Source organism: Enoplosus armatus, chromosome 5, assembly GCF_043641665.1.
Source record: "Enoplosus armatus isolate fEnoArm2 chromosome 5, fEnoArm2.hap1, whole genome shotgun sequence".
Taxonomy (NCBI): Eukaryota; Metazoa; Chordata; class Actinopteri; order Centrarchiformes; family Enoplosidae; genus Enoplosus; species Enoplosus armatus.
Genome location: NC_092184.1, coordinates 22,710,474 through 22,782,562, shown reverse-complemented (window position 1 = coordinate 22,782,562; position 72,089 = coordinate 22,710,474).

Genomic DNA, 72,089 nt, shown 5'->3' with positions numbered 1-72,089 from the left:
ATTGCATCATGGTCAGTGCTGTGGAGAATATGGTTATTTCTTCTTCTTATACAACAAAACCTCTTTTATGATAGTTGCTTGTTGTTTTTTTGGACAATATTGTAACTATATAGGTATACATGAATATTAATTTTGCATCTCAGAAGGTACGATTTTATTTATATATTTGCTGTTACGACAAAACCAGCTCTTGCCGATGGATAAGCACTGTCCTGCAGGCATGTTGACACACAAAGTGGAAAGCAAAGTGACACCTGATTGCATTTACTACAGACCAATAACAATGAGTCATGGCTCCCATGACAAGGTCAATGAGGACACATCTCCCTCCATCTCGTGGAGACATGCTGTGAGCTGTGAGTGTTTCCATCTGTCACTTTGTCACCTTGCTCCTCTGCTGCTCTCCATCTTGGCATTGTTCTGTGTTTACTCTATTTACCTGTTATCTCTCTTTCTTCTCTCTCTCTCTTTATCTTTTTCAGCTGAGACCCATCCATGGCCTGAAGATATTAAAGGCCCTTGCTATGCTTTCATCAAACTTATCCATTTTATCAAATATGGAATTTATTGTCCACTGAATTTCTGAGAAAAAATAGAGGGAACAAGTAGATTCATCAGTGGTGAACACAGTCAGTCAAAAAGTAAAATAAATACTATCACTAGTGGAATTAGTGGAGGATACATGTTTATACAACTTTTGGAGGGTATACATTTTTTTGTGTATAAATACCATTATCTAGGAATCAGTGTTTTAGTGGGATTCAGAACAAAATAGAAAATAGCCCTTTATGATCGAAAAGTTCCAGGAGCTAAATTGAACCAGGCGAACTAAATTCGGGAACTAGAACTAAAACCTTTTTTGCGCATTGCTTGGGTTTCCACAGCATCTGAAGAACCATGTAGATTAGGCAAATTAGATTGATGATGGATTAAAAAACAAGAAATGTCCGCCCCTCGTCCTAATACTAGTGACACGTCTTTGCTTGATCAAACAGCAAAGGTCAGCCCTGCGAGCTCTGTGCCTGAACCATCAGAAAGCACTACCTCCAGAGGGAGCAGGGACTTTTTTTTATACGAACTATCGTCCTTGAACTAAAATTCGTCCGTGCTTCCTCCGGTTGAAACACAGGTGAAGTTCCTTATTTCCTCAAACGGTCCTTGGTCCCCTGGGAAAGTTCCTGCGGTGGTAAAGCCTTAAAAGTTGCCTTGCCCATGCTTTATATTACACAACTGTATTACTCTAAATCTTTTCCATTGCTGCCATACCTCGCTTTGTGTTTCCCTGCAAGATGCAACTAGACATGACTGACTTTCATGCTGCTTACAGAATTTTGGCTGTTGCAAAAATGAACAGCCAGTTACAAAGATGCCTTTTAGGTTTTATGTCTGACATGATAAAGGCACAGTCACTGCCTCAGATGTGCCTAAATTATCTTTTATAGATGTCAAAGGAGCAGGATTATGTTCAAATTTGACCTGACACTGTTTGACATGTATGGAGGTGTATTATATCTGTCCTTTTGCTTTCATTATATTAATATTCTTGTTTGTTATTTTTTGTAGTGTCTTGTAATGCCATGCGGGCTGGGGACTTTTTCTGTGCATGACACACAACAACAACTTCTTCTTGTCTTCTTAGTGAAGTTATTTTATTTTTGGACCACAACTAATTCAATACAACTTCACATCAAACACAGAGCAGGCCATCGCACCACACTAAATTTGTAGCTATATGTTTGTGTGAATGCGCCTTCTCTAAATGAAAGGCATTTCTGATCTGAGCTCTGCTTTGATGGAATATGAGCTCTACAGGGACCACAGCCTAGAGAGCCAAGCGACGACTGTCACACTTTCTGCTTCTGAGAGCTTATTTGGCACCGTGGAACATGCATGTCCCAATGGTATAACATCCCCAGGGGCACCCTACTGTAGTGTGTGTGTGTGTGTGTGTGTGTGTGCGTGTGTGTGTGTACGTGTGAGAGAGAGAGAGAGAGAGAGAGAGAGAGAGAGAGAGAGAGAGAGCAAATCCTATTTGAATTTGAAGCCCATAATTAAGAACTGCTCTGGTTTCTTACAAACAGGCTGCCTAAATCTCTGCATTAAATGAATAGAGGACGATGGATTTATTGCTTAGAAATCGGAGTAAAAAGGAGGAGTAAAAAAATAAGCATTAAAATAAAACTGCATGCAATACAAAGATGGTTAGAAATATTGTGCCCCCTTACAATAACAAAATCTTATCTTTAAAAGTTATTCAAAATGATGGGAAAGGAAAGAATTTATGTGAAACATTGCTGCAACATCCAGCCATATATACGAAAAACATCAAATAATTGAAAGACAAAAGTCTTGCTGCCAATTAGTCTATTTAGAGAACAAGCTGTTGATCAAAGAGCATGGAGGAGTCACATTAATGCATTCTGTTTCTCTGATTCTCATTTAAATCCAGAAGTCTGACAGTCCTGGTGTCACAGCCACAAAAACCATCATCATTTCTCTCTCCAAACATCAGAATAAATTATTCAGCATCCAGACATGAGCTCATATAAAAACACCCTGTGGAAACTTTGAAATGATTTTGGTGTGAGATAAGAAAAGAAAAAAAAAGTTGGCAGACTGAATAGATTAGGGTCTGTGATCATCTAATTTAAAGTAAACTCACAAGAGTTTTTCTTCTTGGGTGAAATTAGTGAATCAATCACTTTCTCTCCCTCAGAACTGAAGCAGAACGTTGCTCCTCAATCAGTGGAGCCTTATATCCAGAGGATTTGTCCAAGGAGTTATTAGTAAAGGCATTATGGGCACCATGAACAAATCAAAGGCTTAATCATTCATTTTTGACCACATAAATTTCTCTTTGATGAAAAATATGCATTTTGTATGCACTTGGACTGATAATGACTAAAACGAATGCCTGTTTTACTCCTTTATTTACTAAAGCTGATGCAAACAAGCCTTACCAGCATCACAAAAAGAAACATTAAATACTTTAATACATCCTGTTCTGTTCCAATCATTTGCTAATGTGAGCTAATATTGACGCGCTAAGCTACTGCTGTTACTCATCACTCCAAGTAACACTAGAACATGGTAAACAAATTGAACAAAGTTAAGGAGTGATGCATTAAAGTTATTAGTTACAAGTTACAGTCCCATGTTACCTTACAGGAGAATGAACACATTGGGCCTCTAGCAAGAACATTTTCATATTTTTATCCAACACATATCTTACTTCTTTCGTTTGCTCATACGACTGTTCCAACTCGGATTCACCAACTTGTATACTAATAGCACAGCTGTCAGCGACGTGTCATCACATCAGTGCTGTACTGTCACAGACATAAAGAGGGAATGGTTTAGGCTTCATGAAGTTAGATTTTCATAACTTATTTATAAAGCAAAGCAATCCATGACTAATATGAGAAGAGGTCAAAGGGACGGGACAGTCATGGAGATATTAAACAAGAGAACACTATAGCCTACAGCGGTGGTGATCATGATCTGGCACCCTGAGTTATCAGGAGAGAAAAGGGGTTGGTGCATCACTACAACATAACTTAGATGTTGTCTGGTTCAAAGGTTAAAGCTCAGGTCTGTGACAGGACACAAACTCCCGTCACCTGCAGGAAATACTCATCTCATCCACCAACCTCCAAACCATACTTCGTACATCTTTGCTGCGGTACAGAAAAGGTACACTGCTTCTTGCATTGGCACTGACACTGGGTGTAAATCAGGGGCAGAACTGTCCAATATGGATGTAATTCCTAGGATACTGGGCCGGTTTAAACCCTGTGCGTTGAATGTTGGCAGAGGGGCGGCATGTTTGTCTCCATTTGAATTACAGATTGTGCCGTTAAAGGCATCCGTATCAGTAGGAGATTGGAAATGCAGATTAAGTGAGGGATGAAGCAGATCTAGCTATAACGATGTAACTGTAGATATGATCATGTACCATGGTACAGTCGTGTGGTGACAGCTCTTCCTGGATCCTTCTGCCTAACAAGCCTTCAAGCCTAACGAGCCAAGACAGCATCTGACTTTGGCTTCTGCCTGCCGTGTCTGTCCTTCCGTGCTTCTATTTATGTACATGGCGGTCTGAGATCTGTATATCTGCATCGTGTACTGTCTATTATCTGTACTCACCTCTTATCACCCAGGGAGTTATTTATCACCAGCCACTGAGAGCACAGCCAGACTCATAAATATGGCGAATGACATCACGACATTTACTGAGACAGTATCCATCACGTCATAAAAACGATGTTACATTAAACACCATGCTATAATAACTTACTCTAGTATGCTACAATGCTGTTAATAAGTAATTGTGTGTGCGTGTTTGTGTTCTTTTGTGTCTGCGCCTTAAGATATGGCAGCTTACATGAGTACTACTCTAATCTCTATGCACAAACTGCCTCATGCAGCTCTGTGTATCTCATTCATCCAATCAGCTAAAAACATTCACAGTTTGAAAGTAAACAGCGATAAACAAAATGCATCACACTAGCAGCTCCACACAGACCTGAAGGCATTTGGAGCAGGCGCATAATTACATTCATCAAATGGCAAATGCAGATTGTTATTGTTTCATTCTTTAGCATGGCTGCGGGCTGAACAAATCTAAGAAAGGACTATGTGTCCTACTTGACTAAAACACAGCAGTCAAACTATTAGTGCTTTGGGACTGTGATTACAAAACGTTGAACACGACAGTGCTTTTAAGGAAAATTAAAAGCTTACAGAAATCTCCCTGCTGTTTACCATTTTATCTGTATTTATGTGCCCATCAGGAGTCTTGTTTCCCGCCAACAGTCTGAAAAAGAGCCCAGTGAGAACATGCAAACACCACAGTCGGAGGAAACGGGGTCATTCCGAAAGGAATTTGCTTTTGTTTCAACCTTGGTTTCATTAAAACCTTGAAAAAGCTTTTCAAAGAATGGAAATGTATCATGTACATGTTCTTCACGATCATGTTCTACAACTCTGCACATGCTTGTCCACTTGGCCTATAGGTCGAAGATTTTTTTTCCCATTGTATATCATTTTTTTTCTGAGTCTTTTTTTTATCTACGAACCCATATTTGAACAGATCAGAACAGGTCACCTCTGTATAAGAACAGAAGTGAATCAATGATAGGGCCAGGTGATACAGACTGTACTATTCATAATGTTATTACAGAGACCCAACAGTTCCCACCATGAGCAAGCACTTTGGCGACAGTGGCAAGGAAAAACTTCCTTTTAAGAGGCAGAAACCAGACTGTAGGTGGGGGGGGGTCATCGGCTTTGACCAGTCGGGTTGGAGAGAGAGAGAGAGAGAGAGAGAGAGAGAGAGAGACATGGAGACACAGACAGACACACAGGCAGAGATGTATAGCAGCACCAGCAGTAGCCATAGCAACTATAATTATAATACAAAATAATAATAAAAAAAAATGGAAATATATACGGAAATAAATGTTATCTGTGGTGGATTGCTGGATTCAGAGCATGTAAGCAGTTAATCTTTTCCAATCATTTTATCAAGTGTTGAAGTAAATACCTAAGTGGTTGTCACTTGGATTGATTGCATTCAGATGGTAAAATAATCCCATGCAGTGCAGCCAGTGTCCCTGTTATGTGACAGATAATTACTCCCAATTGAATTGATTAAACCTTGACTGGATAACCTGATAATCATGGAAATTGCCTTGCAAGTCAAATCCTTAAATCAAGCTTTGGAGAGGACAGGCCCAGGGAAAGTCTGAAGTCATTATTATCACATCATTATCCCGCAGTGAAACATCTGGGATCTCAAATTGGCCTGAGACAACATTAAATTAATATTTGAGATTAAAATGTTGTTTGCTAAATCATAATTTGGAACTCTTTCATCACCTTAAAGAGTAACTTAACACTAAATTCACTTTCCTGAGTCAGTCACTTACACGTAGAGTCACACTATCTATTAATCCTGGACTCCTTTTATAGTGTTTGTTGCAACAGAAGTTATGTTCCTTTTTCCAGAGAAAAAATCCAGTAATTATGTCCTTCAGACCCCCATCATACATTGGAAAGACTCCACCCCAAACCAAAAGGCACATTTCCAGGACATAGCTAGTATGTCATTTCCTAACTATAGTGTTAAACTACTGTAATTACAAAGTTTTTTTTAGCAACTACACAGCAGAATTATAATGTTCCAGTCAAGGACCACTGTGGCTGTTTGTCAGAACTACCTAATATCATTTCCTATACCATCTCTCTCAGCTGCTGCCACTACCAAACTGCTATCACAGGCAGTCTGCCAGACTGGAAAGGCGCCATGTGCAACTCAGAACTCTACGAGGTGGGTAGAGCCTCCATCAGTTTATTTATAAATCACTAAGGTTCAAATCTGCTGGCACTTTAAGGGGCAATTCAAGTTACAGTATATGGGGCTTCAGAGTGATGAATACTCCAACCGTAATTGGCACCCTCTTCACCCCTGGTGGTGCTCTACACAATTGCCAAGTACAACTGTGGCTACAAAATACAGAAATCATTCACATTATTGTTGATGCGTGAATGATCATTTGATCAATTTCCAGATTTGAGCAATTAAAAAAGAGTCGGCTTGTGCACTGCAGTCGTCTAGCTATATGATGAAAGATCAGAGTGTTAGGCTGAAGTCTTGGCAGATAACAAGAAAACACAATCCCCATACCATGTAGCTATGGGAAATAAAACAAGCTTTTCCTTCCATCTGAACAAGGTGAAAACTGTGAACTGTGACTATAATTGTAATTTATCCCCTTAGAGAGGAGCTAAATGGCAGAAGTACAAGTACAAGCCGACACATTTATGCTATCTTACTGTCTCTCAGTGTGGTTTGAGATGGTGGGTGTGTGTGTGTGTGTGTGTGTGTGTGTGTGTGTGTGTGTGTGTATAAGCGATCCCCTCTAGAGAATCTGCCAGCTTAAGTATGAACTATGAAATATGCATCTGCCAGAAATGTAACACGGGGTCAAAGGTGTCAATCCAACTGTGTTAATCCTAGAAAACTTTACAAACAGATTCCTGGCTGCAGAAAATACAAAATCTGGAATGAGTCACATCTGACATATTCTACAAAATGTTCTATAAATTATAATTTATTTAAACAGTGCTCAGATGCATGTACCTTTTCATACAGTTATATTTTTCAAATTGCTTTTTCATTTCAGCTAAAATGTTTTTGCATGGATCTTATTACTTAGCCTCCTGCAGATTTTAATTTTGTAAACATTCACTTACTAAAATGTTTCTCCATTAGCACTCACTGTGTTTGCTGTTTTTTGTGGAAAACATGAAATCCAGCGCCTCTCTGTGACTAGCTGGATGAGAAATAATGCAGCTGACACCACTTTGGGTTTTGAACCTCTTTCAGCTTTTGGCACTCTGACAAAAAGGCTCCCACCAGGTGCAGTGTTTTTCTTTTATTTATTTCTTTTTTCTTTCTTTTTTTTTTACAATTAACAGCTGCAAATTCCAGGCGCCATGCTCTCCCAGTTGCTTTCTGTGTGAAATAGGCTGTGGCAGTTGAGAAAAAAAAGCGCTCTAATGCATCATTTCTTCATTTATCTTACTTTCCTCATAGAGAGACTCTATTCGCGAAACCACGATATTGTTTATGGAGACAAATTAGCTTGTGTTTTCATAAAGGGGGATTTCTCATTTATTTCCTACTAATTAGTTTGCTCTTAAGACGCTCTTCCAAACACAGCAGTGATGATGAATTATCAGCCGGCCTTGTTAGAGGAAGACAGAGTGGGTGGAACTGCTACCTGTGTGATTGCAATGATGCTCAACGAAAAAAAGACTGAAAGACTGAAAGAAATAACTGTATATTATCCACTTTAATGAAAAGGCAAAAAGATATAATTGCAGAATGACACTTTCAGTTACATTTATTAATAAGCCTAAATCACAGTTTTGTCTCTGGCCCTGTTTACACCTGCCATTAAAATGCTTAAAATAAGTACTTTGTTAAACTTTATGATTCAAGTTAAAATGACTTCGCTAAGGCTAGGGGACCACCGTCGTCATGGTAACAGCGATACTTTGCTAAGGTTAGGGAACGATCGTGGTCATGGTTTTTAAAACACTGACGGGAAACAAACAGCAGTCTTTCATGTTAAAGTCTGATGCTTTGTTGGCCCATGCATCCACCCTGGCCCCCTCCTTACACAGACTTTGTCTCTATGATAGCGTCACCTTACTTCCTCTTTTGCTTCTGCTATAATTAATCCAGCTGCTAGAGGGCTTCGTCCCTTGAATGATAACATATGTCGTGTGGGGCGCTCCCTGAAACAGCTGATGGGGAGGACTGTCTCCAAATAATGGTCTTAGCATGAAAAAGCCAATTTGCACTTTGTCCATTACGTTCAGGACAGCTTGTCATGTCCTGGTATATGAAAACAAGATGTAAGTGTAGGCAAGCCTCAGGATCTCTGATGTGTCCACTACGGATATATTGCAGCCCTTTGTGCGGTCTAGATAAAAATACGGTACATCTAACACATCCACAGTCGGTGTGCTTCAGCTGTTAGACTGCAGAAGATGGAAGACAGTCACAATCCCAGTCATTTAGGGAAAGAAGCAACAGCTCAGTGCGGCTCACAGTCACAGGCAGAAAATCCCCAGCTTGTCATGGTGTTCTCATCATCTTGGATGGATCTCTCAGCGATGACTAGCATCACCATGAAGGCGAAATTCATTGGCTGCGGCAGTTATGGGTAATTTGCCTGCAGTCACCTGCAGTCTGGTGAATCAGTGTTTGCTGACGGAATCACAATCAAGTCACAATCTGCAGGCAGAAAATTGTTCTGAAATCTGAGTCTGCCTTAGAATGAACCAGGAATCAGTACAGTCTTAAAAACTAAAATTAAAAAAGTGCTTGATATTTGTCCAGGGACTGTCTTTCCAACACAGCAAACGTCTATGAAGATATTATCAAGCAATTTATTATCTATTTCCCTGGTGTTTGCTGCCAAGTTGACTAAGCCTGGTCTCAGCCATCCACGTAAGTAAGGGAATCATTCCTGTTGATATGAGGGTCAGAGCATCAGCTAACTGTAATTTTCCCGGTCTGTGTTGAGGGTAGTGGAGTGTAGCTGGGTTAACAAGGTCATTGGTGAGGGAGGGGAGGAGGAGGGGGATGGAGGCAAACACTTCAGTTACGCTCCAGTGTCTTTTGGTCCAAAACTATGGCTCATTGCACATGAACTCATGTTCCCACTCTCCAGATTTCAATTCCCTGTTGTGTTTAAAAATGCCCAATCCACTTAGTATATTTTTGGCACAACTGAGATCCTACTTTAGTTATTACTTCACAATATTAACAAAATGCATGCAGAGCCAATACAGTGTAGAGTATTAGCATGAGGGAGATCCCATTTATACTGCAGAGGTGGAAAGCACCGCTGAGAACATTTGCTTTTAAGTACTCAGAACAGAGTTGAGGTATTTATCCATTTTGTGAGCTTTCGCTCCACTACATTTCAGATATAAGCATATGGGGAGCTTATACACACGATGTGTTGTTACAGATACAACTACCTTAAAGTACTGAATATAAAGTAGTTACACACAACAATACTTAAACACTGCAAGGGACCATTCTTCATAATGAAAGGAGTACCCTTAGTTGTAGTATACTGCTTTTGTGACTGCTGTTTGCATTTATCCCTATTTCTTTGTTAAGAAATGCTTCCCATCTTATCTTTTTGCCTGAAACTTCACTCCAGGGAATGTTCTGTCTGTAGGCAATGCTGATAGCATGCTTTTGTTTAAAGGATAAATGTGCTTCATACAGTGTAGAGCGGGAAATAATCAGCAAAAGCTTCCTCTATAGCAAAACTGTCACTTGATCAGTGAATGTACAACATTTAATTCACTCATTGTACTTTACAACTGAGGACAGCTTATGCTTATTATTTCCTGTAATCATATGCACTGAATAACACAATTGACATATCAGTATACTCATTCTATGCCACATGACATGTTATTAAAATATGATGAATGGATGCTTGAATGTTAAAGTGATATACTGTTCTATAAGAGGATTTATTGGAGCTCCTTTCCCTGGCATGCGGTGTAACTGTATCTGTTACAGTTCAAAGTGAAAAAAGAGGTTGGTTGGTCTCACTGGAGAAAGCCAGTTATCTGCGTGCATACAAATGTGGTGTTTTCCCCAAGAAAATACTGACAGCAGATTTATTACACTGGCAGGAGAGCTAGAGAAGCTGTTGCTCTACTTTTTATTCTTCACTTTAGTCTGGACAATGGTGAGGGCAATGTGTGTGTGTTCATAACAGTCCAGTTAAAACTGTAGAGTTTATAGTGTATGTGTGTGAATGTTATCTATAGTGCACATTGTGTGTAGATGCTGATTGACAAAGATAACGTCTAAGAGGAAAATCAATGTGCTGAGCAATGTGTCTCACTGCAATAAGTGCCCCTCTACTGCACTGAGCCCTTATTGATTCATATTTTCACACCGGATCTTCACATTCTTTGGGGAATTGATTAGTGTGGAGCTGGGTTGTGTCCTGACACTTGACACGTGTTTTGACTTTTTCATAAGAGACTGGCAACAACCAGATCAATTTGTTAGGAACAACATAACCACTACTGACACTGTGAAAAATGTGATATCTCTGAAACATCAGCGGCAATTCTGAAAAAACACAGCTTCGGTTTGGGAATCACTGAGGCTACGGCATATTTACACATGATTTGACTACAGATCCACTAAACTCAGATAAATCTCAAAGTCGCAAATGAGGAAATTGAGGAATAGAAGGGATATTCTTGGTTTTACTACCAGGACGTATTAAGCCTCTAAGGGGGTGGGGGGTTCAAAATGAATTGGGTGGTTTCTTCCTTGGTGAATCCTGGCAGTACTATAAAAAAAGAAACTGTTGCAGACAAACTGCTCGCCCTTCTCCACCGCCCAACAAGAAACAAATGTGACCCAGGAAAACTAAGAAGAATGAGTGCAACACAGTCATGTTGGCAAATAATGAATGAACAAAACTTTTGTACTGAGATGTTTTCGAGTTATTACCGGCTTTTAACTGCAAGTGATTGAAATGGAAGGAATACGATCTTAAACACTCTCACAAAGTACATCAGTGCTGTGGGACAAAGTTCGAGCAGTGGAGGTGGTGACTGTCTGGGCTAACTGTAGCTCGTTGCTACGATTGAGCAGCAATTTAAACCCACGTACTTGACTTGACCTGACTCAACTGGGCTGCTGCTGATACCATCTCTTGTACATACTCGCTTCCCTTGACACTTCCTGTACATGCCGAACTGCAATACCTAAGAGACCAGTTTGGGTTCTCGCCAGATTTGTTCATGTACCCGAGTCAGACAATAGTGCTTGTTAGCCTGTGGTTATTATTGCTGGCTGTCTGCGGAGTTTGGTGAGACTCACTGCTGCTGTTTGGTTGATCGACTACTAGAGACTGTTAGTAATTGTTAATAATTGTTTTTCATATTGATGAAAATACCTCATCTCCAGTTCACTTCCCATACGGTATTTCTGCAAATGTCCTGATACAACATACATACACATAGCATCAACACAACTACCAGTATAAGTAAACTAGAATACTTAGGTCATTTTTATGTAGACTGCAATAATATAATGAGGCTTGAATTGCTTTACCTCTGCTTCCACATCCCGTTAGCGTCCCCTGCACTCTTGTGGCCTGAGAGGTGATACTAATAATAATAATAATAATACGAACTTCAATATATTTAGAGGTCCGGACCCAGGAAACACAACACACTTCACCCCACGTAAAAAAAAATACATAATATCTTGAAATGAACTCTCATATCAGAGACCCTTGCTGTACATATAAGTCTCCAGACATTTCTGACCCTGGAACACCCATCTCTGCCCACTCCATCTCTAATATAGCACATGGAGTCTAAGGGTAAATATTTGGAGGACTGACAACAATGTCATGAATAAAATGTTAGGTCACTGAATGTGATGTTTCCTTACTGCCAAGAAAGGAGAAATCTTTGGCAAGATTATTTCATCCTATCTGAAAGATCTTCAAAAGTCAAAGTATATGACTGTACGAGTAGGTTGTAGTCATGAAAAAAATATATAACCTTCAAAAATTCTTACGATAGGTTAATAATTCTTTACCAATACAGATAGTTCAGCAGCACGTCACAATCACAACCAGGGTTAATCGTGTGACTCCGTTTGTGGCCATAACATAATAAAAACAGACTCACTACAATATAACAAACTTTGGCTGAGGGTGTTCACAGAATGACGTGCAAGCTCAAGCCCATTACTCACACATTTTGCTTTAAGTGGATAATTCCACATTGTATTATTAGAAAGATAAATAAAAACAACCACATTACTGCAAAACTCAATCTGTATCACTGGAGAAGAGAGCCGAGCAGGTCTTTCCCAGTCCATTCCAAACCAAACACAACAACCACTTTGTCTTGTTAATTCAATTTGTATTTTGGTTCATTTGTGGTCTTTTCATTTTGGTTTCTCTTGAGCTTTTGATGCAGGTACACTGTGTTTGGAAAGTTAATTCACGTGCTCCGCCTGTTTCCATCACACGGCTCATTTGTATTTTGGGCCCAAAGCAAAAGAACAAAGTGTTCATTATAATGTGCCAACAGCAACACAAAGGCAGAAACAAAGCAAAGGTTAGATGGAAACCCATCAAAACAATATGATGAAAAATACGGTTTGCTGTCAAAGTCAGAGAAGATGAGACTGCTGATTACCAGAGACAAGTCAAGTCTCGCTTCATGTTTGAGTCAAACCTGCAATGGCCATCAGTCAGGCGGATGAGAAGTAAATGCTTTCTGTCCTTGGCATGCAGAGTGCATGGTTTCATACATTATTCATGACACCACATTGACGCGGGTGCCTTTTAAGAATGCATTCATGGCTGGTTTTACACATTCAGGGTTTCACTAATCTAAGAATAAGAGAAGACTTTCTGAGTAACACTAGTGTAATATGACACCACCATTGATGGATTTTTAACTTCTGTATTAAGTTTTTCAGGCAGGTTTGAAATGAGCAATTCCGGTGGTCGATTACACTGGGGAACACAATTTTTGTTGAGTTAGGTCTGACAGCTGTTTTTAACTAATTTTTGGGTGCGGAATCCAAAACTGATCTCAGTTTTTCTCTATCACGTCAAGTTTTTGAACAATAGGATCCTCATTTTCTTAAAAAATATGAAAAATACTGTACTTAACAGATATGTGTGTGATAGTACTGACCTATTGGGAGCTGCACACACCTCTCGCCGCACTGTCGTTGCCACGTAGCTGTAGATGAGTCCAATCGTAATCAGCTGGCAAGTCTTACTACAGCTAATCAGTGGAATTTTGCTTATCTGGAGGGTAAGCTGTGGAGAAAAAACTTGACGTGCTAGAAAAAAACTGACTGCAATTTTGGAATCAGCATGCCAATTTTAGTTTTAATCAGCATAAAAATCATCTTTTGTCCATTGTGAGCATCACCATTACAACCTGCTAACATTCAGATAAGCTAGAGATGGCAGAAGGAAATAAAATGCAGAAATAAGTAAATAACTGTATAAAGCAATCAGGGAAGACATCCATACTAGTCCACATCTACACTTCCACGACCCAGTGATAGTGTTTGAGATTGTTCATTTATGTTTATTATGATTGGATACTTCGGACTGTGTTAATATGCTTTGGCAAAGTTGTATTGTATGCAGTCATGCCAATCAAGCCACTTGAATTGAATTGGGCCTCTTCAACTGTTGACTCTGATTCCCCCTCCTTGGAATGGCTTGATGAAAAATCCCAAGACAAGACAGTTCCCCTGCTCCAGGCATTTCATCTCACTGCCACCCACTATAGCTGCCATCAGTTTACTCTACTCAATTTCCAATGAAAGTATTCTCTGAGATGTGATTTAAGACACAGCACTGACTTAGTTTCCCTGATTTCCTCGGGCTGTTTGTTTCAGAGCCCCAGGGCCCTGATGACAAAGACTCCAGCAGCATAAGACTGCAGCAGCACTACAGGCCATTAGCCTCCTGTGGACTTATTAACACAATCTGTCTCTTCAACCACAGACTGTTTGGTTCAGCTGCAGAATTATTGCCTGAAATATAGGAACCATATAGGTTTAATTCTTGATCATGCAATAGCCTTTCAATCTCTGTCATATCACAGGAGAATAAAGCCACCTGTCAATTTAATTACAACATAGCACTATTGGTGCAGTGGTACATTTTATGCCTGCCTTGCAGAAGGTTCAAATTTGATTCTCAGCCAGATTGTAAATTTGGCTGGAAAATTGAGGAAAACCGCCAAGTGCAGTCAGAATAGCCAAGTGGCAGCCGGTGTGCTGGCTGTGATTCCATGTTTGTTGCTGCTTCAAATGCCTATCAGCTCACTTCTGTCTTCCAACTTGGTCTGAGGTGTAAACTCCTCTACTCCATGAAGCTGCTTCTTCTATATATATATAGTATATTATTTACAGCCTGAGCCATCCGTCCACATTGACTCTGTCTTTTTGTTTGAGTCCTCTGGAATGTCTGCACTTGGGCTGCAGCCCTACACACATTACAGGGCACACAAACAACCTGATTATTACTGATCCCCCATTAAACTGAAGTTGGATGATCTGAGTCTGGCCAGAGACTTGACATAGGAGGATCTGCTCCCTAAAATCAAATCCTCTGTATGTCCCATTCTCACACACTTTTGTTCTTACACTGTAACTGCCGTATTCTCAGACACTTACACCTTGTGGCTTTGGGGATGACCAAGACATTCTGTCCGTTAGTTATTTCACCACTTTGGTCCAATGTGAAATATCTCAACAACTATTGGGTGGATGGGCAAAAACAATTGTACACACATTCAGGTTTCCCAGAGAATGAATCCTTAGGACTCTGGCGATCCCCTGACTTGTGCACGAGCACGACCAAGTTGACATTTGTGTTTTTGAGTGAAATGTTTTTGCCTTGAAATTTGGTACACACACTTATATTCCCCATAAGACGATGTTTATTGATGATCTTTTCACTTTTCACGTTTCAGTTTGTCCAATACTTAGTTAATGAGCAAATATCTGAAAAACGAATCACAAACCAGCCTCAGCTGTACTTTGTGTTAATTATCAAAGGTTAGCATGCTAATGCTAAATAGGCATTGTGAGCGTGTTAGCATGATGGTGTTAGAATTTAGCTCAAAGCACCCCTGTACCTGCGTATAGACTCACAGAGCCGCTGGCTTGGCTTTAGACTCTTATTCTTGTTAAATACTCTCTCCCTCACTTCTCTGTGTTCCACCATCCTTTAAAACTCCTTCTTCCACCTTCAGTCCACATTAGAGACACCAGCCTCTGCCAACTACACAGACCTAGCACGGATCTCTTTAGGAAATAATACTCTAGTGTCCTTCCTGCCCACTGCACTGAGATAGCATTGGTCAGAGTCGCAATTAACTTTGACAGGGCAACTGATCGTGGCCTCCCTGACTCCAGTTATGCTTAACAACTTATGTAGCGCCATGGACAGAGACAGTGCAGTAGTACAGCACAAAGCTTGGTTCACTGCTGTTCAGACAAAACTCGGAGAAGACGGCTTTACTTACTACAGTGCATGAGCAATTATCAGTGCTACCAACAATTCTGTCCTACTGTGCAATTTAATGTATTCAGCTCTGCTTCATAAGTTGGTAAGATATAGTCCCAATTATGTTCTATTCACACTTTTTTTTTTAAATACTGCTTTCCCCCCACAGATTTCCCCATATCCTCTAGCTAATCAATCCTGACCTGTTGCAGGGAAAAAACCTCTACAAGCTAATCAGAGAGAGATTTAGAAGAGGGAAGTCCATAGTTATAGATGTTGTAGAAAGAACTGGAAACGGTTTAATCAAAGTAAAATGCATTACTTTCTGTACTCCTTTGTGTATTCTGAAGACACTCTTACACATCTTTGGTGCCAAAAATCATCACCATTAAAAACTGAAAATGTAAATGGTAAAAACTAATGTACAATTAAAATGCATTGTTGCATTTGCATGTTAATGCTGAAAACTGATCAGATGGCAAAAAGCCAAGCCACAGCTGACTCCAGGCCTGAACTGATTCCATCATTTTGTCTGTCCTCTATTCCCTGCACTCACCCTGTTCTTTTTCTGTTCTGTATAATTGTTGGAACTTTGAAGTTATCTTCCCCAAGGAAACTTACACTAACAGGAGACAAGACAAATGATAATGATTCCCCAAATGGATTTCATTTAAAAAGCTGTTATTACACGGAGTCTTCTCTTCCACAACAACAGATGGAAAGGCTTTAAAGGAAAATGTGATTTATGAGTTTGTTATGCATTGTTATTCATAACTCACAACTGCGTTTGACCTTTCTGGTGTAGAAGTGCAGTTTGTCATTGAAAAATGCAAAAAAAATAAAAAAATAAAAAAAATCTTTAAAATGTTTAGCAGTTAAAACTTTTTAGTTTATCTGAATATCATCTGTGGAATTGCATTGACCTGAAATAACTGCTCCTTTTGACTGGTCAAACAACGACAGCAGACAAATAACGACAGCAGACAAATAGTTGAAAAAAAGGCTACTCAAAAGCAACATATATATATATATATATATATATATATATATATATATATATATATATATATATATATATATATATATATTTACATTTATATATTTAAAATGGACACCAGAGGTAAAAATAAGACGAGAGAAAAAAGACGTCCTGTCAACAGCATCAGTTAGACTCATCAATACGGTCTACTGTGGTAATGAAAAAGACTCAGGAGACGCCTGAGGGAGGAATGTGTTTCAGTCAGGGTTGCCTTTTAAATGTTCATCTCTGGCAGTAGCTCCACCATCAAAAGTAATTACATCTTTGGTTTGCCTCCTCGGAACGCATGACAGTCCACGAATGGTGATTTGAGCTAAATGCCATCATCAGCATACGGACATGCTTGCAATGGCTATGCTGATGTTTAGCAGGTGTAATGTTGACCATGTTCACCACCTTAGTTTAGTGTCTAGCATATTTAGCATGCTAGTATTTTCTTATTAGCTCTGAACACAAGGTACAGCTGAGGCTGATGGGAGCCCCTTAGTTTTGCAGGTATTTAATCATAACGTACAATGTAGAAATTTAAATTTTGTCCTGAGAATGGCAGTGGATTTAAAGTTAAGTGTTCTCCAAAGGTATTAAAATTCATCCTGAGGGGGACATGACTGACTGTCCCACATTTTTTGGCAATCCATCCAATAGACATTTCATTCAAAGCCACACAGTTCAACATCATGGTGGTGCTAGAGGAAAAGTACCTTGGTCACCAAAGTCAGTAGGATACATCATTTAGGAACCATGGGTGCATTTACAATTCTGTGACAATCCATCTAGTAGAATCACTCAGTGGCCACTTTATTAAGTGAGCCTTTCTAATACTGGGCAGGACCCCCCTTTGCCCTGAGAACAGCCTGGATTCTTGGTGGCATGGAAGGTGCTGGAAATATTTCTTAGAGATTGTGGTCTATGTTGACATGATAGCATCAGTTGTTGCAGATCTGTCAGCTGCACATTCATGCCGCAAATCTATCGTTCTACCACATCCCAGATCAGTAGTCATAGATCTTGCGACTACGGGGTCCATTGGAGTACACTGAACTCATCGTCATGTTGGTGCAACCAGCTTGAGATGACATATGCTTTGTGAAATGCGCGTTATGTGGTTAACTGTGGTCATAAAGGGGTGCACATGGTCAGCAACAATACTCTCGTAGGCTGTGGCATTTAAACAATGCTCAGTTTATATCCACTCTATTGTTGAGATATTTCAGTCGAGACATTTATCCTACAACAAGACAATTTGCTCCAGAGAAACACACTGTTATCAATGCCTGACATTTTCATGGCAGAAATCCCCTACAACTTCATAAATATGGCTCTTGCATTACAGTTTGACATCTAAGAGATTTGATGGTGTTCATCCTTAAAACCGCAGTTCTGTCAATCCTCTATATTCATGAAATACAGATATACTGTGAGGCCCTGTGCCAAGGTAAAGCTAGGATTTTGTTTGAAGAAGAGCCAAGTTCAGATGAAACAGACTTGCTTCAGTTGGCGGAGAAAGTTTATTCCACTTAAATTTTAGTGAGTGTGTTCACTCTCACTTCCCTATTCTTCCCTCATGACATCCAATTACTACCCCTGAGCACATTGAACAACTGTAGCCATTCCTGTGTGTTCCTGGGTGTGTGTGGGAGCGAGGCTGTGGATATGTGACGCCAATGCCCTGTTGGTCAACTTCCGTTTCAAACAGGACTGAGAAAATTTGAATGAATGCATTACATAGTAACAATATACTGCACACACAACCCGTGCTTTACTGTCAGGAATCAACAGACACCACTGAGCTAATTAACAGTCTTTTGGCAGCTGGGTGACTGGCATGAAACCAAAGAAAAGGGTGTGTTTGTGCAATGCTGTTCCTTCTGCACCAATATGAGCTACACACGCTATCTGTTATTCAGTCTAAAATCAAATAAGAAGGACCAACTGACCCTTATTAATATGATAATGAAAATATAAATATGCAATCTGCTACAATCTTGGTGATTTTCCCATGTTAATTAGTGTTTGTATTTTGTATTAGAAAGCTACTGTGTGATTCATTGGGCTTGCCTGGCCATGAAGTTAGAAACAGATGTTGAGTCAGGTTGACAGGATGATAAGATTTTATGCCGTGCTGATATGTCAGCGTATTATTACAGGGGTGAGAAGTAATTGAGTGTCTGCTTTGATTTTCATATACAGACGGATACAAAAAAAAAGACCTGTTTACTGTCATGCTTGATTTTATTGTTGTACCTTTGGTTATATCAACCTATCTTAGATGAATCATTACAAGCATATCTCAAACTTTTCTGTCATAGCTAAAATGATTTTGTCTCTGCTTATGTATATAATCAAATAATAAGATTACCCTAAATCAAACAGCTCTTTTATAGCTACTGCAGTATATCATTGTTTTCAAATTTTAATGGCCTTCTGATTAGGGGCTCCGATACTCAGCATTTTTATGATTATCCAAGTCGTTTTTTTTCCCCAATTGCCAATAAATTAGAAAATGCAGTGTTTTTGGCCCTGATGCAGTCACCTCTCTCTGTCTGTAGTCACCACTCTGTAGTCTTGCTCAGTGTCCTGCCCACAGCACTATCTGATTGGTTACACATCATGAGTAATAGCCTATCAACACTGCAGGCTATTGTGCCACAGATGCACAAGGATGAAGGCATTCACAGAAGTTGAAGCTGTAATAAACATCAAAATCCTCTATGCTGAAGTTGCAAAAACACCACAATCTTATAATCTATTTCTGTGATGACAAGCATGTCCAATTTCACCACTGAAAATGCCCAAAGTCACAGCCTACGGGATTTCATTCAAGGCGAAAGCAATGGCTTTTAAGTCAGTCACTCTTCCGCCAGAGTCCCAGAATAATGCACTTTGTTGCAGTGATATACAGTAAACTATAACAAGATAATTGAGTTTGTTTATGCAACTGGAACTTATATTAGCTAAGTTCCATATTGCAACGTAAAATTACTCAGTCTTGTGACTTTGAGCGTGGAAGAGCGGGCTGCTGCAGAAGGGACCCATGAGAAACACAGAAACACCACACGGCAGACATCTTGTCGTGGCAGTACGGAGGAGATGTTCAGTTCTGCTAGGACCCCACACTGGTGAGATGTTGGCCAACGCCTGTCTTGAGGATGGCTACTTGCCACTCCAGAAAGAAAGTTTCTTAACTGACCTCGTCTGTTCCGAGTTAGCGCGTCTTCAGTGAAACCTCCACAAATTTATGAGAAGAACAGAAGCCATCTCACTGACAGAGACTTTGAGAGAAGGACTCAAATTTCAATACAAATGTAAGTTTTACTAGTTTTATTTATTTTGACTTTGTTTACTTTACAAAACTTTGGGGCGCTATATTGGTTATTTATTCAAGTTGATTTACTTAAGAAATGCTGCAGGGAGCCTGCACTTTTTTTGTTGAAAAGTTCTCGTTTGCAACATACGCTTAAAGGCTTTTAAAAAAATTTGTGTCGTCCTAAGATTTTCATTTTTATGGCAAATGTATATTGGTTCCAAATATCGACTATCGGTCTCCTTGATTACTAATGATCGGTATCAGACTGGTCCTGAGAAAAAGATATCTGTTGACCCCTACTTCTGGTACTGATTTAAAAACATGTTAATGATTTGTGTGATCTCCCTCTGCAAAACCTGTTTTAATGAAACGCTACATTTAATCAATAACAAATGAATCATGAATTTACCTCCTTGCCACATGCCGTTGAAGATAAATATACAACAAAATAAATTCAACACCAACTTTACATAGGCTTCTTTCCTGAATATTATCATTCTTGCATGTGTTCCTACTGAATGTCCAGAAGCTGTAGCTGTGCAGCTGATTGTTATTCTATTCTTGACTTAAACATTTGCGTTACCACTAAATCCGTCGGTTGACGGACAGTGACAACATCACATGCATACCCTTTATTCACTGCTCTCACCACCCGTCTCAAGCACTGATGTGCACCTTTTATTCTCCATTCTCATTTAGGACTCAGGTAATGGGTTCATGGCCTGCTTCATGAGAACTGATGCATATGTGTAGGTTATTACTGAGCTGTGACTTCAGCGTTGAGCTTTGGTTTTATTATGTATTACATGTTGCACATTGGGGATATAAGTTTAGTGTCTTGCAGAGAAATTACATTTTATTTATTTCTTCAGGGCTAAAAGTGTAGCCACTTAACTTCAAGTATAAGAATAAATTACAGAATGGAATGAAATTGCTCTTATCGTATGCATACACCATGTCTATACAGCAGTCTTCACTTTTGGCGTTGTGAGAACTGCATCCTTATAATAAATTTGCAGAAACAATAGTTGCACTCTGAGGCTGATTACTCTTGGAGCTCTAGTTTCTTCTGCTGATCCAAGGAGCTTCTATGTCTATTTCTAGTGAATCCACCCCAGTGGCTACATCATACCAGACCCCCAGCTGATTATCTGTGACTCTGCTGAGAACATTTGATTTATGGCTGTTTTGTTCTTGTTGTACTTGGACATTCTGCTCAATCCCACCAGTGAGATTTAGAGTTGCAGGAATTGTCTTGTCAACCCATAGAGAAGAAATAATTGGATGCTAGATTGCTGTGTATTACTTTTTAAATGGGCTTTTCAATAGCCAATCTAGCAAGTATTACAAATTTGACGAATCTATCATAAGTCTTCAAAATGAGCACTTAGTGATTTTAAGGAACCTTGAGAACATACAACAGATTGGTTACTATACAATATGTTAACTATGTCTACGGCTCAGAGGTTCTAAAGCCAGTGGTTGCTTGGTAACCTGGGCTCGATTGCAGCTCATCTTGGCACTTTTAATTGAACTTTTTTTCCGGTTTTATTTCTGTCACTCTTTAGAGATACATGAATGCAAAGGGAGCAAAATGGACTGCATTACAGAGGAAAGATAAACTCACAAACCATGCGTGCCGCTGTTCTGTTTTGAGATGATTATGAACTGAATTAATTAAATGTCATTTGTTGACATTCACTAATGTGTCTTCCTATCTCAGGTCACTTGTGTCTTGCTCATTTAAAGTTTCCAATGTGTCAATCTTTTGAAGGCACTTTAATCTAAAGATGCCTCTTGCAGGTACGCAGAAAACAGCTTAAATACGCCGTCTGATCACTCTGATATCAAAGTAACAGATACAGGGTTTGTCATTGTGGATAAGCAGGCCACATTTCCTTCACATATATGCCTGATTTTCAACAGAACCTTGGGGAGTCTTAATGATTATATTGGCTGTGATAAATTTAGGAAGCCTATTTTCACGGTAAATAGAATCAAAACCCACTTCCTAGATAATGCTTGCTCAGATAATATTAATTTAATTATTTAATTTACATGCAATTCTTAATATGTGTCAAAAAGATATACTCAAGTGTGGAAACATTTGTTTGCCAAATATAAAAGAAAACATTTCATATTTGTAATCTGTAAAAAAACAAAATGCCTACTTTGTTTGGAGGCATTTAGATGGAGGTAGACACACTGATCATGTTTTAAGGGTCTCTCTGTGTGAGCTCTCTTACAGTACACCCTTCTCTTCTTCCTCCTCCTTCTCCTCCTCCTCCTTTCTGTCATGTATAGCTCTGATAGATGTCCAATCATGACAGCCTATAGTGTAGATCTGAAGCTCCACAGCAGAAACCTTTTAACTTTATTAAATTGTGACACCCCCATTCTTCATGCAGCTCACAGACATCAAGGGTTTTAACATGGAGGCTAGAGGACTAAATCTCTCCCACTCCCTCTCTTGGTTCACCTCATCTCCCTCTGTGTGTCATATGATCTCTCTCATGTGGCCCATTAATGGTTATTGCTGGTATAAGACGCCATAATAACATTAAATACCATCTTCACTATAATTATAGGCATTAAATACAATTTTAAAATTATTTAAAATACCATTCTGGGGCTCCTGAATCTAACATCATCATCTTCAGTCAGCAGAAGTTAATAATTCAGCAAGAATCAAGTAAATTTAGGTTAATTGCTGAAGTTAAAATGATAAGTTTGTGTTTTTGTTTAACCCCTGCTGTGTTTGTCATATTCCTGAGTTTTTAAAACTGAAAATTGGTATCAAACACCTGGTCATATTTGCAGTGACATTATTCTTTGATCAGATAGTTCTCAATTTATTTATTATTTTTTATGTACACTGTATTGTATTTAGGAATAGTTCTGTAAAGCCCTTGTAACTGTACATCTTGCAAATGATAGATTACATGCAGATGGTCAGTGATGTAATTACTACTTTAAGCACAAGTACTTGGAGTGGATTGCATAAATGCTGGTTGTGTACAGAGACTTCGAGCACTCCAGTCTATTTACCAACTCACATTTCATTCTCATGTAAAATGTTGCCCTATGGTATATTTCATAATATCTCTTATAAGACTTTCAATAGTAAGAAACCAGCTTGAAAGAACGATCCAGTATCATTTATACACATAAAGTCATCAGTCAAACATCTGAGTTTCTGACACTAAATGTCCCTGGCACACTCAGGACCATTTGGCTTGTCTAGTTATGCTACAAATTAGAGTAACAAATAAAGCTGCCATTGCATCTCCTGATGCTGCCGTGTGTCTGTAGAGAAAAAGACACAAAGAGGAAGAGTCAGAGTTTCCCATCCAACTCAGAACGGTGTGAAAGGGTGTGTGCATACAGTAGGTGTGTGTGTGTGTGTGTGTGTGTTTGCCTGCAACATGGATGCGACCCTTTGATAAGGCTGTTTTTAATGCCACAGAGTACAACATCCCTGGGCTACCCAACATGAAAGCCTTCTAGTTCTCTGAGGCAGAAAACACACACAGGTACCTGAGTCTCAAAATATCTTCTGACACTGGATTTAATTCAAACTGCCAACTTCTTCTCAGAAGATCTGACACATGACATATTTATTTAGTTAGTTATTGAATGTATCTGTCAATGAGCTGCACAGGGTCACTGCTGCTTTGTCCTGTATGCTGTGAATGTGGATCTGTCAGGCTGGAGTCACTGAAGCGTCAACAGAAAAGAAATGCGGTGCTGAAGCTGACCTACCGATCTGTAACCTTCCTGTTAGTGAGCAAACTGACAAACTGATGGCCCCTCATTCTGTTCCCTAGCTGTTTCTTTAAATATTTCTGAACATCGAGTCATAGTTCAACCTTTTATAATGTTTCCCCCCACCTACACGCTGGGTCAGTTTTGTCTTTCTGTCTCCAACTGCTGGATTCAGCTGAATTTCCTGAATTGACTGAACAGAAAACCTCAGCTGTTCTCCTGAGGATTCTCCTGTTGAATCTCTGAAGACTTGTTAGCTCGTTCACTTCCACATCTCCTGTCAGTCCAAGTCCTCCCTCCAGATTAAGACCACCGACCATGTTGGCCATGTCAGCCGTGTCTAACCGTGTTTCTGATGCGTAACTTACGCTTTATATGGCACTGTCAAACACAGCATCATCTCAACTCTCAGACCATGCAGGAACTGTAGAATTGATTTCTTTTTCTTTTTTATTCCAACATGGACAATAGTCCTGGAGTATCTATCCACAGCATCCTCTGGAACAACACAAAACTGTATGTGGGCCTGCAGGACTAAATCATCAAGTTATAGATAAGGTACGGTCTCTACTGAACGTGATCACACTTCTTCACTTCACTGATTTCAGGATGATGTTAAAGAAAAGCATTCATCTGGACTGCAACCATAGAAACATGTAGCTACAGCATCCACGCTCCACATGTAGTGTAACCATAAGGTTGGTGGAAGATAAAACTCTGACACCTTTCCTCTACTAAAAGTATGAATGGTGTGCATGGACTGTGCTTTAATACAGATGTTGCCAGACTACTTATTACCTGTTCACTCTCTCAGCTGGCTACTGTAGCCTCAGGTGTCCCCATATATCCAAGCTCTGACCATTTATTTAGGGCAATGCAAGCAACCGTTTTGACCATTTTTCCAGTAAATTGCAATGTTTGTTTTGAACTTGAGAGTTGATTGTCGACTCAACACACAATGCAGATGGGATCTTTTGGAGATAAATCTCCCACTACAGACTGCTCTGCATTCATACACCAGCTTGTTATGCATGAGCTACACTGTTGTGAAAAAATTAAATGGGCTGCTTGACCAACATATAAAAAGTCACAGTGGGGCCAAATCTGACCTCCTCTCATGAATAATGACAACCTGCTCCGGTGCTGCTGCCTGCACCTCCTTTGACTTTAGACCACCTCCAGCAGGATACACAGGACCCTACACGTAGACCTTTTTAGCATTCTGAAAATGAGGTCTGCTGTGCAGCCGTTATTATGATCTTTGGGTTTAGGCTGTGAGCAGTTCTGCCACCAAGGCAGCTGAACCTGACGAATGCAATTCATCACATAAAACACAAACTAACCATATGGCTGTCACTGCATGAGGTGAAATAACAAACAAGCAGCAACTGGTCAAAATCAACATAGTGCAATGTAGGAGGGATGTAGCAGTCAGTGCCACACAGCTTGCACACCCTTAAACACACATGCATCCTCTTATGGCATTTACATAAGAACTGGTTGTGTTTTACCTGCAACCAAACACTGTACATGAACTGAATCATTTTAGCCGGCACACGGAAATAAACAGCAATTGAGGATATAAGTAGTAACATTTTTGACATTTTTAGTGTAAACAATCTGAGCACTTTTGGACAGGGATGGCTGGTCAAAGAGGAGTTTAAACTTCAGCCCAGCCACTATTGTCCTTCTCTGTTTTTGACTTATAAACCTGCACCAGGTTGTGTGTGCCTGCCCTGCCTGCCAAGCACGGTCTGGCCTGAGATGAGGTTAAGAGTTCTTGGTCATGGAAGCGGATACAGTTTGAATAGCTTTATGCTTGACGACAAGAGGGAAGCAAGGACGAGAGCAAAACAAAGACTTTGGAATGGACTGAACCAAACTTTTTTCTCATGCATTTTATTTATAAATATGTGTCTTGATGTCATCTGCCTTGCAAGATGCTCATCTTAAATAGTCAAGATTCTTCATGCAAGCCTCAGACATCACACAGTCGTACAGTACATTAACCATGTCAAGAGCAAAACGATCATCTCTGCTCCTTTTGCATTTGTCCTTGTAACACCCGTAAAGCAAAGTGAGTCCTGACGGCTGCAGCATTCTGTGACACTAAATGATCCTGAAATGAAACTGGTGGCATATAAAACAATGAGGCACTGAACTGATGTCTTCACTGGTGACCTCTGGTATGAAAACAATCCACTGTGAAATTAATTCTAACCAAAATATTTCATTTTGAGGGAAGCTGACTATTTCAGAACATAAATATGTATACAGAGAGAATAAGGTAAAAGAGGAAGAAAGAGAGGGCAGTGTAGGCTATGCTTTTTTTTCTAAAAACTCAGAGGTGCCTCAGTATTGAAGAAACCCCTGAAAGTATTAAGGAGGGCAATGAGAAGCAGATAAAGACCCAAGAGACAGTGATTATACAAAAACTAGCTGTTCAATTCTAAAAACCACAGTGACTGAGGCTGAAAATGGAAATCTTTAAAAATGGCCAAAGCAGAAGGTATCTCTTCTCTCTGCTTTCCTGTCTAACCACATGGGGTGGTCTGTGTTTGTTCATATACAGTGGGGTCTAAAAGTCTGAGACCAGTAGTCAAGATACTTCTATTTTGCATTTGTTTCAAATGTAATGCTATTTTCTTTCATTACAAATGATAATATCAGCTTAACAATTTGAGTGAAAAGTTGAATCTTTTAAAAATGTACAAGAATTTCCGAAAATCTTAGTATTTGGCATGTCCCCCTTTTGCTTTAATGACAGCATGCACTCCAGCTGGCATGGACTCCACAAGTTTGTGCAAAAACCTGATGACCCATGTTATCCCAGCAGGATTTGACAATGTTCCAAAGGGCTTCTTGTGGTGTCACAGAATGCTTGGCTTTCTGAGTCTTCAAGTGCCCCCATAAATAGTTCAATGGGGTTGAGGTCAGGTGACTGTGGAGGAAAGTAGTTGAATAGTAGTAGTAGAAAGGAGTGGGACTTGTCCTCGGTCAGGGTGTAGTCAATTCGCTGCAGGTGTCCAACTCCAGAGTAGGCAAAACACCCCCACAGAGTAGATCAAATCCACCTGAGTGTCATCTGAATGCGTGCTTCAGTGGAAGGGATACAACTCAAAGAAATCTGACCTTTTGTACGAAGGAGTTAAGTTGGTCAATGCCAAAATTTGAAATTTGCTGAAATTTAACTGCTGACCAAAAAATAGTGCAGATAATTCTTCTTCATTTTACATGTTACAACTTCTTGTGTTTTTAAATGTTTCTGAATCCTCGAACTTTGTGATTATTTCCAGGTTTACCTGAAAATATTTGAGATTTTCAATGTGGTCCCAGACGTTTGGACCCCACTGTATGTGTTGAGGATGAGCACAGTCTGCGTCTTCATCATTCTCCGAGGCCTCTCTGTCCGTCTCATCTTCAGTTGCTTTTTGTGATTCAGTCTTCATTTCCTTGTTTCTTTCCTCTCCGTCACGTCTTTCCGTCTTCCTTCATTGTGACTGCAATCTTTGCAGCATGCTGAACAGTGCACAAAATACACAACAGATAACAAATTCTGCTCTGTAGTTTCCAACACCAGCTTTGTTCAAACACTTGTTGATTTACGACGGCCAGTTGAGTCTGGGCTGAATCCAGTTCGCACACAGTCAATAGTAGACAAAACCCTGACTGGCAGAGCCTGTCTTCCTCTCCTCCCCTCTCTTTTCGCTCTTTGTCCTCCTTTGTCCTCTGCAGCTCTACAATCAGTGGACTGAGTGGTCAATCCCTGGAGGGACTAGTTACTGTAACATTGTGTAGAAGACAATAACTGAGTTTCTAATCTAGTCTGATGAGCTGATCTCAGACCTGTTATTGAAAGCATTCTGGAGAAAGGAAACGCACAGTGTGGTAAAGACAGAATAGAAACGATGCTCTCAAACAGCTGCGCCAACAGAGAGACAACACAGCATCACCGATGATAATTAATTTGACTTCATTCCTCACATCAGGAATGACTGTGTTGTGTTATGTGTTTTGCTATTTCAGGAAGGAAAATGAAGGTAGAAGATTACAAAGGAAATGTGTCAAACAACCTCAACCAAATGATGACACTTGAAGCCCTCAGAAAATGCCAAAGCTGACAATGAAACAAGTTTTTCATCTCCAGTAGTTGTGTGGGTATTTGTGAGTGCTGAAAGTTTTTATTGCCTTGAAATGTCAGACATGCTGAAAAACACTTTTTTTCTAAGTGCAGAACTTCTTAATAATCTCTGGTCGTTGAGGGATTCAAACAAACCTTCTGGTCATCAGCCTGCTAATTGGACCTTTTTGGGCTGCTTGGTTCAGTAAATCCACATTATGCATATGATCAATTAGAATAGAATTGCTCAAAATTCAAAGATAGAGTATTGATTAGAATCCAGTGCAATGTATATCAGCTTTAAATGTGAGAAGTGTCCTACGGTGCTATTCATTACAACTTGTATCCTTGGTACAAACGTCTCCACAAATAGTGATATTTGGAGGGAGGTTGAAACAGCTCATGAGGATTATTGTGGCGAAAAGACAATTTAGTTTTCCATTTTCTCACCACATTATAGCTTCTCACGGGCCATTGAGCCACAGTAACATCATAATGATGGTCAGTAGCTATAAAGGATCAGGGTGGATATAACGGCCTCTCCATTTCTTCATGGTTACCTCCACTTCTATAATGCATCTTCTCTCTTTTTTGTCCCTTTCTTATCCAAAAAAAAGTGACATTTCAGACACTCCATCAGATGTATACTAATCCTACAATCCATTCTAATCCAGCATCGTGTCTATATGGTGTGATAGAATGAGGGCCTACATACATATCTGGCTTGGATGTGTGTTTGAGAGCAAATATTGGGTTGACCAGTTATGTGATTTGAAATGTCAGGTGTGCAGCTGTTTAGAAGCATCATCAATCTGAAGATCTTGGATCCCATCAACACTAGATGGGTCTGCTATCTTAATACATCTTGTGGCGCTTTGCAAATCTGCCTGGAGGGGAAAAATATCAATCTAATATTCCATTTATATATTATATATTACATTTATAAGTAATAATCACACACGTCTTTGAAGATAATGTATGTGTATTAATATTTATGTACTATAGTAGCTATAAGACAAGCTAGATACTAAATCCCTGCATGATGAGAGACACTCATCAAAGTGAAAATCCCACAGCTTGATGTTTTTAACAGGAAATATCTATGGAGTTGATTTAATCTATGTCAGCCTTATCAGTGTGTCGTAGTTGCTTCAAGAAGATTTATAGCTGATTTAATTCTATTGAAGTTATCACGTACGTATATAGTACATTTTGAGTAACAGTAGTTAATTCATTAATTACTGAGTGGGCTTTGGAAACAATCTAAAGCCATGGCCACATCAGAAAAGCCATGAAGTATAGCACTGACGTTATTGGCATCAATCACGCTAGCTGCCACCATCTTGTATACCTCTGGAAATGTTTGGGAAGGTTGAAAGCTATCAGAAACTGGAGACACCCAACCTTTTGTTGGGCTTCACTGGTTGTGAATGACGGATGCTGCAAAAAGCAGCTCTACAGATGCATCTGCTGCGGCCATGAAAAAAAAAACAAAACAAGCTTCAGTCTGGCTTTAACCAGGTGCAATTTGACGCAGTTATCCAACCCACTCATTTGGAAGTGAAAACCAATATGAATATTACGAGTTATTACCCAGAATTTCTATTACAATGTTCCACTTCACTACAGAGCTATTTCCTGGTTTGAGGTTTCCAGGAATCATACATATAATCTTTCTATGCGCACACAGATTTGTTTGTGGAAGTGGAATGCAGCTCGGTACATGAGCTACTGTGCAAAACTGACTAAATCTTGTTTAAATGCTAAATAGTTAACTGGTTGTTGTTAAGATGTATATTTTGCTCGTGCGTAAATGCCAAAACACAGTACAGTAGAATATATCTTCAAATAATTTAACAGCTAATTTCTCAACCAAACAGCACCCTGACTAACCTTCTCCACTCTGTTTGCTCGCTGTCTGTCTGAGGAGAGTCAGATCAAGTTTGCAGTTGATGTTCGTATAATTTCCTCTGCTCAGAGTTTTGATCTGATCTCCTGTCAGTGTCGATCAACACAGAACAGGTTTTCTCTCAGTAGAGGACTGAACCAGTGGAAGAGTGAGATGAGAGGATAAACAGTGTATGATTGACTCTCAGAGTAATACGAGTGCTGTCACTCTGTCTGTTGTTTCAAAGCTCTTCCTCCAAAATTCAAGTCACCCAGCAGCACTGATCTGAGTTCACTTGATTCAGACTATAACTGAACACTGCTGCCTGAACTTTCTGTATTCATTTCACCCACCTGCCTGTCTCTGTTTGCTTCAGTTATTTCTATGTCCCTGATATTCCTGCTTATCTATATGTTTCCTTCTCATCTACTCTCCTTATTTTCTTCTTATTATATTCTTGCAATTAAGAAAGATATGAGAAAAAAGAAGAAGTGAAAAGATAGAAGAGAAGGTCAGAACAGAGTCAGGAGGGAAGAGTCAGAGCTCCATCGGCTGTGAAGGATAAGCAGCCCCTATGGGAGCTTTCAACAGCACCCAGCCTCCATTCACTTTAATGTTTAATTGATTCCAAGGCTACCAACACAGCATACAGAGAACACTGATTGGACGATATTAGTCTAGAGCGCTGGGGGTAAAATAATAAGATGGGCAACTGGTAACTCAAAGATGTCAAAGCAGAGAACAGAGAAACCACAGAGAAATGGAGGCTGAGGCATCACTGTGTTCTCATTCTATGTCTAAAAAAAGAATGGACAATGAAAAGTTAGTTTTTAATGTGAACATTTAATGGTTCGTATTAAATTGTAACAGCAACTGTATGAAAGAACAGACATCAGAGAGGACACAAAGGAAGTGATGCAGCCGGCTTTCATTGAGACAGGGACCCAGTATGGAGATTCAGTAATCTGGTTCACAGTCAAAATGCTCACAACTTACATGACAAGGGACTCAGTTTGACTAGAGAGGAAATCTGACAGTAATCAGCACAGATATTCATCAGCATTAAAACTCATTACAGATGAAGGGTTCTGCACGGAGAGGTAGAAAATGAAAGGGGTAGTTAAACCAGAAGTGCCTGTGGTAGTTAACCATCCAGGTGCTGCACTGTGCAAGTAAACAAGTAGTTTATCATCAAATGCACATAAATGTCCATCTTATTTAAGGGAAATGTGAATACTGCAGTTTTATGTTTCACTTAATGAGAAGAAGAGAAAGAGGAAGGCACTCTGTGGGGAGAAAGTTCAGACACTGGAGAGGAGAGAGAAGAGAAGCACAGGCCGAGTGTTTAAAACAGAAGATGAACAGGATCCTCTGAGGCGGAGAGAAGACCAGCGGCTCATCTGTGTTAGTCAGCCATGACGCTTCCCACTTTATCCCACTATCTCACCACACAGCCCCTGTTACACGCACACACATAAAACACACCGAGAGAGCACTTCTCGTGTGCATTATATTGCCAGCGGCTCTCATTAAGCACACACACCCAAAGTCCAACCTGCTGCAGTGTTTCAGCCTGAGGTTTAATGTGTAAAATACGACCCTCCAGCATCTCCTGCAGCCTGATAACACACACACTTACAACACAAGACCAACGGCTGGCCTGCGGTTCCTCTTGACCACCTTCACAGTGAGACAACGGTCTCGTCATTTCCTGCACTTCAATGTTTGGGTGCAAAAGTTGCATCACATAGTGAAATCTTTCACTTAGTTCATGCTTCCCTTGTCAGGTGTGGAGCAGATTTGCCATTCTGCAAAGCTATTACCAATTTGTACCATAAGCAGTTGGTGATTTTACTGATGCAGAACATGTTTTAAAAGGAACTGCACCCCACAAGAATATCTAAATGGCCCCTAGTGTGATGCCATGTGTGTGTTTAAAATTCAGTTTGACTGTCATCCTGCAGATAAAGGTGGCGGGAAACAGAAGAGAAAAAAACAAACGAAAAAACAATTAAAATGTAAATGTGGAGGACAAGCTGATGGTCACATCTTGATGGCTGACACAAGCTAATAATTAATATCATTGTTATTAAAGGATACTATGATTGTTTGTTTTTTCATTTTTGTCTGTTTCAAACAAGGTATTCATTTCACAGTTCACAATCCATATATGGTCATGAAAGTGTTTCACATGAACAACACGTTCTTATAGCAGTGATTATAGTTATTATTCTTTCTACCCTGTAGTTCTCCAGCTGGAGGGGTCTATTATCAGTAAGTAATTGGAGAATGGACACATGAACTGAAACAGCAAAGCAAATAATACCCAGTGACCCAATGACTATCTGAGGAGTGTATAGAGTTGTACCCTACCAGTTTTTCCTAATTCGTACCTCACAACCTTACACATCAGCTCAGGACGCACCAGAGAGAAGACTTTCAAGTTTCAAGGTCCATGTCAAAAAGCCTACATCAGATCAATCCGTGCCCTTCGTCCAGTGGCACCAGCAAACCTCCCACATCTCTCTCATTCTGTACAGTATGTTTCAATGTGATCACTGGTGAGTGTCCAGCCAGTGGATGTCATTTCTCCGCCTGAACTCCCAGAGAGAGCAGGAGCCTGTCCTGAGGGTTTCAGTGGGATATCAGACCGTCGGCTGCAGGCAACTAATCTAACGCCAAGCCTCTCAACAATGGTGACATGGCTTTCACCTCACACTTAAGCATAATTAGACTCTATTAACAAAGCAGCTTTAAACATGTCGAAATGAAGAGGTTGTCAACTAAAATGGAAGAGTCAAGAGAAAGGTTGAGGGTCCTTGCAGAATGTAAGTGTGCACTTTGTAAAATATGGGCAGTGTTGCAGAGAGCTTTTAGTTACACAATTATTTCAAATTGGCAGAATTTCAACCACTCACAGTAATTCTAAGATTTGACTCACAAAGTGACAAAAGTGGTGATTATGAGTTCAGACTAGTCTCACATTGCCAGACCTATCTTCACAACTCAGAGAAAGGTCTGGCTCAACCCATTATCATCCTGGGACAGGGGGCAAAACAAACGCTCTGGCTTTGTGTGTATTTCTTTAAACCAATCACAATCGTTTTGGGCGGCGCTAAGCCCAGGATGGAGCGACGGTGACCAGCTGACTTATATTTCAATACCCATTTTTACTCTTTTTATATTCATTATAGAAGATGGAAAATTATAGATCACTAAGGGCAGCTAAGACAACAAAAGTCAAAGGTTTCTTTCCATCCTGATCAGATGAAACGAGTCTCCTCTAATGACCTGGTTCATTCATCTGAGAAGCAGAAACGTGATTTAACATTTCCCTGAGAGGACGAGACAGACATGCAGTTGATACTTCATGTCCCACTCATTAATGCATAACTCATTCTATCTAATGAGCACATCAATGATGCATACAAATCCAGTAATTAATGGTAAAAAAGCATGCCACGTGTTCTCCTTGCACACATTTGTTTGAAATGTAGCTCATATTCCTTAGAGTCATCACATGTAAGCAGCTTCGATTGTATTGTACATTGTGTCTCATCTCAGTGAGGGAAGCATGTTGGCTGCTTTCAGTTTTTATGTACTAAATATATAATAAGTTTACTGCAGTAATTGATGTTGTGAGAGACTTCAAGTCTGCATGTGTGTGTGTGTGTGTGTGTGTGTGTGTGTGTGTGTGTCGGATGGAAACCAATGCTGATCTGACTGAAAAATGTGAAAGTTGAATGGAAGAAGAACGGCTAACAAAGCTGGGGAAGCACAGCATCCTTTCTACATCACTGCCCACCTTCATTTAAAACACTGAGAACTCCAAAATAGGCAGAAATGTAAATTACATGAAGAAGAAAATAGTTTTGACAGTCTCTGCAAACCATTTATTCTCAAGGAGAGAAAAGGACAACTTTTATCAACATGACTCACACAGAGATGAGAAGAGAAAGGCAGCAACACTGGATCTCTCGCTCTCCCCTCCAACTAGCTAAAAGCTAAATAAATGGAGTCTATTATTTCAACTATCACAATAACATATTGTAGAATGGAATAATAATGCAGGCAAAATCTGTCTACAATATTGGTTCTTGTCTACTGTTGTGGTTTAAATAGCTGACAGCCATCCATTGTCTTCAAAAGACATGCCTATACAGTTGGTGCAAATTCAATTACCGTAATGTTTGGTGAAGTGCAGTCAGCCTCATGCAGCTTCTTTACTGAGGGTCTGTCTCATCTCCCTCTCTAATGCTGCCACCCCAGGGCTCTGTTGGATTACATGTGTTTAGAGCTGCTCAATGAGCTTTTACACTTCAGTTCCACCAGGGAAGACGGTCATTACATATCCAATATTTAAACACACTATGGTGAGGTGAGGTTAATTCAGAAAGGGGAAGGAAGACACCAAGTCCATATACAATCAGCTGAAGTGCTCATGGCTAAACTGCTGGAAAACAACTGCCTCACGCATCCAGCAGACACAGAGCGACGCAAGCAGTCAGAATTGAAGTTGGGTTTCTGGTCACCTGACGAATGCAAGTTAACCTTCACTGTCCACTGATTCAAATGCCAGATGCTCCACTTTCTTTAGAAGAAGCCAAACAATTAGATATTAGTGGCTAAATATTCAGCAACTTGTAACATTTGGTTATTTGTTTCAATAGTAATTAGATTTTCCTACATGTTGTTCTAAATAAAATATTGATGAGTCCAACTAAGTACTCCGTTTCTGCACATGCTTAAGATCAGATGTGTATAAAGAACATCTGATAGATGAGATTAGTTGATACCACCAAGGCACGACTCAGCCATCTATTTATTCTGCTCTCATCTACTGTGACTAGCAGCTGATACAACAAAGCTTTTTATGATTCTGTTTACAGGAAAAGAAAATGCGACTCAGGGTTGTTAGTAAAATAAGAAAGTCATTATTTTAAGTTTGACTAATGTACATTTCCTCATTACACGGTCCACTGACCTTCAACCATAGCTGAGGTTCTCCAACACAGCCATCTCTCACTGGTTTTCATTTTCCATCTCAGTCTGCAGTGGAGGCAGAGGATCAGTGATTGGCATTGATTACTTAGAAATGGCTCCCTGCTGGACCAGAACAACAGCCATCTTTACACCGTAAGTAAAAAAGTGGTTACACCTTCAGGATGATAGAGGTGTTGGACGAGTAGGGGAAAAATGGTTCAAGGAAGTTACATCCTGAACAATCAACTATAGCTGGAAACCATGTGTATTGCCAGGATCCGGAGGACTCAGACATACATCCGTCTTCATCTACTGGCTTACATTCCCAGTTGACCTTCTACTCTTAACAAATTTCTCCCCAGAAAAAAAACAAAAAACAGATTATATATTATTTTCAGTATTGAATCAAATTATTCAAATGTCACATTATTCAAATGGCAACAATTTGAGAGAGAATAAGAGTGGGTGTGTGCAAATTTTGAGGATTTTTATTCCTCATTGTGCTGGCATTTACCAGGTCAAAATATCTGCCAAAAACAGTCCCTTTCTTTTCTTAAACCCTCAAAAAGCAAGTGTCTGCATGTGTTGGTGGAATGACGCCTCAGGGGAAAGGCAGAAAATAAAGACTTATTTATTTAAGCAATAAACACTAAGATAATGTGGTTTTGAGGGGGTTTAATAGTTATATGGTAGTGTGAGGCACATTGTAAATAAGAGTGGTAAAAATATTATTTCATGAGGAGGTGGCATAAATTAGCAGAGAGGAGAAATGCATGAGGCAGGGGTGACAAAAGCATTAACAGAACTACATATCACTGCTTCTCACTTTCTCTTCTCTTCATCTGCAGTCGCCAGCCTCTCAGCTGAAGTCAGCTCCTCAGTGCCAAGTTGTCATTTTAAACCTTCATCACTGCCTGTCCCAGTCTTATATCTTACCTTTGGGACAGATTATGGCTCTTTGCTCCCCCACTGTTCCCATCCTGGCATCTCCTGCTGTGGCAGGCTGCTCCTTGTCCTTTGCTATGGCTACGGGCTGTTAATGCCATTCAGTTGCTTTAATAGAGGTAATCTTTATGCCAGCCAACTGAGTAGCCTCTGGCAATATGGCCGTGTGTGTAGCTGTGTAGGTGTGTAACCTTGGCAGCTGATTGTGTTTCTCTCTCCTGGCCTCCTGCCTGCTGTGTCTCTCTTAACCTCTTTGGGGGTCACATCCACTCCTGGAGCCCCTCCTGACACTGCCAGCAGGACACCTAACATTAAAACAACAGACCCTGATGCCATACAACCTGTGGAGAGTGAACCTTGGTGGTACACACAGTGTGTCTGTAGACCTGTCACTGTGTTGATACTCAGATTTTTGCTCTCACCAAATTTGCATCTAAATCTGACTATAAAAAAAACGTAATGGGACATTTCAAACAATACAAGCAGAAGCAAAAAGCCTCTGCAGAATATGAATTACAGCAGAAATGAGGTTTATGAATTTTCAGCACCCTTTAGAGAGACAACAGATATACAATCAGAAGCCTTTATGTTCAAACATTGTCACTCCTCATTGCTAAAGCAACAACATGTGAAGCCCTCAGGCTTCTGGAAGCTGCCACTGAGTCATGAGAACATTAAGCTGTTTCATCTCCTCCCACCTCTCATCCCTCTGTTGTTAACATGAACTCCTACCTCCCACAATCCCCCTCTCCACCCCAGCTCTCTCTCTCCATTAGGGAGCTGGCAGCTCTGATCAGGTGATGCTAAACTGGACTCATTTCCTGTGGGAATCGATGGCCACATTTAATCAAATGGCTGGAAGCTAATAGCTTTAGTGGGGCTCGGGGGCGGGGCCAGAGTGCACTGACACAGGTCACCATCGGACAGAAACTATAAATGAGCATTAATGTCCCTCCAAGCATAGACAATGTTCACCACTTTTCACGTGGAAATTGATGTTACAATGCTCCTGGACTCAATTGAACAAACAAGACGAGCCCTTTCATGCATGGCGTCCACAGTGGACATTTATTTGGAAGCCGTTTTGAATCATTCAAGTTGTAGTACAATGTCCCAACCACCTGGTGGTGGACCCCCATAGGGTTTTCATTTGATTATTATCTTTATATCTATTTGTCATTTTGAGATATTGCATAATAAATTCAGGGAAGAGGAGATGCACCTCAGGAATAACTGCCACACAATTTTATTCTCAGAAAACCAGACAGGTAGAAACTATATTTTTCAACTAAATAGGATGTTAGAAATACTTTTACCCAGACTTTAATAATATGTGTGTGTATATATATATATATATTCTTTTTTTTTCTGTGACTGAAAATACATCTGTCCATTCCAGTGGACATTATACACCAAAGAGTATATTCTGCCTATTGGGCCTATATATAGAATCTGACTTATTTTCCTTGTTTTATCTAATATTATGATATGATTTATACTTCAATAGTTTTATGTATGTTCATACCATATGCTCTTTTAAAAATAAGTTCCATAAGTTTCAAGTTCCACTGAATCACTTTTAATACTGCTGAAGCATGCTGTCCACTGCAGTGGACAGATACAGGTGAAATATATTCAGAAAAATAATAAAATAAAATAAACTTGTTTAAAAAATGTAACGATGTGATTTAATAAAACATGCATGAAATGGCCAGAGGCCACAGGCAAAATGTTTACTATTAGAGCCCATGTAATGTTTCAGCCAACTAAACCTTCAGTAGGCCCAATAATTTGTGTTTCACCACTTCAACTTAAAATATGTTCTACTTTGTGGTATTTCAATTAAATTACATTTGAAAACAATGCTGACTATATTATATATATATATATATATATATATATATATATATAATATATAATTACATATATATATATATATATATATAATATATAATTACATATATATATATATATATATATAGGTTCAAAACTAAAAATTTACTGGTTTGATTAGAGCACATCAGTAATGGATGGCTACCAAAAGCACACAGCGATAGCTTTTGCTCCCCTCTCAGTTGAAGGGAATTATACATCGAAAAGAACACCTTATCATGAGCATCAAACATTATCTGTGAGGTGCATTACCTGAATTACAGTCATGATTAAGTATTAGGGCTGCCCAATTTATATATATATATATATATATACATACATTAATCTCAATCACAATTTTGGCTTCCCACAATTAAATGAACATAATCGGCTGCGATACTGACGTTTAAACTGTGTCCTCCGCTAATAAAAAACACTCCACAGGCTTTGCTTTTGGGGAGCAGTCATGCCACTGTTCGCGAATGCATGAATGCATGAAGAATGACGTCACTAACATTACCTCGCTAACGTCAACATCCATAACAGCAACGCTGTACAGCGTCACCGTAAAAAAGTTTTGGTACAATTTTATTTACATATTGCTTCCAGGAGATGCACTGCGAATACGGACCAGTCTTATTTTGTCCCTATAATCAATAATAATCGTGATAAATAATCGTGATCTTAATATTGATCAAAATAATCGCGATTATCATTTTGGTGCAGCCCTATTAAGTATCCAACATTATGACACTGATTCTTTACCAGCAACTCGTTTTCAATGTCAACATAAACACAAAATCTTTTTGCCCTCTCTCTTGTATGTGGATACGCACCCTGCACTCAAGTGTATCCATATTACAGGTCATGTCAGCTGGCCTACACAGAAATCAGAATAAGAAAGACCCAATTGAAATATTAATACTTTCCTAAATGCTTTGCTTTTTCATGCTTGCCCATACTTAGCCACTGACAATAGCAAAATTAGCAAGTCAAAATGATCGGACTCCATGTTGTTATTGTTGTTGCATTGTAATATCTGGGGTAATGTGCGTTCTCACAGTAGTCAGTTTCTTTTTTTTTCCAAAATGAGATGGATGAATGAATGGCAGACTCTTTACGAAGCAGCCGGTCTCTTTTTTAAAAGGTATTGGGCCTTTGTTGGGCAGCAGACTCTGAGCGTTATACTATAAATCAAAATCATTTCAGTCTTTCAGCTACGCTTGTCATCACCTTCCACGAACTGAGTTTACATTGGGGTTATTCATCATTTAAGGTGGGGTCAGCATTCATCACTGCATTTAATCTGTCTCTCAGTTCGCCAATGAAGGTTTCTTTTCAGGTGCTTGTTCCCAGCGCTACTCTACACATTTGTGCATGTCAAGTTAACACACATCCTTAGAAATCTCTTCACTCTTTTTCACCACCACCACCATGTATTTTCCTACAATCTCTTTCAGAGCAGAGGAGGATGAGTAGCTGCATGACAAGAGGAAGCTTTCTGGGTAATCACATGGGATATACAGTCCTATGGTTGGGGTCTCAGTGTCCTCAGAACCCCGAAGAACCAGTGAGAACTCAAAACTGACAGATGGGACAATACCCTTGCACAGCCCCATCCATCACTGGTGAAAACAGAGCAATGAAAACAGCCGATTACATGAAGGGCAAAGCAGTGAATGAACACATCCAATGCACTGACTGAGGTCTGGGAGGACAGGCAGGGCTCTCACTGGGGGCTTTGATATGCAGACAAGCCAGAAGGAGGAAGATGAGAAACAAACACACGACAGTAGTCTCCTCACGCTGACTCATAATGAACCTGCTGCAGGATGGATGGATGGATGGATGGACAATCCAGTGAATGCAAGTGATATTAACTTTCTACAGACAGAAGGACACTGCAGTGATTTACAAAAATGTTCAGATTTTGTCCTTGGATAGAACAAAATGTCAGCTGTGCACTCTGAAGTGTACATCATAGATATTTAATAGTTAGCTCTAAATCGCATCGTACCGCATCACACCAGTGTCCTTCGACAGAATGTCCAGTAGGAAAACCACGAGTCCAGATGTAGTATTATCATTCCACTGGAGACGTGTCTGAATGAAGCAGGTTTTAAATCAGATTTAAAAAAGCATTTTGTACACGTTTGGTGGAACATTCAACATAGCTCAAATAGTGATTTGAGCAGATTAAATATGAACTTGAATCTGACACGAATACGAGGCCAAAAAATGACTTCATAATATCAGGTTTATGGTTCAGAGTACTGGTGGAGAATTAACCACTGAGTAGTACAAACATTCAGAAATGAAGGCCGTACTGTAGAAGATGATGTTATAACACTGGTCAAATCACTGAGCCTAGTGGTTCAGGTTCAAGAATCTCTAAAGGGTCCTCTTCATAACCTTTCACACCTTCTGAGTCACTCACTGATTCATATCAAACTATCAGATACATCACGACCACAATCGATTCAGCACTCTGAAAATGACCTGCAGTTGACCCTGAATCTATAATCCTCTGTATGAACATGAATTGGTGTTGATTATTATTGAATGGAGGTCCAGTTGAGATCATTGACCGCTTCTTAAGACTGATCTCATTGTTATCGACTCAAATAAATGAAAGTAGAGAAGTGCTGCCCTGTCAGCATCTTTTGTTTGCTCAGAAGCAGTCCATCTTTCTTTCCCTCTGTATTGAGGACAGTATAATGGCTCTGTAGTGGAGGAGGACTTAAGTAAGCCATTTTAAAACAGCTGTCAGGTTTAAAACCACGTGAAAGCAGCAGAATGCTGGAGGAATGCACTAACTCAGAAACAGCACAGTATCTGACCGGCTGATTATCTGTTTAGGTGTCAAAGTTTTGTATGAGCTGGTAATTGAGCTGCCTTGCCTCTGGGTCAAACTGCTCATCTCTCTGTCTGTTTTCCTGTCTGTCTGTCTGTCTGAAACTTCCACCATCAAGGTGGTAAATGATATCCTGATGAATGCCACTGGAGCTGAATGCGGGGTGTTAGCGCTGCCTGAGAAATGTATGTGTGCAGAGTGGCAGCAAAAATCGCTGCCCGCTCAAACGAATCACTGCTGCCAACTGCTCTGGGTTTTCAATTTGCTGCTTTTTAAGTTGAAAAAGTTTCAACTTGAGCCAAAAATGTGCTTCACAAAAAGCTGCTCCACATTCAAGACAAAATCGTGCCCTTCAGCTCCCCGTGCACTCCTGCAGTACTCACATGTGTTTTACCTAAGTGAGGCATGTGTTACTGTATTCAGTGGTATCAAAATTTGCATGTTAAAGCAGTGGCGTCTGGTACCTTAGATACAGTATATCAAACCAGTTCAGTAGTTTTTCAGTGAGAGACTCATTCCACCCAAATGCACAACAGAGCGCCACAGGAAATCATTCCTTCCTGTGGACATCAAACTGTTCAACTCCTCCCTCTGAATGTCAGACATCTGAATGAACAGACTGATTTCCCCTCGGTCAGCAACTACTACCTCATTATTTATTCTATATTTATACTTGAACTATGCACTACTGACTGTAACTGAGTTAAAATTACAACAATCTGTGCAATCATTCACCAGTGCAATGCATATATATACATACATATACATTGTTATTGTATATAATTTTATTTTTCACTTAAATACTGCAAACGTATATATATATTTTTATATTTTTTTATGTTTTTTATTTTTTATATCTTATATTTTTACATACTTCTCATTTCTAGCTCTATGCTACTTCTTCTACTCTTGAATGGGAGCGCCTATAACTTGTCTGATTTCCCCCCAGGGATCAATACATTTCTTATTCTGATTCTGATTTTCTTTACGTTTGAGTGAAAATTCTTTGAGCCTGTAGATGGATATTCTGCTTGAAGACAAAACTCTGTGATTGTAGTATTCACAGTATTGTTGTGCTCATTGTTCTACCTCTCAGTCAAAGTGAGTGAACTTTGTAATTTAGCTTCAGCACACGTGTTGCTGTAAAGTCATGGAGATCTGCATGTCAGAAAATGCTTTCAAAATACATTTCTGATTTCACTGGCCCTGAGCATGCTTCCAGGCAAACTGCCACTGGTTCATCAAATCAGCATATTAACCCTGCCTCTCTTAAGCCCAGAAACATAGTTAAAATGAGATCAGACAGAAGAAGCCTCCTCCTATCCCCAAAAAGACTATAATCCCCGATCGGACTGAAATCTTTCTTCTTCTTCTTCGGACCAGGAAATGCAAAACTGTTCAGACATTCAACCATGAGCTCTGCAGCATTTCAGGAGTCGACCAAACATTCAGTGAATCACTCACAGAGGGACAATCTCACCTGGTGGTCATTGTGGAGTATAAATCATCCTGAATATATGTGTGCAGTTATATATATATATATATCGTCACCCACTGCCTCTCAGGTTGTTTAAAAAGGTCTCAGAGGGCACTCTGCTTCCTATTTATAAGGAAACTTTGTAATAAAAGAAGTCTCACCATGAATAGATTCAATAAATGTCTTATGCATGAAGAACTGTTGACAACCACTCACTGGATTATGAAGTTTCTTCTCTAATGACTCCTGTTCAGCTCAAGGTCTTCTCCCCTGCTCCGAACAGTCATAGGTTCATGTTTTTAGCTTCACTGAATACACTCATTCAGCAAAGAGTACATACGGTATGTATTTGTGACAATACAGTCTTTTCCGGTCTCCACAGTCCAGTCTAATAATGTGATACTCTGAACACACATCCACTCAGAGAGAGCAGTCTGCAGCGTGTTCCCAGCATGCTAACCAAGACTGAAGCCATAACCTCTTAATCCATCATCACCTGTATTCACTCCAGACTTGTTTCCAGAGGGAAGAGACAGAAAACCTTAGATGTAAACCTTAGCTTTCTGCACTGCAGCACTACAGTTCTGTAACAGATGATATCGTTTACGCTTCACTTTTTCAGCCTTGAGGGCCTGCAATTGTTGATTCTTTGGTTCTATAAATATAATTTTTCTGTCCGTTGAGTGTTGGTTGACTGTTTCTTGGTTGCCGTTTTTGAACGACAGGTTTTGATGGGGAGGGATCACAGATCGATAGGCAGGGTTTAAAATAAAAAAGCCCCATTTGAGAAATTTTGAGGCAGAAAATATCGTAATTTTTGTGCCACTTTTTTTCTGTATTAATTGATACACTTGTCACTTGTCAACATGCGGGTTTATTCGCACATAATAATTTTGTGTGTCTAATAAACACAATACTGTCTTTTCCTGCTGTGGCCATCCATGCATGGGGGCGCATGTTCATAAATGTCATGGGATGTAGATCTGGTCTGTTTAATAAAGTAAGTAGTAGGATTTTTATTGCTTCTCGACAGAGAGCAATAAGAAAAAACATTTCAACTGTGAATCATTTTTCTGATTCTTTTCTTCTTCCCGGCTAAATCTTCTCTGTATGAATTAAAATGTAACGACAGTATATTTTTGCATGTAGGAGGGTGCATTCACGTGTGCTCGTGCATGTGTACAGGACCCTCCCACCCTCCACCCCTGAAAAATAGGGCTCCCCCAAGAGCCACGGTGTAATCTCTCTCAACTCTCCAGTTTTTAAAAGCTTCACCAGACAAGACTAGACTAGATATTTATAAACCAACATCACAAACAACCAACAAAAAGAAAAATGTAAGTGATGGGCAATGTGTGTGGGATGCTGAATAGCTATGACTGGATATCTGACGCCCAAATTCAGCTTCCAAAAACAGATTATCTGAAGGTGTCAATCTGGTTCAGTCAGTTTAATATTTGATGAGGAGCCAAACTGAAGTTGGCGGCTAAACCACAGAGACAGTCTGACTACACCAGAGGAGGCCCCCACCAATTACAGTGGCCACCTCCACAATCACCATTCCATATGTCTTGGGGCTTACAGACACTTTTTTAAAAACATTATCATTATTTTGGATGCTAACAATACGCCCACCAGAAACACCCCAAAACAAAATGCTGAGCGTGTCATCATGATAATGATGGTGATTGACAGAGCCCACAAATGTATATGACCACAAGAGCTGCTGGTTTTATCTGTCAGTGTTGCCACATCTCATCTTGTCAAGTTGAACATGTGTGTCTCCATATATATGTGTGTGTGTGTGTGTGTGTGTGTGTGTGTTCAAACATGAAGTACTTGTCTTTGATGCTGAAGCTGAAGACATCCTAGAAAATGAAATTCAAGAAACTGCAGCAGAAGATGATGTTAAAAAAAGACCACTGCTGGTCCAACAAAAATAAATGACCTAAAATGTGTTTGGTTCCCATCTACAGGTTTACACTCGCAGGGCAGCTGGGTCTTCTCTCTCTATCTCTCTCTAAAAGCTGGGTGGGGGAGTGAACATACGTATCATCCACATGGACATGTGTTCACAAAGACAAATACTGCGAAATAATTGGGGGAACGGCAGGAGGTGTTGAAAGTTGTGACTCATTTAGGATTTGCTTGTGAACAGCATAGTGTATGTATGTAGTGTTACAGTTTGTCAGGCAGTCTTTCCCACACACTGTGGGGTGACTCTTGCTTGCAGGCAATGAAGAATTCTTAGGAACTTGAGACTGAGACAGATATTGGGTCTGATTGCCATGACACATGCCACAGCTCTCAGATCAGATCTCTAAAGCTCAGTAACTAGCTAGGAATATGATGTCACTAAACATTGCGTTTAATAATTGTATCTCCTGCTGGAGGGGTTGAAACTCAAGCAAAAATCTTTAACGTAAGAATTGCAATATAAGACTTGAAATGTTGAAATGATAAGTGTGACATATTTTATAAATGCTGATAACACTTGGAATTGATGGCTTTTTATTGCAGATCTCATCTCCAGTGAAAATGGCAAAATGTCAGAGGTTGAATGAGGTTTAGCAGAGAGAAACAGCTTAGTCCTGCATGGCTGAGAGCAGAAAGACCTGGTGGCATATAGATGAGACATGATCTCACCAAGTGGGAGATTCTGCAACATTGATATTAATAATGGAGTATTTTAGGGGCTGTGGGGCTGTGCAGGAGGATACAGAAGACAAGGCAAGCATGCAATGCATCCATATTTCATTAGGATACTACAGACCTGAAGATACGGCTGCTTTCCGGGGAAAATATTAAAACAGCAGTGGTCTCAATTACTAAAATATATATTTTAGTGTCTAGCAGAACATGTATTGACCTCAAGCAATAACGGCTGGTCCAACACTTGATTAGTTGTCTGTCATGTCCACTTGAGTTTTGCAGATACGAGTAGCGGATGCCATCATCATCATTCACGCTGTCTGCTTGTCATCATGAATATTCATGTGTAGTACTGTATCAGTGGATGGCCCCTGTGGAGTCTCTATAATACTCTTAGTGATTAATCAATGACAGAGCACATATTGCAAAGTCTTATTATTTTTTTCATCAATGGAATCACAATGTGGTCGATCCAAGATTACTTTCATCCAATTATGTTGTTTTGTTTTGATTAAAATAATCTGATATATTTGAAGAACGTAAGAAAGACTATCTAATATCTTTAGATTTATCAGTAAAATATGTCAGTATTCATGCAATGTCAGTGAATTGCACAGCTCTGTTTTGGGCTATTTTCATCACTTTACAGAGAGGACTTGGCAGAGACGCACGAGGGTCTAAGGACAGACGGAGGGTGTTGTATGCTGTACAGATTGTAAAGACCCCTCAGGCAAGTTTGTGATTTGTAATATTGGGCTATATAAATAAAACTGAGTTGACTAAATAGCCCTCTTCAAAAATCACTAAAAACTCCTCTGTGTTTGTCGTCTGCTCCACTTGGTTAAACATTCTTAAACCTACAGACCCTTTGTGATGCACAGCAATAACACATTTCAATTTAAACACGACAATAATTCTAATGAGACAGAGTACAGACTACTATGTGATGCTCACATCACACCTACATTTGCTCGTTGTCCGTATGAAGGCCTTCCTTTTCACTTGATTGACTCTCTACAGACTTCTAAAATGTGAGGGAAGTGCTGCATACTCTCAAAGTGCAGTGCAACTCGTCATTAAAGCTCTCATCTGGGTGCCTTCATTAAATCTTACATATCCAACACTATCACAACATAAAACTCACACACATTATCACACGACTCTTGCACAGCTTCACGTTCTGGATTTCTCTATCTTCTTCATTTGTTCCGACAAATTTATCAGCCATGTTTGGATAATGAGCCCCCCGTCAGAAGGCTCCAGCGGTCCCCCTCCATAAATCAATCTGTACTCGTGGTAGGGGGAATCTTGTGAGAGCGTGGCTCTGCTTGCCAGACCTGTACTCCCCGTGCACTAGTCCTTCTCAGCAACCAACTGCCTTTCCAGCTGTCACCACTCATTCATTTCATGATCACACCGTCTGTTCCTGCTCAATACTGAACATTTAGTTACTGAAATGACCAATGGAAAAACTTACCTGATGTACCAAGGTCTAAGTGTTTTATTCATCATATTATATATCAGAAAAGTTCAATTTTCACAAAAGAATTGTGTGTGTGTGTGTGTGTGTAGTAGTACAGCTGTTGATAACCTGAAGGACGATCCTTATAATCTCTCCACCACCGCACTTCATTTGTCCTGTTAATTAACACTTAATCTGCAGACTTATAGGACTTCAGAACCACATGCAACATTTTGATTGGTTTGTTTAAAGGCTTGTCTGTTATTAACACAGTGGCAGTGAAGGGGGATGCTTTCAGCTATATAAAAAGCTATATTATATTCTCTGCAAAACTGTTCACAGTGATGCAAAGTACACACAATTTGTAGTAAATGAGGTGAAACGTTCAATACAATTGTATGGGCCTGTCATGGCTGCTGTAATATTGTGTGCACCTACATTCATGCAACACACTGCACAATCCAACAACAAAATTTAGTTACCTTCACTCTCGGCTCCAAAGCTAATTCAAAAATAGCATTTTAACAATAACTACTACTAGAAAATTGCCACCTGTTTGTGTGCTTCAACAAGCCTCCTGAGTTAAGACAAATATACATACGTACGACATTCTGCAAACTCTCAAAAACGAATTGGCTTTGATGGTCAACAGATGAGATCTACCTTCTACTGTCTAAATTCATGCATTGCATTCATACTATATGAGTGGGTTCTCTACTGCCTTGGCCTACCAGCACCAGCATACTCAACTGCATCAGCCTGTACGTTCTTGCTGCTAATCTCTATCTTGGCAGCTAGGAACAGAGGCTTCCTCCTCTTCTTTTTTCTCTACCATGGTGCTGAAGAAAGCTAACCGGGGGAGGATTCTTATTCACTGTCTATGATTCATGAGCTGCTTGATCAGCAGAAATCATTTTTCAAAGACTTTAATGAGCAACAGGAAGGAAACTTCAAGCCGTTTGTTCTACTATTCATGGACTCCACTAACCAAAGGATCGACAATATCATGAAAGATGTACAGGCCATAAAGAGCAGTTTGCAGCTCTCACAAAAAGATTTAGATGACCTTAACAAAACATGCCACCGGTCTGAGGTGTTTGCATCTGTACAATCTTATTTTGGCAAAACCTCTGGATCTGAGAATCAGGACAGTCATTCAAAGAGGGATAACTTAAGACAAGTCTCATGATTGAAAGAACAACTCCTGGTAGACAAATTAGAACCTGATCTTAAATCAGTTGAAATTGAAAGGGAAATTTGAAGAGAAAGCTAACATGCTACAACTTCTGATGAAGTTGTTCAGATTCAAGGATAAAGAAGAAATTCTAAAGGGGTGGGGGGGGGGTCTTCATGATTTGATTGAATTTACAAAACAACGGTCATATCCAGTGTGTAAAGCCAGCAATAATATCAAAGACAAAATCATGAAGTTTCACAAAATATAAGAGATACTGACAGTCGTACAAGGCAAAATATAGCAACCACAATAACCAGCTGACTATTAGGTGACAAAAAGTGGATGACCGTCTGTCACATCAATCTCTACTTGTGAGTATACTGTATGACTTCTCAATGGTCTATTTTATTCCAGGAAAACATATCACATTATTTGTCTTTATTTTCTTCTCTCATTCCTCTGGCATTTTATCTCGTTTTCTACTTCTCCTCCTCAAATAAATGACCAGGACTGCGTCTCATTTTTCTTTTGCCTTTAACTAAGGTTTGCCTACAAAAGACAATCTGAACGCAGCATAATGGAAGTGACAAATGACACGGAACTTCAGGAGACTGAAGAAAGTAATGACGCCTTCAAACATCTATTTTTCAAGAAGAAAGGAGGAAGACAGAGAGAGAAAGAAACCGGTAAATAAATAAACCAATACTGAGCACAGTTTCCTCCATCCAAGTTCCCAAAAAGGGCGAGCATTAACTTTACAAATATAAATATTTTATGCTAATACATCACATTATCTTACAAAACTAAAACAAAGAATCTCTCCCTGTCTCTAAAAAACTAATGTAAAATTTCAGTCTGTATAATTTTCAGGCAAATTAACATGATTAAATATTTTAGTATTGAATATTTTTTCTACAGTACATAATACATGTGAGCTCCTGCGTTGTTCCTCTTAACTGTACCTTAACATCCTGAGTCCAGAGTAGCTTCTGTTTCATGTTCACGCTCCATCACTCGTAATTATTTTACCGCCATTGCACAGTCTGAAGAGAAGCAATGCATTTTGGGGCAGCTGAGTATGTCCAGTGAGCATGCTCGCATACTCAGAATTTGCTGGTAATCGAGCATACATCCGTGTATTTCTCGTGCACAAAAATTGGAGTTGCAATGCGGTTGGAATGCACTACATACTCAATTTTACGTCATACTTAGCATGAATAGTATGTTTTTATGCAATTTTGAACTGAGCCTTGGTAATGGATTTTAAGTGTTCAAATGAAAGGGTGGGAGTGTTGGATGTTATCCAGCTATGTCACGAAGGCAGTTGATGAGTGACAGAGGAGGCAGGTGAGGGAAATGTTTTGTGAAGATATAGTTGTGTATCATCGGCATAGCAATGACGTCTGATAATGTGACCCAAATGAAGCATGTACATGATGAAAAGGGCACGGTTGGATTTAGAGTCCCTTATTTTAACAAATTGCTAAAAGCAGATATTCCATTCTCCCGGGCTATTATGTTTCCATTATATTCACTCCTTGTTCTTCAGTCTTTATTACCAGGTGAACCTCTTGGGTGCAAAATGAGAACAATTCACTGACATCTAAAATGTCAGATTGGGTTTCTGGGACTAGTGCTCATTAGTGCTCATTAATCTCTGATTGCTTGGAGGCTCTCAGTTATAAGCAGGCCAGAAATGTCAGACCAACAAGGTTACATTATTCTCCTCAGACTGACTTCAGCACAGACATTTAAGTCAACAGCTGAGCTGCTCTCAGTTTGCAATTGTAGTGGAAAATATTTTCTACCCAAAATCTGGGTAAGTAGGCAGCACTCAATATACAAGCTCCATATAGATATATGTATTGTTTGGTTACCAAATGTTCTAAATTGCTAACATACTGTAATGCTTCCTTAATGTATTTTTGCAAAGGACCTTCCTCAGAGCATCAGTTCCTCTTATATGTGACAGAACAATGAAACTATTTGTAGCTGTAACACACATCACACTCACTCACTGACCTCCCAAACCTTTCAGCAACAAATGGATGTCAATAACTGTCCAATTATCGATTACTGTATCTCTACTTTCTGTGAAACCCAAACTGTCATTTAAACCTAACACCAATCTCAACCCTGCTGACTCCATTTTTTATCTCAATTCCAACCCTGTACTGACCACACTCTGACTGCTATTCAGTGGCAGATTTGTAGATATACATCTCAGTCTGTGTAATGAGTTACTGCCTTCTCTGGCAATGATATACAGAAAAACACAAATAACTTGAGACCTAATGGCCCTCTCTGCTATTCTGCATACAATCAAAGGGTCAACAAAGGCAATGCAAGCAGAGCTGTCAAGAAACACAAGTGCAAGGGGCAATTTAAATGTTTTATCCTAGAAAAAAACAAGAAGGAGCTGAAATGTGCTCTTTTATTGATCAGCGACCTTTCTGAGAAAACTTACAAATTAACAAAAGTCTCCTTTCACTGTGAATTTGGCCTTTTGTTTGTCTAGAATTTCTGTGTTGAGCCCTCTGATAACACAAACCACTGCTATCAGCTGCATTATAAAAGATATTGCACATGCAGTAGTAATTTTTCTTCATATATTATTCACTAGATCATCATATTATTTTACTTCCCTATGTATCTTGTTTCCACATATGTTTTAATTTTTGGTCATCAACTTTAATAAACCTACAGTCATTTTTGTGCATTTATGGACAGTCAACGTACCTCAGGAATTGGGCTGTATGCATTTTGGACTACATAACTTTTCTATATCATCTTGTAGCTAGAGAAAGACGAGCAGTCGTAGAAATTCAGACGTCAAGAGAATATTGTAATGTTATACAATCGATCATCTCAAATACAGATTCTGGTTCTGTGTGTTTGTTCTACCCAAGCTGTTGATTCCCAAACCAACTTGAACATTTTGTTAATACACTAATACAATTGGAACATCCTTACATCTCTGTTGTTCTGCCAATATCCAAGACTCAACTTCCTGTTTAATCAATATTGACTCTGTATTGTGATTTCCAATTAATCCACAAAACCAACATTTATCCATCTAGGCAGCGGATGCAACCCACACCGTGAATAATAAAATATAAGTCAATATCATTAGCAAGAGTGGAAAGTAAGACTTTCAATCTATCAGACAACTGTGGTCACAGTGGACGTCTTTGCTTTGGAAACACTTCTAAAATGTAGTTGGTTTTACGTAAGTGGAGGAGCTGGGCTGAACCTCCAAGGGGATTTTGATCGACCCACTGTGTGTGTTAACAGTCTGCTACTCCGGAACATCAGTGGCAAATCACAATACGAAATGTTCTCAAAAAAAGTTCACAATACAACTGGAAGATTTCTGAAAGCAAAAAAACGGACAATTTCAACTCTCAGTGCTACTTGCTAGCGTACAGGGTTGCCATCTATAGCTAACAATTGAATCAGGGTTGAAAACAATTCCAAGAAGACTCATGTTGTGCTAAGAGTGGTCAGCCATGCTAATAATGCTGATGGCAGGGGACACATTAAAGATGAAGAGTTGGTTGGAGCTTTGGAGCTGTGAGGCTGTGCGAGCTGGATGAAGTGTGTGATATCAATTTATTATGCTAATTTAGCTGCTGTATTCCCATAGCTAAAGCCCAAGCCAGGGGGTGTGATGTGAAATGTGTGTGTATGAGCAAGCTGCATGCGTTTGTGTGTGTGCCCACTGGAGTCTGTGTGTAATGGATGTAATGGTTTTCTTATTGCAGATTTAAACATGAAGAGCAGAGAGAGGTTGTAGAGTGTAGAAGAGAACAGGTGAGTGTCAGTCTGTGGACTGACTGCCAATATTATTATTACAGTATATTTCCTACCTGTCACTCATTTACTATGTAATAGACAGCTGAATCCCCTCATGGATTGACAGCATGGAGGCTGCAGAAATGGACAGATGAAAGTCAGGTTGTGGACTGACAGTTCATATAAAGACCTGTCAAAGAAGAGACTACATCAGTCTACTGAGCTCTACTTGAACGTGCCACTACCCATGGACCATAGCAACTAATGATCCACAGTCACAGTGAACAGCACAAACATGGTTATGTTGACATGACATGTTGCTCTGTTCATAGGGTTGGGTAATATGACGGTATATACCGTGCAATGGCAGATGTGTGTCCACTGGTAGAAAATACAGTTTCCATCGCGGGAGCTATCTGTCAGTGTCTCTGCTATATATATTCGGGGCAGGCTATGTAGCAAATCAGGGCTGGAATCCAGCCACCTCGCAAGGTAACTGATTTGGGCAGCAGGACTGCTTACTACGTCCTGCAGAAAAAGAGAGTGACAAGACAACATGGAGGAGGAAAGTGAAACTGTAAATACAGAGCATGAAGCACAGTATGGTTATTTTAAACCATTTCTTAATTGAATTTACAAAACAATTACTGTATCGTGATACATACTGTTAGCGTGATATGAAATTACATGTACCGTGATAGAAGATTTTGGCCATATCGCCCACCCCAATCTGTTCATTATATGACACAGTAAATCCATCACTGTGAAACAACAGCATCACTGGAGTTAGCAGTGATGCATCATGGGAGCAAATAGCTGCTTTGACCACCATTGACATTGCTCTAATATTACACTGATGATTTCCATAACACATCAGATAAATTGGGATGAATGTGTCATTGCTGACAATCAGTCATCAGTGTAGTGCTGTGGTTAAGACAACAAAATCACCATAATCTTCAGTGTTTGACCCCAATTACTTTGGGTTTTGAAAGTTGAAAATGGAGTCTATCACTCAGTGAAGGCCACATTAATGTCTAATGAAAGCCATCTCTGCTAGCCATTCAACTGTTCAACATTCAGACAGAACAGTTTGTGTTTCAGTAAGGTGTTCGATTATTTTTCACAAACACCTTACTGAAGAAAATAAATCACAGTCGGAGGAGACTGGATCATTTATAGCAACAAAAGGTTACACAGTTGTGTTTGACTGATGATGCTCTGCTCTCTGAGAATTTCTCTAAATGAATTTAAGCAGCATATGAGAGATGCTGCCAGGGGCAACAACTCTCCACTACAGGCAGAACAGAACAGAGCACACACATATCACTGAGACATGACATAATGCACTCAGCAAAGGATGCCTTCAGTATAATTACTAATAAACCAGAATTTGAGGACGACTGTGTGGTCGAGAGAAATCATAACTAGAAACTAGCAAAAAAACTGTAGTGGCATGGATGGACTGCAAGTATCTATTATAAACTACACACTCACACACGAGGCCTGTCTGGCAGGATGCCATTCAAATCCTCCTGCAGGTGCTGCTACACTTGAACTGTAGAGCAGATGTCACACACACACACACACACACAAAAGGCAGTGCTGATGAACATCTGCGTAAACTAATATTTGAGCACAATGGGACGACGGTCTCCCAGACATTCACAGACATCCTGCAGAACTGGGGAATTAGGGGATTACAATGGGGGGGGGGGTTCTGAGACTCCTTCGGATCTGCAAACGGACTTCTCAATATGTTCCACCCCTGAGAACTATATGTCTTGTTAAGATAACAAAGTAACAGCAAGGTGTGAAGACAATGAGATGACTTTGGGTTGTTTTAGCTGGAAATCAAGTCAAAGAAGAGACTGGACAGATCCCCTCGTCTCTCCCCCTTCTTTCTTTCTCACACACACACATGCAGAGCTATTATTACTATATTAATATTTTCCTTTTTGAGGTTTGTCATCTGGCCAACGGCGTTACACGAGCCTAGCTGAAGAAGTTAGCGTAGACAGATATATTTTAGTGTTTCGCATGCCAACTTTGACTTTCCTTTGTTCAGTTATTGGACATTTTGCCATAAATAAATGTCCTCATTTAGCAGCAAGAGGTTGTCTGTGTGTTTTCGTTGAAGCAGAAGATGGAGGTCAATGTACCAAAAAGAATTCCTATTTCTTCTTATGAGACTGATCATTTTAATCATTCAATCGAAGGTGGTGCCCCAAACTTGAACAAGTGCAGATATTTCATTTTAAAGTAGTTTATACTGCTACACATTGTAATCTTTAGCTCAGGGAGTGTTTAGGTTGCATTTGCCGTACTTAATTTGCTTTATTTAATGTTTCAAAAGCCATAAAAAGTCATGTCAGATTGTGTTACTTTGCTTCCATGTAAAAAACACAGTCCCTGTTTGATGTGAGCAATGCTGCAAAAATAAAAGGGATCAAAGAATCATCCATTTCCATCTTCAACAAGGTTTCCATCTGGAGCGGTTTGTAGTGGTAGAATAAAGTAGCAGTTAAAGTAAAGCATCAAATATTCGATTACAAAACAGTTCACATGGCTGCAGCAGCTTTGAGTGTCATTAAATAAGAAAAGCTAAAGTTCATGACAACATGCAGTGGATAGATGTAACAGAAGTGACTAATGATGATAATATTATAAACTCAGTCATGTCTGACAGTCGAAGTACAGAGCTTAAAAATCAATGAAGCACAAATATCTTGTTATTGAGTTACAGTTCTGTAAATCTCCAGAGCCTAAAATACAACTGCTCTGTGGAGAACATGCTACTGTATTAAACACTCTGCCATTTCATTAAATATGCATGAGTCTGAGATGTGCTATTGCTTCAGATTAACTGGACAAAAGTGAGGCCCAGACTGGCTTCTTACCGTAATAACATACAGGAGTAGTAATAAAAAGGCAGACGGTTCACTGGTCCAACACCATGTTTATTTGTCCAGTTGCAAAAATAATTGGACCTCAGATAAGCGACTACTGCAGTTTGTTGCTTGACTTAAATGCTACCTTTTGTTAGCACCCATAGTAGTTTCTGTAGCAGTAAATTATTCACAAAGAATGATATGTAGTAATTGTTGTTTCACGGTCTGTTATCAATTATAATAAATATTTTCCCCACTTTCCCCTCTGAAAACATTTTGGGAGAAAACAATTGTTGCATCCACATGTTGTCCAGCTGCTCAGAACTGGCCATGTGTGATGCTTCAGAGATTAAACTGTCACGGCACATCAACTAAACGCAGACAGATGCAAATGTTTGGGCCTTTGGTTTGAAGTTTAGCTCTGCGAACCAGTAAAACATGCAGCTTTACAGCTGTTGTATAACTCTCTCCATCTCTCTCATCACCTCCTGCCTGATTCATATTTGAGAAGGACCTGACAATATTAACAAATCACTCCATTAAAACCATCACTTCAAAATGAAAATGATAAAATCCAATCCATGATTTCAAAGCATCTCTGAAAGCGGATTATTGGGCTACTTAATGATAAGTAGTACTGATGGAATTCATTTGTCAGAGATCTGATGATTTGCCACAGCGCGTCCTGTTTAAGCTGTGCACATTACGTGACACATGTGCGTTACACCTGTCTCTGCCAACAAACTCTGCTAAATTGTCAACAATAGGATGGAAAGTATATTGACGACGAAGAGGAGGAGGAGGAGTACGAGATGGTGATTCTGTCAAAAAAAGAGCAGCATGTCAGCACTGTAGCACATTTAGGAACTGGCTGTTCCTTCACAGCCACTCCATCAAAATGTCTTTCCCATATGACCATTAGTCCCTGCAGTCAAACCAAGAAGACACTAAACCAGGCCAGACTGTCTCACTGTTAAGCTGAGTGTCAGTGCTTTGGAGCAGCGAAAGGCAGAGAGATGGACTGTAGACACAAAGAAAACAGCACATCAGGAAACACGACGCAACAACAATCTCATCTCAGGCTAAAGAGACAGCAGTTCTGCCCCCAAACAGGTTTATTTCATCAAACGCAGAGCCACACCAAGAGGAAAAGAGGGGCTCTGCACCATTACTGTACACCAGCATCTCATCACTGTCTAATTAGGGAGCAATCAGTGGAGCCCTAATCTAATTCTAAAGCCTCGTTCTCATTGAACTGCATTAGGAGGCAGATGTGATGGCGAAGGGTGGAAACCCACGACCAAAGAGGAGAGAAAAACTGAGGCAATGTTTTCTAGGAGGAATTAGTAAAGAGATGGATACAGAAAAAGGAAGTGCAGTGAAAGAGATTCTCTGAACCACAGGGCTCCATCTTTGTGTCTCCATGGTGTGTGATCACCTCAGGAAAGGCAGCCGCTGTGTCAGAAATATAAATGTGAAGTGTGAAGTGAATTAGGATTTCATCATTTCTTACAAACATCAGCCAACTTCCGCCTCTTTACACGTGTTTTATTATATCACTCCAGCACACAGCAATTCAAAGCACTCTGACAAGAACTGAGAGATTATCTGGATACATGTGACACGTTCCTCTCACTCAGCTCTGGACTGAAGATATAAATGATGGCGGTCAGTTCTCAGTGAGCGGACTCAACAGACTAAACACCCTGAAACAAGGCTGTGATACTGAGACATATTCTGTGTGTGGTCTTACTGTTTCTTTTGAAGTCCAGTGTACAGGTCAGGATGTGGTGTCCTCATCACCGCACTCTCACTCTCTCACACACACACACACACACACACACACACACACACACACACACACACACACACACACACACACACACACAGTACAGGGTCAAACTGGCCACTCTTACCTGAAACACAGAAAAAGAGGAGAGCAGACTGTAAATAAAGGTTTCAATTGTTTCATGTTGTGTTCTTCTGCTTCAAAATGCACTTCAAATAATGTTTCCCACAAAGATCCACCTTAAATAATTTGGTTGTCAGCCATGCAATACTTTCAATGTTAGCACTTTACATTTTGCTGAACTGTGTCCTCAAGGCGCCTCCAAAATAAACACACGTAGCCAACAGTTCTACAGTTTGCTGATCTGTATGAAAAGCCATTTAATCCACGCTGCTGTGCATATTTGACTCACAGATTTCACAGAATCATTCACTCGTTGCAGTGCATTAATTTCAAACCTGATTATGATTATTGTTCTGCAGGTTATTTGATTTCTCATGAGCACTGATCTAAAGTTTTATTACTGCGCTCTAAATTGTTATGGATCAACCAGTCAGAGTATAATGTGCAAAACAGACACAGATAGTTAACAGGGTTTACGACAGACAACACTGCCTTCCCTGACAACATATAATATAACATCTGAAATAATATATATATTGTTTTTTCTACACATTTCTGATGGTATGGAGGCGGGGCATAGAAGTAACACAGTTACAGGACATCATCACCACTCCAGCCATGACTCATGAGAGGACAGAGGTGAGGAGGTATGAAAGGTCTCTAATGCGTCTTTCAATAATCTCGAAAACCCATAATGAGTGAGGACAGAATGATGGAAAATGAGATGCAGTTTGGCCAAATTGAGATCATCACATTTCTTCACCTCATCACGTCAAATCACACACATCACTGACCTCAGTGGAAGCAAAACTAACTCCTGATGAACATGATAAAAATAAACATCCCTCTAAATCCAGAGTAGAAGGAGTAATCCATGAACACACCAAACTGTTGTCATGTGACGGGTGTGACATTTCAGTCGATAACATAAGGAGAAACAGCTTTTCTGTCATAATGAAGCTCTAAGCAGGTAACTGTACTCTGCAAACATTACTAACAGCAGCCTCCTTTGGTGACTGTGACTTCCACCTGGCAGGAATCAGGAGCATTCACCTGTAAAACAAAATGCTAATCTACAGGTAGAGAGAGAACTGAGACAGGCAGACAGGAAGCTGGTTTACCACTTGATTGGAAATGTGATGGAACTGAAGTGAGATTTAATGAAAAAATGGGATGAATGCAATAATTTCCAACTGTGGTAATTATTAATAAAGACTGATTCATTCATAAATACTGTCAATAACAGCTAAGCAGCTATAACTTCTGCAGACGTCACGCAAATGCACACTGATAATCATGATGAACACATCCAAATTACAAACCATGAACCTTGAAGGGAAAAAAAGCTGTAATTATTCATGGCAGCATAAATTATAGAGCTGGATTTTAAAGGAAGAAAACATCCTCTGGAGCTACACAGCTACACAGGTGTATGAAGAGGAGGTTCCCTGGTTTTCAGAAAATCCTCCCTGAGGCTGTGTGGCTACACGGGCTCGCTGATGCCTTCAGGCTCCTCTGTTGCATTTCAGCTGCCGGTTTTAAGGAGGAAATGAGAGAAAAGTCAACAGAGTGTCTGTCTGCTGTCTAACTCTATCCATCCCTCCTTAATCCCCTGTTAGTTCAAGAATATGTGGGATGTTAAAGCCTCCAGCCAACCAGTCCAGAAGACAACAAGCCCTGCGGTCTCTGGCTGAGGCAAAGACATTGTCCCTCTGTAGGTAGAGACAGCATCACATGAGAGCTGTCTTTCTGATGAAAAGATGTTTAAATTCAGAGTTTCACAGTCTGGTACAAAACAAATGAATCACAGAATAAATCTGTTGTTGTGTTCGGAGGCTGTGATGAAGATCAGAGGACACCTGCTCACCAAGCCCACACACAGCTTAGAGCAAATTAGTCAGGGAGAATTACTGAAGTGACAGCAAGTAAAAATTCCTCACACTTAAGGTGATTTACTGTCCCTGGTAGACATGATGTATTTGTTATCTTTTGAGTTTATATGTGGTGCAGGGAGCTTAGAATAGCAGGTCAGGAGAGGTTAAAGAGCTTCAGACTGTGACTGACTGATTAAAATGACATTCAAGGTGTCAGGTGTGGTGCTGTACACACTGCTCCTAATGGACAGGATTTACAAGCCTCGTGCAGTCAGTCCACTGGACCTTTCATATGTTTTACATAGTTTAGCTGTACCGGACATCAAACACAATGGATCTACTAAAAGGAAAATAAACCCGAGAGGTTGAGTCTCATGTTGGTCCACACACATTTGATGGTAGTATTTGAACTAAATCCATGTGTGTAACATAAGAAAATCACTAAGACTTAACTTTCCCTTTTGAAAAAATTGCATTATATTAACCTAGTACTTCCAAATGTTTTTGAAATCAGGAACAAAATATCCTGATAATGTAACAAAATACACTGAGGCACTTCACATGCTTGCCTGTTATGTTCACATGCTGTATTTTCCTACAGGCACCACACCTGCACACCTGACAGCTCGGTCCTGCGGCAGCTGAAAACCAGATTCAAACAGTTTCCGCCTCAGGACAAGATATAGAGAACACATCACTGTTTAGCCAAGATAAAAATTCACAAAAGAGTGTCACGGTCTGTATAACAAGACACAAGGCTCACATTGACTTTTTGACTTGCATTGTGGGACAGTAATGTCAATCAACACCACATGCAGAAAAGTGCAATGTCGGTCTGTAAGTACATTTAAACTCGTCATTATTTCAAGAGTCATTTATAAGAAAACACTGTTAAAATTGTTAATACAATGTACAATTGGGAATGGTACTAACCTGGTATAGAAACATATGCAAAGCATGATGGGAGAACTATACAGATATCAGTGTGTATTAGTCTGAGGGTGCAGCTATACGGTGAATTAGACACAAACACACTGACAGAGTGTAACACAGACAGCTGCTGTGACCCTGCAGGAGTTTATCTACCAGAGTTTAGACTGATCTGACTGTCAGGAGGCCAGCAGAGGACATGAAGAGACAGTGAAGGTCCAGCCAGGACTGACACACTGCAGGAGGCTCAGTTCACCTCCTGAGAGCTGAGGTCCACCTGGTGACATGAAGGAGCTCACTGAGTAAAGAAATGGCAGAAAGAAAGAGAGAATAGTGATAGTTGACCCTGTATGATGTGTTTATTCTACTCCATTTCCGTATGATGTTATATCATTTCTAGTAGTCAATGACGTTTTAATAGTTTGAAGGTGAGTTCGCATCTCCAGGGGACAGGGTGCTTATTAAAGAAAGCATTGTGTTGTGCTGTGGTGTTTTGTTGTATTGATGGCAGCCAGTGCGCTGAAGATGAGACCACTGAAGACAAACACAGACTCTAGTGATGACTGACCAGTTGATTGAACATACACTGTTTATCACAGTTCTTTAAAGCTTTTTAAAGACACAACACACACATGTTCCCCAGGATCATGAGATCTAGCAGAAATGAACAGAGTACCAGGACACAAATGTAGACCAACTCAAAGTTTGTGTGACATTTTATAACAAGAGTGTAAAATCATAGTAAAATCAACAAACCTGCCTCCACACACACTTTGACTCCCACACGCAGATTGTGACAAAGCTCTCTTTATCCACTGCCTTCAGTCAGAGAGCCCATTGAGATCCGACTGTAAACAGACTGAGTGAGTAAACACAACCATCTCCTCTCCTCAGTCCGCATTTATTACCTCAATACTGCAGGATCTGTCATTACGTGACAAACCCGTCAGAGAAGAGCAGGTGGAGTTGGATCAACCTGGACTTTCAATTTACAAATACTGAAAAAAAAATCCACCCTGTTCAACTTTTGTCATTTTCCAACACATTCGTCACCACATACATGTACATACTCTCTACTTCTCTTTCTCCTGTTTTGTGTAACATCAGTTTCTCCCTGTGGTTTCCAGAGCAGACTTCCCACTGGGAGTTACACTTTATGTTTGTCTGCAGGACAGAACAAACACCTTCAGCAGTTTCTTTTTGTGGTTTTAGAGAATGGGTTGATAATTCATAGAAAGATTTATTACATTTTTCCCCCCAATTGACATCATGGGAGTTAAAATCATACACCTTAAACTTCTTTCACACTTTTCAACAGACTTTCACTTTACCTCTCCTTCACTCTTAGGGTTAGGGTTAGGGCTATCCCGTGTGTGTGTGTGTGTGTGTGTTGTGTTTGTCAGCATGCAGGCAGCTGCTCGATTCGAGCAGACAGGCATCATTAAGCTGCTTGACAGCGTCAATCTGGGCTGTTAGGACACCCATAGAGCAAAATTAAGTCCCGCCCACACCAGAGGGGAAAACATTTCATCGCTCTCCATTTACTTTGTATTGCGTGAAGGTGCCTCCACTTCCGTCTGCTCGCAAACAACACAAAAATGTTTAAAAGCTGCTGTGTGGTGGGATGCACTACAAACAGGATAAAGAACCCAGAACAAAGTTTTTATAAGCTGCCGAACCGAAAAACTGAGCCTTTAAGGAGACAAAGGTGGATACAGGGAGTAAGACGTGAGGCATCAACAGGACGCATGAGAAAACTGTGAGCCCCGACACTCAGTGTGTCCTTGATTGTTATTGAATAAGTTACAGTTGCTAATTCGGCCAGACAAACTGTAGAGGCTGAAGCTGACTGAGCAATGCAAGGCCTGGTTTTGATCTTTGTTTGCTTAAATGGTGATTCCATCAAATTGTACCCAAAAGTATTTCACTTCTGGCCATTCAGTGGGATCATTTCTCCAAGAAAAGCAAGGGAAGGAGAAGGGACACTGAGATTGACAGACAGTATTGAGTTTGTCAATATCCCTTTTGCTCTCTGGTAGACATCGTGTGCTAAAATAAACCTTTGACCTTCTGAAATCGACTGCTTTTAGCTAGCCACAGGCATTTTGTTAGCTTTTCACCCCTTGGTTGCATATATATAGTGCGTTGCACTATACTGGATGTAGGAGGGCTAAAAAGCACATCTTTTAACTTAGGCGCACACACCTGGAGATCCAGACCGATCTGTAGGAAAATATCTGTCTGCAGTATCCTCCAAACACAATCTGGCAGGTTTGCAGAGGCAAAAAGGTGGAAATGTGACTATTTGGTTTGATCACTGCAATGAGTGCAGGCTGTCCGGCTGAATTTGCAGCAATTTCCACACAGCTGTGTTTACAATCATGTGACTAATTTATGTCGATTCCTCCTCCATCAGCTGCTGGACATCATTAAATGAACGGACCTCCAGTTATTATAGTGCCACATATACAATAACGGGTCAACAGACTGGAAATATACTGTTGGCTTAAATCCCCTGGTCTCTGTTGTAAACATTTAAATCCACTGATCAGCCAAAGGAATGACAGAATCTTCATTCTAAGAGAGTCATTGAAATGTGAATCCAGCAGCATGACATAGTATCAGAGGTGTTTTCTTCAACAGGATTACCTGTTTGAATGAAGGATTAATAGAAACCGGATGTGTGGATGTATTTAATGTGTGAACACTTAAGCAAAGCCAAAAGCTTTAATCCTGTAATCCTATAATACACTCTCACCTCTGATTTTATTGACTCTTACTTACAGAAACAAACATCCAGTCATTTATTTGCTCAATGTTACAGAAAGCTAACACTGTCAGCACTGTGCTGATTGCTGAAATGTAAAATGTGTTTTTCTGCTGTAGTGAATTTATTGAGCCAAAAGTCATGTATTATCCACCACGGGTTGCTGCCTAGAATCTTGTGATTTTATTAATGATCTCTTTTTCTTTCTTATCATAATTCTCACTTTGATAGATTCACCACCAGTAGATCCAGTAACACTGGGAAGTTCTTTTGTTGCTGTAAAACTCTTTATAACTGACGGTGGTAAAGGCCAACAGAAAATGCATCATACTAGCGGCTCCACGCAGACCTGGAGGCATTCAGAGCGGACACATAATTACATTCACCAAAGGCCAAATGTAACCTGAGCTTGTCTCATTGTTTAGAATGACAGAGCACTCGAGCACATCTAAACAACAAGTACAGAGTATATGTGTGTCCTACTTTAGTCCACAACGGTCAAGCCATCCCATTAGTACTTCAGGACAGTATAATGTAACTGGAAGGAGCTATAATAACACAAAGCAACAACATCAGAGACCTTGGAATCTTGCTTCCGATTCCGATATTTTTCAGCTGTTTCTGATGTGCTATGACACGGAAAAATATATCAAAGAAGGCTGAAGTCGATGGATATTGCTGTGAATAACCGGATATCAATAAAGTATTTTGCATACCTAAACGGAGGAGACTCAGCCGGAGCAAAGGGAAGTCACCCCTTCACCACAAATCTTGTCAACGCTCTGTGACATTCAAGTGAAAGGATTTTCTGTACTAGATGGGGGCTCTGGGGAAGAACGGGGGGTGGAGGGGTGCTCTCTGAACTCGTATCTAAGAAAAATATAATTGGAATTACTACGTTGCTAACGTTAGCTGTATACTGGGGCAACCGCAACACATCAACACGGTGCATTCAGATTCACGCCGTGTTGAAGTAAATGCCTCATATCGGAGGTGCTTCCTGCCTTGCACGAAATGTCCTTACTGCAGGTGTTGCATTTTGCTGTGTCGTTATCTTTTTTAGTGACTGTTGAACGTTTAAATAACACTTCATATAAAGTGTTTGATAAATGATCTGTTCCCAAGCATCACTAAAACTCATAATGAGAATGAGTTCTTAATATATCTTACTTTATTAAATAGAAACATTTACAGAACCCCTGCAGTATATTATCTTGCATTTATTTGCTCAACATAGTGGAGAAAATTAATGAGAAAGCAAACAGAGCAATGAGAAAATAAATGATAATTCACACTTTAGCAGCTGGCCTTGTTAGAGGGAGACAGAGGAGGTGGAGCAGTGATCTACCTGTGTGATTCAAATTGATGCTCAGCAGAAGATAAGTGCTTGTTCTAACTAAAAGAAGTAGCTGAGCTGATTACCTACTTTAATACGCAGGCAAACATCAAATGCCAATCAGTGTTTCCTACAAAGGCTGTAGTCTGTCAGCCTGCCCAAGTATATTATTGCTCACTTTTTCAATCACTGTATCCTCCGTCTCTCTCTCCTGCTCACTGGTTGCACTTTGAAAAGCCAGCAGAAAATGGGGTCAACATCCAAATCAGTTGAAGTCTGAGCAGACGACAAGTTTAAAGACGCTCTGCAGCGAGACGGACATCACCGCTCCCCTCAGAGGAAACAATGGCTCAGCCACAGCTTAACCACTTGACTGTTTGTCATGTGCAGGCAGCTTGGAGGAAATTATTCCAGGAGAGATATAAAGACAGAAAGAAAACAGAGGGCTGAAAATCTCCAGAGCCATAAAATAAGAGGTGATGGCGGACGAGGCAAAGTAAAGAAAGTAATGCGAGTCTAGTGAGAAGTGGGAGGTGGGAGAGGGATGAACTAATGAGAGGAAAGTTAGAGGGCAGTGAAAAGACTTTAACAACTCACTGAGAAAGGACTTTTATTCTAACTCTATCATCTTCCTTCTCTCTCAGCAGATGAACATAAAAGGACATCATCAGTCAGCACCTGGAATTCAGGTCTGTTCTGGTCCTGGTGTCTCTGAGGCGTCAACTCTCAGTGATTTCCTCCTTAATGATCCCCTACAGACATGTTTTCAGACTTGAAATGTTCTGTTTGAATACAAATGTGTGTCTTCGTGTTATTTCTTCTCCCTCAGTGAAACATCCAGAATCTATGAATATGCAGATATTTTTCATTTCATACGTTTACCTGCTGAATGCAAGAGGACTCCTACTTCACTGTGAGGTCCATTCTCGGTGTTTGAGCACTGGAGGTTTCAAGTTTCCAAATCACACTTGTATGAGTTGCACATTGGACCACGATTGGCCGCCCAACTAGCTGTGTGGTCACAAAACCATCTTGTACGTTCAGGTGTTAAACTGAGATTTAAGGTGAGCGCAGAGAAACTTCCCCCCTTCGGCAGATGGATGTGAAAACAAACTCTGCACATACGTCTTTCTGCAGAGTGAAGCTCAAACATCCAAGTGGAGGAACAATAAGATGAATCTATATGTGGGTGGAGGGGGACTTTAAGCACTCCTTCATATCCACCCTCTGTCCACTCAGTGCTGTGTGTGTGTGTGCCTGTGTGTGTGTGTGCCTGTGTGTGTGTGTGTGTGTTTGTGTGTGTGTGTGTGTGTGTGTGTGTGGTTTCTGCAGGTTTATGTGCTGAGCTCCTGTTCTGGTGTGAAGCTGTGAAAAGTGTCAGCTGCTAAACAACATTGTGTTCAAGAGCTTCAGTCTGCTGTAACAAAAACATCCAGGAGATCCAACAATAAGCAAACACGGACGTCATCTAAAGCAGTGGTTCCCAACCTGGGGGTCGGGACCCCCACAAGGGGCTGCAAGACAAATCTGTGGGGTTCCAAGATATTTAAGTAGATAGGAAAGCAGAAAAAAACTTCTCTCTGCTACACCAAATTATGTTAATAACCTCTATATATAGAATAAATGTATTCAGATAAAACAAGGACGGATTTTTGGAAGAACTGGTCACAACCAGTAAACAAATGCAATCTGTGAAGAGGGGTCGCACGCAGACTTTGCTTCATTTGAAGGGGTCTCAAATAGGCTGGGAACCACTGATCTAAAGGATCATGTAAATTCACATACGTGCTGAGTTCAAACGAATGATTCTACAAAGGTACTTTAAGATTAACATCTGTGAATGAGTCGACATCTGATAAAAGAATAAACAAGACTGAGAATCAGACTTTCAGTTGTCAAAAGTCACTTCTGCTGAATGCAACAAGTCTCTCCAAACACAGAGTCAGGTATACAGGAAGGCAGGTTCCCTGACATGTAATCAATGCATTTAGTTTTACTGACGGATGGCAAAGAAGTTGATTATGCTACAGGAGTTGTTGAGAAGATTCTATGAAAATGTCTTCCAGCTTGAAAACGTATCGCCATTGAAATCCATTGGAACTGACCGGTTGTGGAGAAGAAAGCGTTTTACAGCCATCAGGGGTGGAGTGTTGGATGTTGTGGCTGACTTTTAATTACAACAGCAGACACGAGGGAAGACGTGGAAACGAATTCCTTCTTCTGTTTGTCCTGCTGCCAAAAGTTGGCTCTTACTCCTGTTTCCCACCACACGTTGTTTCTACCTTCTCCATTCATCCACATGTATCACACACACTCTCTCTCATCCACCCCACACACACTCCACACTGGTAAGACGTAACAGAAGTGCCAAAGAGAACCTAACAGGTCAAGACTGATCCGACCTCCGATGCAGACATCGTGGGACAAAGTGAAAAGAGAGGTTTCTGAGGACATTAAGGTATTTCAAGTAGAATTAGAAGCAACACTGAGATATAAACTCACTTATTTGACAGTTTACTCAAGCTAACTGTCCTTTCACGTACAACAGTGGAGCCTCCACCTGTTTGTACTCTGCTGAAGCTGCACCATCAGCCAGTGCGGCTGCCCTCCTGTACTGCTACTGTACATGAAGACTGCTGTCGGCTCAGCTGCTCTCATCACTGACTTCATCACCGACTTCAGTCAGAGCCAACAGCCGTGAGCGGGTCTCTGTCATGCCAGGTGTTTCCAGGATGGGGAGTCACTTCACATACCTTCAGAACTCGAGTGAGCATCAGTCGGACAGAAGCACAATAAACATCCACGGAAGCTGCCATTTCCCTCTCAAACTCCGCTCTTTCCTAGTGGGAAACGTCAGGACATGAAATGAAAAGAATGAAAACGATCCCTTGCCTTGAAATCCAAAGAGGAAAGCGACGCCGGGGATCCACACGGTGTGTATCCAGAAGTAAAGCATGGTGTCCGTTAACCAGGTGCAAAAGCTCCGCGCTCTTCCCGACGAAGCTCCGTCTCCAGCGGTTAATTTCCAGAAGAGAAAGCGCTGCAAATGAAGCCGAGCGGAGGAAGAAATCCCAGTCTGAACGGTGCTGATGAACACAAAAGCTGGAGACTGTGTTACTGCTCCATCTGCTGCTTTCACACGGACAGTAGCGACCCCTACCGGAGCTCCTCCACAGAGAGTGTGTGCGAGTCCTCTCCCTGTGTGTGGTCAGCGTGTCTCTACTAAAGCAGGCTTTCATGGTCCAGCACTGACAGCAGGACTAATCAAAACAAATCCAACACATTTCATGCAGCACCACAACCATGACATCTCACATGGAGGCTCTCAGTCTTTCTGCCTCTCAGCATGTTTACTGCTGGACAGGAAGCCAGTGAGGAGGAGGAGGAGGAGGATGGAGGATGGAGGATGGAGGCAGGAAGCAAACCATGTGTTTGTTACTGTGTTGTTCTTTCTCGGCCCTGTTAAATATTCAACAGGTGGAGAATCAACAGTGCTACTGATGCCTGTAGTCTGGAGATATACATGGCTCACTAATTTATCCTCCGGCTAGTATGTAAAATACACCACGCACAAATACAATTACAAACAAAGACACATTTTATTAGTCTTTTTATCAGACACGGAAAGTGAGATGTTCACTGTCATTAAAATGCATGTTGGTACGTTTATTGGCTTTGCTGTAAACTTTTCCTCCAGACAGAAAAGTAGTTGATTAATGCAGGAAACAATAAGAAGCTGTCACGAGTATCTGCCTGTGGAATCATAATAAGATGAATTGACGACAAAAGGTCCATATGGAGTATTTGCACTTTCAGAAAAGTTATATTTTTGTGTGAATAATATTAGTGCCCACATCTTCTACTTTTGACGTGTAATTAAAACATAAAAATGTCTTCTCAGTGTGAAGTCCCTCTGGTGTATCTATAGCTGCGTAGTCCCATAAGAAGTGAAGCAAAATCTGTTCAAAGTGAAGAGAGTCTAGTTGGTCTCACTGGAGAGAGTTATCTGTGTGTGTGTGCAAAGGAGTCCTGACAGTAGATTTATTACAGTTCTCACGGAGCCACAGAAGCTGCTGCTTTAGTTTTCATATGTAACTCCAGCTGCAGTGAGAGCATCTACAGAAGACACAACCTTTTCATGGTAATATACTTCTCCTGACAACTGACGGTTATCTCCACACGTGCAGCAGCATTTGCAGATAATGATACGTTCTACGGAGGCGTTTAATTGACCGTTCTGTTGAGTAAATGCACAGTCGATGCTCACAGAGGTAATCTCATGATTTAATGCTAATAATAATCAAATGGTATTATCATAATATTTATTTTTAGCAGTTTTCATGCCACAAGACATGTTTGTCCACCAGGTGCTCTCTGTAATGTCACTATATTAACTTGTGTTTGGATCTGTGCCCTCACACAGAAGGAACAAGCTGCTTGGAGCCACATTTTCTATTATATTTGTATTTTGTGCATTTGTGTTCTCAGCTTTGTTTCCTTTTAGTTTCCATCTGTGTTTAGCTTCCACCCACGAGACCTTATGGCACAGGTGAACTGTGTTTGGGGGGGTTTATTTACATCCCCCACCTGTTTCTGTCACACTGCTCATTTGTATTTTAGGCTCACAGGAGATGAGTACTGTTTTCATTATAACACGCCAGCAGCAAGAGAAACAAAGCAAAGGTGAGATGGAATCCCATCAAAACAACCTGAAAACATAGTTTGCTGTCATAGTCAGAGAAGTGAGACCCCTGAAATGTAAATGATGTCTGCGCGCACGCTGCATGCTGTCATACGTTATTCACGATACTACAACATGATAACAGATTAGAGAGCGTATGCGTGTGCCTTGAAAGATAGGATTCATAGTTATCTTTACATTTTGAGGGTTTTTCAAAGTCTAGTAACAGAATCATAATGTCACAGCCCACTGTGTGACTTATAAACACAGCATGAACACATCACAAATCATTTAGATGCAGACTGAAAAGCTGTCAGAAGAAAATAAATCTGTTTGAATGATGGCTCCATGCAACAAACTGCATGTACATGCAAAGCTTCCAGCAGACCACGGTTTGAGTCACTTCTTCTGTGGGCAGATGGTAGAAAAGGGTTTCACATTAGCTACTGTCATTAATATATTTGGGAGATACTCAAATCTTACTAATGTTGGAAGACGACATTAACGTCACATAATGCAAGAAACGAGGCAAATGTACCAGTTTATTTCAGTCTGTAATGTCGGACATTTTCTCCGTCTTTTACAGCTCTGCAATCAGAGACGTCACCACTGTAGGTGAAAACACGTCTGATTCATTTGACAGAGAGCAGTCCACCCATGTCTTATCATGCTGAACGCTGAGTTCAAAGCTCCTGACCTCTAAAAGTCTCGATTCATAATTCATCTCCAGCCCACAGTTTTTCTGTCCTCCAGCAAACCTTTGGATGTCAGTGCGAAAGCCTCCAGCTAAAGTTGGTGAATTTGACTGTGAGGAGAAGATATGAGATCACTCTGAGGAGGAAATACGGAAACATACGGGCGAGACAAGAGGCAAGGCAGTTTGTTCATTGTCCAGGATACACTCTCAGATCATGTGGCATGCTGGAAATGCAAAGCAGGCTTTACTTTTCAATAGATCAACCGTACACCTCAGAGAGAGATAATCCAAACAAAGAGATAAAGGAGAAAGAGAGAGGCAGAGACCGAACAAAAGGCAGATAAATAAACCAGAAAAGGTGAGAATAAAGTTTAAGAGATCCGTGGTGGTTCACACCGAGACGTCTGTGTCTCTGCATCACTCTGTCTCCCACCAGAGACTCTCTGCTTTGATTCCTCTTCCCTGGAGAGACTTGATGAACGGTCCATAAACAGAACTGTTCCTCCACTCTGATCTCATCTAACTACTGGAGGGTTGTTTTCCAAGCTTGTGTGAGTGATTGTAGATGCTCACTTTGTTTGTTAAGAATGGTCTCACTGTTTATTCAGCACGCCGGTGAAGTCAGCACCAAGGACGGCAAAAATACAGTTACCGAGCTGAACTGCTCATTCAGCAGCACATGCTTTGATGCTTGGAGTGGTAACAGACACTGACTGTTAGTGTCTGTGGCCTCTACTGCCTCTACAGTGAACTTTACACTTCTTATGACTTGTTATACAGGGGAAATATAATGAATTAAAGAGGCCAGTTTAACATCCTGTAACTGACTCAGTCTGAAGGCGTTGGAGGTCCATGGTGGACTGAAACTTTACTGATCTGAAAAACATCATGTTCAGCTGTATCATGAACTGTCTGATGTGCTGTTTGCTTTAAAGCGTAACAGCAGATTGAATTGCAGTGTTCTGCCGCCCTCTCTGGTTCAAAGTGTCAAGCCTGTTTCACCTCTGACCACACCCAGCATCGCTGACAGGTGTGGTTTGGGCGTGGTCAGAAGGGTTGCTGTGTTGAACCTGTAACCACACCCAACAGTGATGTCACCGGGTCCTGGAGTCCACCTGGACTTCACTGCAGCATGGCGAGAGGTTCGGCCACTAGAGGTCAGCAAAGACAAGATGTTCAGGGGGTGTTAAGTTACTCTTTAAACACCAGCGTCAAAGTAGAGACCAGCGAGTTGATCCATCCTCCCAGTCAGCACCCTGGACAGAGACAGAGCAGCAGCAGAGCTCTACAGAGAGGACTGCTGCTCTCACTGCATTCATGAACAGCTAACAACCTTTTTATTTTGTTGCTGTGATTTCATTTCTTCAGTATTACTTAAAATTGATGAGGGCGGTGTTGCACAGTGCATTAGCAATTATCCATGTTACCATGTATTTTTGTTCTAATTAATTTGCTTTAAAAATAAAGTTATTTTCTCTGTTCAGCTGAATGCTCAAACCTGCTTCTTTTCACCTGCCAGAGAGGAGCTTCACCAGGACAAAATGTGCTCACAGTTCCCACTGCACGTGTGTGAACAAAGGCAAATTGGTACATTTGTTGGATGAAAGGTATCCAACTGGATTTCTGGATTTTGGTAGATATTTGGTAGTCAGATATCTCACTGTAATAAGTTTGAGAGTGAAAGTTTACTGCTTGACTTTTCATCCATCAAGTATTAGGATGCAGCTCAGAACAGATCCGTATTGATCTTGAACTTGTAAATATGACACCACATTACACAGCACTCTTTCCACTCTGAGCTGTGACCTCCAGAAGTGGATCATTTACAGTAAAGTTGCAGATACTCTGTGGTACTTCTACTGTGATGCTAATGACTCCAGGAGCTCTAGTTTCCTCTGCAGTTGGTCTCTGTCCTGAATAAAAAGCTCCTCTGTCTATTTCTAGTGACTCCATCCCAGTGGTTTCCATCACACCAGACCCCCAGCTGATTACCTGTGACTCCACTGAGAGCGTTGATTTATGACTGTTTTGCTCTTAATTTACTTGAGCTCTCTGCTGCAACACTGCAGCTCTCAGCTGGCATGCAAACGTGTGAACGCCTCCCTGGTTTGATAACAGTTCCTTAAAAAGTGTGTTGGTCTCTGGCACCGGGTCTTCATCCCACAGAGAGAACTGGATCTTATTGCTACCACAAGAAGTCCTAAATACTATAAGTGAGACTATATCTACCAACATAAAAGTAATTAAGAGTCAATAGAAAAGCAGTAATTAAGACATTTATCTTTCCACTTCACTACCTCTCTGTTACAGTAGCTCCTTTGCTGTGAACAGAGAGACACTAGCTGCAGTGTCTATTCATAGATGAGTTAGAGGAGGAAGGACGATGATTGACAGCCAGTTAAAAAAAGAACAATGCGATGTTGTTGGGACTGCTGGTCTCAGTGTTCAACCGTCTGGAACAACAACGGATGAAGAAAAAAGAAAAAAAAAACAGCCACTGAGGTGGCAGATCATCAATTCAAATCTGCAGTCAGGAATAAATGTAGTTACATTAAAAACAAATGTGGCATTGATTGGTCTGAAAACACAAAATCAATATCACTGTACTGTCAACTTCTGCAGTGGTATGTAGCCCTCACTTGATTAGTTTAAATCTATTCTATCTATTATCAACCCACAAATCAATCAACAATAAAACCTAAATATAGTTTAAACAAAAAGTAGGATGGATTTAATCCACTGGCCTTGCAATAATACCACCTTTGTAAAGCTGAAGGTAAAGGAGTGTCAGAGTGTCAGAGTGTGTTGAGTTTATGTGTGTTTGCAACATGCATGTAACCCTTCATTAAACCTGTGGATGTGCTGTGTGTGGATGCTTGGATCAGCCATATTTCCTGAACTGGCTGAACAGAAAAAGCAGAGGTCTCAGCTGTCCTCCTGAGGATTATCATGTTGAGTCTCTGCAGACTTGTTAGCTCACTCACTGCCACATCTCCTGTCAGACCACATCTCTCCAGATCAACATCACTGACCCTGTCTAACTGTGTTTTCTGATGTGTAACTTTTACACTTTATTTCATTCTATAAAACACTGCCATCATCTCAGCTCACACCATGCAGCAAGTATGCAATATAGAAATGTCTTCTTTTAGTTCCTTTTTGTAATGGCAACTTGCAGTTTTGTTTACCTTGCGTTCTGATATCCCTTATAACTATGTTTGAAGTGTAATGATGTGCAAATTGAACACACCTGCCAGCCAATCAGAGGCAAGTATTTTCTGTCCATGATGTAAACAGCTCCATACTCACATTATTACCAGCTAAAGTCATTTACAGACTGCCAGGAAACTTTATGTAGGACTGCAAATATGGAAATGTGTCATTAGTATCAGTCGGCTACATGTGGCAGAACTGTAACCATAGAAACATCTGCAGCTACAGTAGCATCCACGTGCGACACTGCAAACATTGACAAAGAAAGAAAATCGAGGGGATAATTGAACTTTTTATCATTCTGAAATGAAGTCTTTGTCTGCAGTCTTTGTTATAATCTCTGTTACTGAGGCATCAACAATAAACAATACAGCTGACACTGCATAGGTTGAAATAACACAAATGAGTTGCAGCTGGTTGAACTCAGCACAGTCCCATATACTAGGAGACTGGAGGAGGAAGTTGGAAAAGGTTGGAACAGAAGCACACATTTCATTTAAAAACAAACAATAGATTCCACTAAATCTTAAGCGTACATTCAGTACAACAGCAGAGGCGGAGCATTATTGTAAAGGTGTTACTGTGTTCATTATGGAGGCAGAGAAGGAGGTAAAGGAGGTGCAGGTGATCACCTGTGTCTTGTCATAGCAGCAACCGCAGATTTGCTCCATGCTAATTACAGGCTAATTGTTCTCTCACTCAACTAATTGCTTCACATCGTTTCCATTAATGTTGCTGACTCTCAGTAACCAACAGAGCTGACTAACAGAACAGTTTATCCCCCCTGTACTGCATCACAGGCTGCCGGCCAGGTTTGATAAAT